Here is a 69,899-nt window from a genome sequence, read left to right as displayed (position 1 = left end):
TTAATTGGAGGACTGGAATTCGTACTGATTGTTTAGAAATACACAGAAAAGAAGAAAACCAACCCACAGGGCTGCCCAAATTCATTTGGTTTCGAGCACAGCCCAGCAGTGCCACAGGATGGATGTGACCCCAGGACAGCCTTTAGGGGCTGTGCAGACCCTCCCAAAGCCATCCCCAAATCCAGAGGGATGGAACAGCCTTGGGGACCTCTGCTGAGTGTCCCTGAGCTGTCACAGGCTCAGGGCTCACCCCCAGCCCTTCCCCACATTCCGGGTTTCTCCCAAACCATGGAAATGACAGAAACAATTTTCCCTTAAAACAACAACAGCCCCCAAGGCACAGAGCTGTGCAACCAAACCAGAGATCCAGAGTCTGCAGATTCCTGCCTTTTGGACACCAAAGCACCCCTGCAGCTGCACTGGGGTTTTCATGGACACACGAGTGGTGACAATGATGTTCTTCCCTTCCAAAAACCCAGCTCAAGCCAAATCCAGCAGTGGGAAGGAGGCTGTGAGCATCCAGCTGTGCCCTGGGTCACTTTGGGTGGCCACTGATGCAGCCACAACCTTCAGATGCCAAACCAGCACTGCCACGTTGGATTTGATGTTGGAGCTCAAGACAAAAGCTCTGAAATTATTTCAAAACAGCAAAAATTTGATTTCTAGGCACTCTCAGTGTTTCTCTTTGGGCTTTGATGCTCTGGTGCACATTTCAAGTGAGAACTGAGGTTAAAATACCTGGTACAGGGTTCAGGGACAACTCAACACACTCCTGTGTCCCTCCACCAGTTCTCTGATATCACTGGGATGGCTCAGGAGACACCACAACAAACAGAAATGCAAATTATCCCATCTCAGATAAGACCCTGGAACAGGAACCATCTTTTCTTCCCGTTTCCATGAACAACTCAAACATGGCACACCCAAAAGGGGCTTGGCATGCTCGGCAAGGGGCTCTGGCTCCTTTCCTGTGATCCAAGGGCATCAGGCTCACAGGGACTGGGATGTGATCAGGGATCTTTGGGCAGATGCTGCTCCTTGGACACAGCCAGGATCAGGCTGGGGGGGTCATTCCAACACTTCCTGGGATCCTGGGAAGGAACATCAGGAATCTGTTTGTGCCCTGGGGGCACAGGGATGTCACCCACTCCAGGCAGCTCCTGCTCACGGAGCCCTGGGGCACTTTTAAAGGTATGAGCAGCTCTGGTTCTGCCTTTCCAACATCCTGGAAATTCATCTGGATATTTCCTGGCACCTGCTGCTCCCTGCAGATCTCCTCAACCTACCCTGAGCATGGTTTTACCAGTTAAATGTGATACCCTGTGGGAAAATCAGAGGGTGGGATCAGCTAAGATGGGCTGAAGGCTTTACCTAATTAAAAAATTGAGGAGACAGCTCAAAGTCCCTCTGTGATCCCAAGGGAATGGAGGATGCAAGGAATAAAGGATAGAGATGAAAAGAGGATGTGCAGACAACTGGGGGAAAGACATGAAGGGGTAAAAATAAAGATATAAAACAAAAGGAAGCCTCTAAGTACTAGAGGGAAGGACAGAGCTGGCTGGAGAACAAATATAACAGGGCAGAAGAGGAAGGTGATGTAGGACAGATAGGGAAGAAAAAACCCTAAACAAAGCATAAAATGCAAAATAAGTTAAACCAGCATGAGTCACTTTGCCCTAGTCAGCCCATCTCTCAGGGGCTGAAACGGCCTCTCCCAGGCACCAAGCAAAGGGCAGAGGCTCTGAGGTCCAGAATCACTGATGATATCACCTCCTACACAGACGTTTCTCAGCCCAAAAAGCACCCACACCCCAGCAGCCCATCCTGTTCCCTGCTGCAGAAAAGACTGTGCTGGAGTAACGAGGCAAGAATTAAAAACACAGCAGTGCCTGTGCCAAAAACTCCAAGTGCAGCTGCTGTTGGGGGGATTTTGGGCTAAGGGGGCTGGCAAAAACCTCCCCCCAGTGCTTGGCACAGCCACAATTCCTAAATAATACCAGGCACAAGGCAGTGAGAGCCTGGCTGAGCAGAACTCTGCTGAGCTGCTGCTACTACAAGGTTACAACACCTTTCCTCATGAGACTGACTGAGACCCCAGACTGCACAGAGCAGTGGCTGGGGGAGGCAGCTGCTGATTTACTCTGAAATCCCTCAGGGTCCAGGCAGCTCCTTGGCTCAGCAGCATCCCCAGATCCCATTTTCTGCAGAATCCTTTTCCTGGAGACTTTCTGTGCAGCCCCACAGCCCCGGTCCCAGCTCCAAACTCCTCAGGATCCATCAGCATCCAAATCCCCTGGATCCATCAGCATCCAAATCCCCTGGATCCATCAGCATCCAAATCTCCTGGATCCATCAGCATCCAAATCTCCTGGATCCATCAGCATCCAAATCTCCCTGATTTATCAGAATCCAGATCTCCTGGATCCATCAGGAGAGCTCTGACAGCCCAGGATGGGTGGGTGGGTGACTGACACCCCACTCCCACCCAAACCTCATCCCTGCAGCTCTCAGGGACTCAGCAGCATCCAGGGAGGTGATTCCAGGGAGAAGGGGCTGCTCCCTCACCCCAGCTCCTGCCAGTCCCCCTCTCCAAGGATTTTCTCCTTCTTTCTGCTCAGCAAAACTTTAGGAGGTGACAAATCATAATTCCACTATTTAAAGATTCTGATTTCCCTCCTCCCTCCTGTGCATCAGCTCTAGACTTGGAAAAAATAAGGATTTTCCAGGGACATGTTCTGTGCTTTGCTGCAAATCAAACTCCTGTTCTCTAAAGTGCAGCATATTTAATTCACAGATTACAGAGTGAAACAAGAAATTAGCATTAAACCTTAGAAACCAGCACTGTTTGAGACCCCTTTTAGCAATGCCAGAAAGGAGGTTTTGGCGAGTTTCAATCGATATTTTTTTCCCACCCAGGGGTCTGGAAGGTGGCCAGGGCTCTGTGGGAGCTCTGGGGCTTTGTTTGCCTCCATTCCCAGCAGGCACGAGTGCCTTGTCCCCTGTGCTGCTCCTCCTGCTGCAGGAATTCTGTGTCAATAAACTCCACAGGCTGGGAGGGACTGGTAGCTCTGCCCTCAGTGTCATTAGGACTTGGCCCTCATTAATTAACCTTTTCAGGGTGCTGAGACCTGGATTCCAACATCTTGGCGTTTTCAGGCACAAATCCCTGCTCCCTTTCCCAAAGGACAGCTCTCGAAACCTCGCTGACCTTTCCTTTTTTAAGGCATTTTTTTTGTAGAAGTCTGACCCCTGAAGGTGCTCAAGGGATGTTTCTCAATTTTACATTTTTTTCTCAATTGTCGTGATTTGGGTTCTGAGCACAAGGAGAGCTTTCTGCAGTGATAAATAATTCCATCCACACCATCAGTTCTTCTCTGGAGTTGGAAAAGCAGGAATATGCTCCTTTCTTTTCCCACTCTTCTCCTAGAAAACATTATTTATTCACAATTAGGTAAATGTATGCACTCAGGAACAAAAATCTCATTTTTAAGCCTTGGATTTCACAGGCTTTTTGCCTCTCATTTCAGTCACCTTGAAAGGGCAAATCCAAGGTGCTCCCAAATTCCTTAATTTACTCACTTGGCTTTCTGGACCAAAAGCATCATCCCACTCAAGGGAACAGAGTTTTAATTGCTGCCCAATTAAGAAAAGCAATTTCCCCACTTCTTGTGGGTTTTTTTTTCCTGTGTGAAGTTCAGTGCATCACAAAAGTGTTATATACATATAAAATATAACAAGAAATGTTAAATCAGAAGGAAAGGGGTGCAGAAACTGTAAAGCATTTAGTGAAGAACACAAATGTAATTGTAAGAAACCACATTTGAGGGGGAAAAAAAGATCTGTTATAACAAAATGGTGTCTTTATTAGGGGCTGTTCATTGAAGTCCTAAATTATACTTTCAAATGCAGAAATGGCACAAGAGAAGCCAACATGAAACAAGCCTTTGGTAGCTGCAGGCTATGAAATCTCTATGAAAATCTGCTGAGTGACACCCAGGGAGCTGCTCAGGGTTTAGAGAGCACCAGAGGGCAGCCGTGGAACACAAAAAAACCTCCTTAGAGCTCACAGGAACCAGGAAAACACAGCAGAGCGAGCTGCCTTCCGTAAATACATCCCCCATAGAAAAAAACAAAACAAAACAAAACAAAACAAAACAAAAAAAAAAAAAAAAAAAAAAAAAAAAAAACCGAAAAAAACCAACTGAGGGTATTTTGTAGGAAAAGCATCCACATGAGCCCTGTAAATAGAGGGAAGATAAGGGAAAAAAAATTCATGAGAGCTCTTCAAAACCAGCTCATCCAAAAGCTGCTTACCCAAGGCAGCCTGAGATGCTGCAAATCCTTTGCCATTTATTCACATTTCTCTGCCTCCAGCTGCTTTGAGGGTCCTGTTCCCCTGGGACATTTCTTTATTCCAGCACTGACAGATTCCTTTGATGAGAGGTTTGTTATTCCCGTGCCAGGAGTGTTTTTTGGCACTGCAGCGCCCTGGGCTGCAGGCTGAGTGTCAGTCAGAGCCCAGGTCTGTGTTATCTGCTCAGGGGAAACCTCATCCTGCACAAATCCCGCTGGGATTCAAACAGGCACTGCCCCAGGGGGAAATCCAGCCGTGTCAGGGATAAGGGCAGAAATTAATTAGAGGGGAAAAATAAAGAGTGGATTGCATTTTTGTAAGGGAAAGGGAGAGGTTTAGGCACAGGGGAATAAATCCTTCCTTTATCTTTTCCAAGCTACTGCAAAGGAAAGAAATAGAATTAGAGAATCCTGGAATGGTTTGGGTTGAAGGGAGCCCAAAGCCCATCCAGTGCCACCCCCTGCCATGGGCAGGGACACCTTTCCTTGTCCCAGCCGTGGACAATTCCAGGGACAGCCACAGCTTCTCTGGACACCCCGTGCCACGGCATTGTCCCCATCACAGGCAGAAATTCCCTCCCAATATCCCAGCTAAGCCTTCCCTTCTTCAGCTTAGAGCCATTCCCTGTGTCCTGTCCCTCCATCCTTTATCCCAAATCCCTCTCCAGCTCTCCTGGAGCTCTTTTAGCCACTGGAAGGGGCTCTGAGCTCTCCCTGGAACTTCTTTTCTCCAGGCTGGACACACCCAACACTTTCAGCCTGCCAAAGTTCATTTTCAGGGGTTTGTTTTCCATTATTCCCTGGTGCAAGCAGTGCTGAGGCACCTGCTACCATCCCACATCCAGAGGAAACACTCCAGGCAAGAAAAAAGGAACTTTTAAGCAGCTCAAAGTGGGGGTGAGAGCAGTTCTGCTGTGCTGGAGCATCACCAGCTCCCTGGCACCAGTGTTTGGTGTGGATTTATTGCTCCAAGCAGCTCAGACTGCTTGTCCAAATGAGCTCTAAAATATCTCTACAGAAAGAAAATTTCCCTTCCAACAACACTGCTGTATTTGTACAGGGTGTGAAGCAAAGCCTCGCCTCAAATGGCACTGAGAGAATCCACAGAAAGATGGTCAGAGGACAAAAACCACCCAGAGCTACCCTAAATCCAATTATTAAACCACTCATCACACAAACTCCTCTTCTCCTGCTGTCCCCATCCTGGTTCTGACCCGAGGACGAGGCTCAGGTGTGGAACAAACCCCAGCTGGGCCCATTTTCCATCTTCCCTCCTTGCCATGAGAAATTGCTCACAGATATCAAATTGCTTCAAAACTGCAATTCAGAGTCACCCCTTGGCACTGAGACAGCAGAGCCACAATCCCAGAGGCAGAAATTCTGGGAATTAGTGTGAGACCCTAAAAATACAGGTGCTGCTTTTAGTGATTCTCCTCATTAATCCCTTTATCCTGACTGTCCTTGCCCTCAAAGAGAACCCAAGTCCTATTGGCAGTTATAAAAGATTTTTTTCAAACAATTCTAAGCAGTTAATGGACATGAAAAGGCTGAACTTTTGCTATCTTCATAATTCTGCAATAAATCAGGAGCATCCCTGGCAGACACAGCCTGAAAAGAATCTCATTTCCCACGAGAACTCTGACCTTCAAAGCAGACATGGCTGAAGTGGTTAAAAGCACGAAAAGGAAAATAAAAAAAAAAGAAACAAACCAAAACCACCTGTTAAAGTGTCAGCCCAAACAAAGTTATTTCTCCCTTGAGCTTTACAGAACAAAACTCTGTCTCCTCACCACTTGCACACCATGTGGGAAGTTATTTAATTTTAAATTGAAAGCATTGATAATGACATTGGATGTCCCAGATAAATTCTGGGAGATGAATTGTGTCATGGACTCTCCTGGGTTAGAAAGGATCCCATTATCAGCACCCCTCTAAATCTATTTTTAATTAAAGATAAACCAGCAGATGCAAAGAAGGAGAAAGGGGAAAATGAAGCACTTGCTCAGGGAAATCTTTCCTTAAACCCCCCCAGGTTTGTATTTGCTGCTAAAATAAATTCAGGTTGGATGGAAAAGTGTCAGACCAAAACTGGTGAAAGTGTTTTGTATCAAAATTTCATCATTTCAATAAAACATCTTTTCCTCCTCTCAAATCTCAATAACAACTTCTCTTTCCTTACACCTTTTCATCTTGTTACAGTTTCAAATAGAAAATATTAAAAGTTCATTTAAAACTACTTCAAGTAGGGGGGTGTTTTGTGATTATTTTGTTGGTTTTGGTATTTTTAACAATTGTTTAACAATTTTCTTCTATTTCTTCTCCACCTCCATTTTATTCCCAACTCCACATCCCTAGACTCCTGCATTAAAAACTCAAGACAGGATCCAGCTTTTAACAGCACATTTGCAATGTTTTATGTGGATAAATTCCTTCATTTCATTGCTTTTCAGTAGCTGATACCTTCCAGCCTGGGGCAAACAAGGGCTTACAGAAATTTTACTATCTCAAGTGGAACTGAAGCTGATTGTTACAAATAGTCCCATAATGAGGTTAAAAGGGCCATAAATCTTCACAAAGTCAAGTTCCTTCCTGCTCTGAAGGCACATTTTCAGCAAGGGAAAGTCAGAGGAGCTGACTTGGAAAGGCAGAGCTTGGAGCTGAAAAATAAACTTTAAACAGCAAGTCAGCCCAAGAAGCTAAAAACTCATTGTCAGAGAAATTATTTACCCAAAAATCATTGTCAGAGAAATTGTTTACCCTGGAAATACAATTGTCTGAATTTGGGATGAACTCCAGGGAAGCAAGAAATGGATGGCAGGGAAGCAGGGAAAGCCACAGCATCCCATTATTGAGGGTTTCATGCTTGAAAGGAAAAAAAAAAATTAAAAAAAAACCAACAACCAAAAAACCCACCCAAAAAACCAATCAGGATAGGCCCTGAATTGAAGGAGAAGGGGCCCTTCTTTGACTTTCATGCCAAATGTGTCAGATCAGAGCCCAAAAGGATTTTTGCAGCTCATGGAAAGGGAAATTGAGGAGCTGAAATCTTAAGATATTTTCCTTTTCCCTGGGAACACGTGGGAAGCACCAACACCTTGTCAAGCCCTGCATCCACTCCAAATCCTAAAATTTCCCCCTCTAACCCCAGCCTTGGCGCCTCCAAATCCATTATTTACTCCAGCAGCTTTCTCTGGGAGCTCTCCAGGCACCCGCAGGAATTTGGGTACAGCAGGAGGGTGATCCCTAAAGACCAGGAGCCCGGGATCCAAGGATAACCCAGCCCAGGGAATGCCCTCACCCCTCCCCAAAACCCTCCTGGAAGGGAAGCTCATCCCCTCTATAATCCCAGTCAGGAACTCCAGAATGAAAGGAAACAGAGCCAGGATTGGACACAAGCCTCCAACAAGACTCAAAAACTTCCCTCAAGAGCCAGGGTCAAAACCCAGCCTGGAAATAAATTAAAATGTACATGCAAGGGCTCAGCCCAGAGGGAAATTACTGCATGGGGAAGGTGTGTGCTGGGGGCAGGCTCAGAGCTGAGCATGCCCAAGGCAAGGAAGAGGAGCAGGGCTCCAGGCTGAGCTTAAATGGAGCCATGGGCAGGTGTGGGAGCCCAAGGTGAGGCTGCTCAGGGCCATGAAGGGGTAGTGATAATAATATATTTATATATATTTAATATATTTATATATATATAATATATTTATTATCATATAATAAATATAGTGAGATGGGAAATATTTAGGTGGAGAGCAGCTGAACATCCCTGCTGGGAGACTGGGGAGCTCTGCAGCTTCCAGACTTTTCCACAAGAAGACACTGAGTCCCTCCCACACAAATTTCATTCCTTCCAGCAGCTCCCTAAAAATCCTCCATCCTTGTCCAGCAAACCAGTGTCCTGCCTGCACACTCGAGGTTTCTTTCCTCTCCTCACCACCCTGACTGCTGATTCCAGGCTGGGAATGTGCTCCTGTGGATCCAGGACTGGTCCTTTCCCTCCAGCCCATCCCAGCTGGGCTCCCCCAAGCCCAGGGACTGAAGTTTGGGGTTGGAAGCACAGAAACAGGGAGAGCTCTCGGGATCCATCCCTGCTTCCCTCTCTGGATGGAGCAGAGAACAGACTGAGAACCTGCTGCTGTTCCAGAGGGAGGGATTTGGGACTGCTGTGACCTTTGGGAAGGTTAAAAGACCCTAAAATCCTTGAGAACGTTGTGGGGGCTGGCCCACGGTGCATCCTCTCCTGGGATGCAGGATTGGGACTGAGCTCGGGGAGGGCTCTCAGGACAGGCATCTCCAAAGCAGCAGCGACAGAAAAGGGACAAAGGGACCCAGCCCCACGCGAGGAATTAAAAGAAGAATTAAGAAATGTCTTAGCCCTTTCTGTTTGTTGGTTCTATCTGTGAGACAGAGCTCACCCCACAGCCTCTCTGTGCAGGCTGAGCTCATGACAGGCCACGAGGAGCTCAGATAATTAATCAGAATGTTTATCTAATACCCAAACACTTGTGTCACAGCTCGGTGACCTGCAGACCTGGGGAGGTATTGACAGTTTAGCCACAGCTGCACGAAACCAGAAGAGGCTGTGAGCTGCAGAAATGCCCACAAAGCTGCAGAAATTTCCTGCTCTGTGTGCTCCTGCAGCCCCTGCCTGCTGCTGAGCACACAGAGGGAGGAGGTTCTGCAGCACGGTGGGATTTGTATCCCATGGGATTATCTTTGGGTTCTGGTCAAGGCAGTCGTGCTCCAGTCAAACACATCAGGATGAGCAGTGGGGAGGAACAGCCAAATTTATATAAAGGGACAGAATTCCCAACTTGCCACTCCAAAGTGAGTATTTCCTGAAGGAATGGGAAGCCCCAGGGGATGTAGGCAGGCCCCTGTGCCAGTCTCTCTTTTTTTACCCAGGTTTACTCTTTTGTTTAGAAAAAGCTTTTCCCCCTCCAAGCTGTGTTTGGTGACCTCTGTGGGGAAATCCTTTGCTGTGTCTCCTGGTGACCTTTCCCTCAGCAAGGACACTCAGGCTGAAGCTGGACAAAGGATTGGGATTCTTAGGAGTGGTTTTGGTAAGAAAAGCCAACCTGCCAGCAAATTCTGGGCATTTCCTGCCTGCAGGTTCCACCTGACTTCACCTTCACCTGCCCTTGTGTGTGTCACTGCTCAGGGGCTGGGGTGACACCGTGTCCCTGCTGCCACCTGCCAGCCCAGGACTCGGTTTTCCCTTTCCTGCACCTCTCCCAGGCAGCATCTTGCAGCTCTTTTCTCTTTCTGTGCTGTCTGAGCATCCCCAGCTGCTCCCTCTGGAATGTCCCTCCTGCCCTCCCTGGGGAAGGCACAGCTCCCTTTCCTCCGGAGCATCTGTGAGGCTGCTGACAAAAGGCAGGATATTGTTTTCCTGAAGCCTGATGTCTCTGGCTCGGCTGAAATCTAATTAATGCATGTTAATGAGGCTAATTCAAAATCCCTGATCCAGCGACTGCCCCAGTGTTCCTTCCAGACTTCAGTCAGAAAGAAAGGAAGAAAAAGGAATCAGCAGAGCTGGTCTTTGCATCTTGACGCTGTTACACAATTTCACTGATGTCTTAACCACAAACCAGCAGTTTCCTTTTTTTTTTTTTTCTCCTCCACCTGTACAAGAATTCTCAGAATAAAGTAACTGCACCATGAATTTATGAGCTGCAGCTCTTCCAGACGAGGTGTTTGGTTATGTGGTGGCTACAAAATTTTCTATGCAGACATGAGAATGATGATGCATCTTGTGAAAAAGCAGAGATGGGGCTGATATCAAGGTAGAAGAGGAACCTGAGAGTTACTGACAGATCTGGGAAACACCTGGGTCTGCTTATGAAGAGAAGACAGGAAAAAAACCCAACCCCAGACTTTTATGTAAACTCAGCAAGCAAAAAAAACCTAACCAGACTCAAACGAAAATACCCAAACCCAACAACTGAGCCTGAAATGAGAAAGTGAAAAGTCCCGTTCTAATTAGCAGATGATTATAATTTCCCAGTCAGAGCCCACTGTAAACTGGGATTACTTATGGCCTGATTTATGAGGGAATCATAGGACTGGTGTGGATTCTTCCACTGATTTCAGGGAGGAAGGGAAAGAAGGAACTTTGCTTTTAGTCTAAAATTAGATGATTTAAGAAGCCAATTCTGAATGTTTTTTCTCTCTCACTTCTCAGTGAGATATTCTACGTGTGGAGCCTCCCCAGCTCTCCATTTTCTCAACAGATCTTAAAGGTGGAGGAGTAATCCCAATCCCAAAAGTCTCTTCTCAGTCTCCCAATTGGATTCTCAGGGGTTCTCATTAAAAGCAGCAAGTTTTGAGAATTCCAATCCAATGAAAACCCATTGGAAGTTGGTGGGATATTTGCTTTTTCCAGGGAGGGAGGACTCCTGGGATCTGTTGTCTTGCAGAGGTATCTCAGCTAAAATGCAAATTGATTGTGGGAAGTGCCTGCAGGAAATGTCCCTAAAAAAATGTGATTTTGCCAGCTAAGGTTTGGATTTCACCCCAGTTGTGGTACTGGTTCTAGGGGAGTGGAACTGGAAGCTGTCCTTTCTCTCTCTGAGTACAGCTGGAATATGGAGGAAAATCAATTTAGACTGACTCAAAGGCAGCAAATATTCCTTCTCCCAACTCTTGAATCTGGGAATACATAGTTAGAAACATCCATTTAGAATCAGTCCCTTATAGCAACTGATATCCCCTCTTCAGAAATACTATTCAAGTAATTGGTAGTTTGATGCAATTCACATTATGGACAGAAAATGAAATTTAAAAGTGAAACATTAAGGAAAAACATTGGAAAAATAAGGTGTAGCTTAACTGTTGTTTGATCCCAGAATCTGAATTTTTCTGTAAGACTGGGATGCTGCAAACACAACTTAGATGTGATTGTGCTGCATGTGCTCCCCAGGTGTCAGAGAAAACTGAGGAGTGAAACACAAAATTGAAAGAGAAAATAGAAACAAGAAGTGAACCTAAACACAGAGCTACTGGAGAAACCATCAGAACAAGAAGCAAAATCCAAGAGGGCCAATGAATTTTGGCTGCCAAGGAAACCTTGACTCCTCTATCCAAAGGAACTCTTTTGTAGGAGTAAAGACTTACTCATGGTTTCCAACACTCAGCTGGATTTACAACCCTGTGGGATGTGATCTCTCCAAGATGGGAAAAAGGCTCCAGGAGCTGCTGGCTCCTGCTCTGCTCCTGCACCAGCTCCAGGAGACAAATCCTCCTTGTGGGATGGCACAGCTCCCTCCCAGCTCTCCTCTGCTGCTGCTGAGAGCTTGCTGCACTGAAAGTTTTCACTTGTAGCTCTGGAGGGGAAAAAGTTGGAGTTTGTGATTGGTGGGGTGCAGGAGTGAGCTGTGCTTTGCACCACTAATTAGTGATTTGTCATCAATCTCGTCTGTTGCTGTTCAGAGCCAGGATTATCAGAAAGGTGACCAAGATAATTTCTCGTGTTCAGACTTGGATGTTTATTATAGCTCATCCAAAATTACAGAAAGTACAGCAGTGCTTCCAGCTGCTTGCTAGAAGTTGGAAAAATGGCTACAGCTGAGATTGCTTCAAGGCCTTTTAATGCTAAACACACCAATAAAAGTTTTACACCTATATTATTTATACTTTTTGACCCAATAATAGATTCCCATGACCCTTAGAGTGACTTACAACTGACCAATCCAAAGGTAACTACCTAAGTTCCGTGAAGAAGATGGAAGAGAAGAAGATGATCAAGAAGAAAAGACACCACCCAAAATTCTCCATCTTGTCCCCTAACTACCACTATACTGTAAAAACCTCAAATTTAAAACCCATCACCCAGTGAAAACACACACATCTCACCCACTACACATTTGTGATTTTTAACTCATTATTCATATTTAAAAGTCTTCTCCAAGGTTTCAGCTCCAGAACAGTGTTTTTAAGGGGGTCTGTGCCAGGAAGCACAGAAAGTTCAAAAACTTCAGATTCTTGAGATCCAACAGTGGGGTTCAGCTTCAGCAGAATCCAGACATATCCAGGCACTTGGAGCAGGACTAAGAGCTGACAAAAGATCTTTATAACCCAAAAACCCCAAACAGATGATGCTGAGCTGATGTTTCTCAGGAAGAGTTAAAATCAAGCTGTTCCATCAACATTTGCCCAACACTGCTGGCCAGGGAAATCAAATCAGCTCCCAGGATTTTGTCCTGCTCATTTAGAATCCTGGGAAGTAGTGATAGAGCAAAACCATCTCCTGGCTTTTCATTATTGCAATCAGCCAGTGAAATCTGGGCTGTAGCTGCTGTGATTTGTACATGCTGCCAGTGTTTCTAATCTTATTGGAATGATGAAATGTCTCATGAGGCTGTTTTCTCCCAGGAATCATTTTCCTTGGCATCCCTCCCCAGCCAGGAGCGTGCAGAGCAGACCTGAGACACAACTGCTGCTCCTGATTTCTTGCTGTCAGTTGTTGATGGTGTAGAATTATTTTTTTTTTTGTCTGACCAGATTTATATCTTAGGCCCAGGCCTAAGCCTGTGTTCATGTTTGTAACACACCCCACATGTCCTACATGGCACCTGACTGCTTCCAAATCCAGGCTGGACAGGGATTTGAGTGACCCAGTCTAGGTGGTCACCTGGAAGGTGTCCCTGCCCCTGGCAGGGGGTTGGAATGAGATGAGATTTAAGGTCTCCTCCAGCCCAAACAGTCCTGTGATTCCCTGAATAACCTGACCCAAGAATGAGCCCAACCTGCTCTTGGACACCTCCAGGGATCCAGGAGCAGCCACAGCTTCTCAAGGCCTCCCCACCTTCACAGAGAAGGATTTCTGCCCAATATCTCATCTAAAAGTCTAATTTTAAAATGCAATCAAGTTCTGGTTTTGCTGGAGTCTTTTGTGCTATTCCCAGATGAAGTGAAAGGGGAAGCAGAGCCTCATGAAGAAAATGTGATGAAGAACATGACTGGGGTTCAACATATTGGTTGGGGGAGGTTTTCCGGTCTCGGGAATTCCCCATGGAGATCCCTGGGTTTGTCTTGAGTTCTCATGAAAATTCTCAACCTTCTCTTTGCAGCTTTCATTGGGAGGCTGTGCCAGTGTCACAGATGACATTTGGGACATTGGCTTTTGCACTGTGGGATCCCAGGGTGGTTTGGGATGTGTCTGACAGCTCTCAGACTTGTCCTGCCTCTACAGAGAGGTGAGGCACCTGTGGGTGAGAGGTGACAGAATTCCAGGAGGTAGCTCCAGGCTGAGTTGGTTCCCTGAGGTTGGTATTCCAAAACCAGTAGCTCTTTTTTGCTGGAAGCTCTCAATTAACAAATTATAACCTTTACATTTAGCTGGATCTCACCAGATTGTGCTGGTGATTCTCTCCTGGGAAAACTGGAGCAATGGCTTTAGCATAAATCTCCAAAAGCAACACAAACAATGCACTCAATTCCCTGTGCACGTAAGGAAAAGGAATTTCAAATGCCAGCTTGTGGCAGCTGCTCCAGAGTAACTCACCACTACAAAGACCCCCTTGGGAACAGAACTTCTGCAAAGAAATTAAACTGGGCAAACAAATTAAAACCACCACAGGCAAAACTAAGAGTTCATTTTCCTCCCCAGGTCTCTTTCCCTCAAAATTTTCATTTAACCCCTCCAAAAAGGCTGCTGGAAACTGTCTGTCAAAGGACTCTGAGCTGCAAGGGATGAAGGAGAAGTTTCAGCAAAGAAAACCAATGATTATTTTTAGCATCAGCTGCATGGAAAATACTTCTCAGAGGCTCTGGTTGATTAGAGGGGAAGGCACATTTTCTCCTTTTTAGTTCCTGCTAAAAAACAGAATTTAGGAAGTAAATGACTCTGACAAAGAGCAATGGTTCTGACAGGCAAATCCCTGTGGCCAGCACTGGCAAACCCTGCATCTCCCATTGGAAAATCTCCTCAGACTCTCCTCCAGCTCCAGGGATTCAAGGTGCTCAGCTGCTCTGAAGGGTTTGGGCAGCAGCATTCCAAGATTTCCTTTCTCTTTCTGCTGTCAGGGAGGAATATTTCAGTTCCCAAGGTGGAAACCCTTGGTGTGAAGGTTTTCAGCTCGTTATTTATCCCCAATTCCAAGCGCCCACGGAAGGGAACGGCTGCCCTGGGACACAGGGATGGGCTGAGACAGAGCTACTGGGCAGCTCCGCTAGGAAAAGCTGCTGGTTTGAATTAAAAATCGATTTCTTTGGAACAGAATCAGCCTCTCTTTTGGACAGGAGTGTGTGTGTGTGTGCTGGGGGCAGAGGAAATCGTTAACGCCGTGAGTTAACGACGTGGTGCAATTGTAGCTCTGTAACAGCAGAGAGAGAGGCACTAATGAGCAATGATATTTCAGAAAATGCAGGTAATTAGAAGTTATTTCTCACAGAACACCCCCTTCTGACTTTTTCCATGTGCCTGCTGCTCCTTTTTGTAACAAGAGAAAAAATTATTGTCAGCATGAGGCCCCAAACCAGAAATAAAAGAGAAGAATTTGGAAATGTTTATCATTCTCTGTTCCTTTTTCTGTTATCTGATATATTAGAGTAAACAACACTGTTACGTAATTTAACCTCCATATATACATTTCACTCTCCTTTAAATAATCCTTTAAATTCTCTGTAGGAAGAATCACTGATTCAGGATAAAATTATTTATTTTCTCCTTGTCAGAGTATAACTTTTGGCCAAACAGATAAATTTCTTGGTGTGATCTTTTGTTGAATGTCTGCTCTTCCACACTCCAAAGACTTGACAGCAAAAAAAAAAAAAGGACATGAAATCTAAATCTTTATATTATTTATTGGCTGCTCCATCCAATATAATTATTATTTATTGGATGCCCCATCCTTGGAAGTGTCCAAGGCCAGGTTGGACAGAGCTTGGAGCAACCTGGGATAGTGGGAGGTGTCCCTGCCCATGGCAGGGGTGGAGCTGAATGGACTTTGAGGTCACTTCCCATCCAAACATCCTGCAATTCTGTGATTTTAGAAAAATTTTAATAATTATGCACTATTATGAATATTGATATATTAATAATACTATACAATGTATTATATTACTTTTTCTATATACCAAATACCACATTTTCATAAATTACACACCTATCTCAATAATAATTTAGAAATGCAGCTGCTTTTCCTCTAGTTCCCACTGAAGGGCTGTAATCTGTTTTATGGGAGGTATTTTTCCTTATTTGATTTCTCCCCTTGTAGATGTGAAAAACCTCTAAAAAGCCAGTTACAGTTCTTTTGACTAAACCATAAAAAAAAGCCACAGAGCAGCCACTTAATTTTGGATTTGGGGAAAGAACTTGGAAAGGAAACAGGAGCATGGAAAAACCATGGAAATTTCTTTCTGTTTGGGATTGTTGCATATCAAACCCAGCTCTTGAACAGCAAGCAGACAAAACTGGGGCTATTTTTTTTTTTTTTTTAGTTAAAACCATGGTATTGCTCAATTATCTGTCACATAATGATGGCACTGAAGTCCAGGTGGCCTTGCGGGATCCAAATTCTCCTTTAATCCAGGTAATTGTGGTAATGGATATTTCTGGGAAGCCATAACCAGGAGGAGGAAGAGCCTTATGCTGCACAAAAAGAAGTTTTACCCCCATAACGAGGCAAGGAGCTCTGTAGGAAAATTCCATCAGACCCAGCATAACTGTATGCAAAATCTCTGGGCAGTTCTGGTTTATCAGCAGAAAAAGCCACTTCCTGAGCCTTTGTCTGCAGGATAACTGATAAACCACCCCAGCAAACAGGGCTCTGCAACTGCACTTATTCAGGGAAGAAGAAATTCTGCAGGATATTCAGCAGGTGCAATGAATTGTGCTTTTAAAATTTCCCCTGCAGTCCTAAAACTCTCATGTAACCACCTGCCCCAAAGCAGAGCAATTTATGGCCATGGGGAAAGGCAGGAACAGCAGCTGCATCTTTTCCTTCTCCTTTTTTTTTTTTTTTTTTTTTTTTACAAGGATTGTGGCTTTTGTTCAGATCAGTCAAACCTGTCCTAGATGGAGCAAGAAGAGCATCAGCACAAGAGCTGATAGTGAGGGTGGTGGTGACCTGGCACAGGTACCCAAAGAGGTTTTGGCTGTCCCTGGATCCCTGGAAGTGTCCAAGGCTGGGCTGGACAGAGCTTGGAGCAGCCTGGGATGGGGGAAGGTGTCCCTGCCCATGGCAGGGAGTGGAACAAGATAAACTTTAAACTCCTTCCCATTCCAAACCATGGCATGATTCTGTGATTCTATGATTCTGTGATTCTGTGATTCTGTGATTCTATTCTGTGATTCTATGAATGTTTGTTTACCACAGATGCTGTCGGGGTCACTCAGGGAACTTCTGTTCCCAAATTCTCAGCTTTCCAGGCTGCAGAGTGCAGTGATTTTATGTGAAAGACAATTTTATGATTGGATAAATTCCAGCAGATATGTTTCCATTGCTGAGGGAAAAAAAAAAATCAGCTAAACAGGATGTGCTGATAAACACTGCAGCACCAGCCAAAACCTCACTATTACTTTTCATGAGGTCCATATAAATAATTTCAAAATAAACACCTGGCAAGCTCCCAACTTCTACCAACCTCCTTTGACAACAGATGGAAACGAGACGGTCTGGAAAGCACAGCACTGCATTTCAGGGGGTGCTCATGCCATGAGAGCCATCAGTTGTGAGTTTCTGAGGTTTCTGTGCTGTCAGACACTGACACTGTCCTCACGTCAGGTAGCAGCTGCTCTGAGGTTTGACCTCACACTCTCAAACCTCAACAGAGCAGAGAGAATGGGAGGCACTGAGTGCTGGGAGCCAGTTCCCAGAGAGGCAAAGCAGATTCCTGGTGGCTTTCTGAAAATCCAAACAGTGACGTCCTCCAAGGGCGTAAAGTTGCAGCCCCAGCCGTGAATTTATCCCCCGGGATAAGGTGAGGCTGGATCTGTGCCCATTCCTTGCAGCAATGTCAGAAGTGCCACGCTTGGACATTGCTGGCACAGGGATCCAGCGAGTGTAAATCGAGCTGGGGACTTATTTAGTTCAGGACAAATGTCAGGCAAGGCTCACACTGTGCTAAAAAAAGCAATTGGGAAGTCAGACCTCTTCTGCAGGAGGATTGAGCTGGAGCAGAGCAGCAGGTCCTGAGCCCCAGGGGCAGGAGGGGACAGCAGGGCTGAGCTGCCAGGCAGGAGCAGACAGAAACCTCGGGAGCATTGCCATGGTGTGCTCAGAGCTGTGCTTGGAGAGGAGGAAGAGTTGGGGAGGAGGAAGAGTTGGAAGGGAGGAAGGCTTGGAGAGGTGGAAGGCTTGGAGAGGAGGAAGAGTTGGAAGGGAGGAAGGCTTGGGGAGGTGGAAGGCTTGGAAAGGAGGAAGAGTTGGAGGGGAGGAAGAGTTGGAGGGGAGGAAGGCTTGGGGAGGTGGAAGGCTTGGGGAGGTGGAAGAGTTGGAAGGAAGGAAGAGTTGGAGGGGAGGAAGAGTTGGAGGGGAGGAAGAGTTGGAGGGGAGGAAGGCTTGGGGAGGTGGAAGGGGTGCCCTGCACCCAATTCCACTTGGAATCTTCCCAGTGGATGCCGAGCCAACCCAGCAGAGCCACAGGACAGAAAACACCTGGGACCAAGGCACCTGATCCCATTTTGGGGACATTGTGGGGACACCTGGCCGGGACGGAGCTGGCAGGGCTGGGAGCAGGGCTGAAGCCACACCCAAAGCAGCACCTTTTGTGCGACCTCTTGATGTCACCCAGGTCCCCTGTGTAAACAGTGGTGCAGGGGACATCCCACTTCCTCCCGAGCGCCCGGCTGCGCTGAGCACGGCTCTGCCTGCCAAGGTAAGGCTGCTTTTCCCTCTCCTTGGAACCAGAACCCCACCCGTGCTGCTGCCTGCACAAACATCCCTTTCCTCGGGCTTTTCCTCAGCGGGTGGCTCTTGCCAGGAGGAGATTTGTGGCACTTGGAGCCCTGCAGCAGCAGCGGCTGCTGCGCCTGCAAAAACAAATGTCAGGCGTGGGCAATTAGCGGTGCTCCAGCCGCTCTCCAGTGTCGTTAATAGCGATAATTTCCGTCTCTTACCTGATTCCTCCGGGAATTTATTTTATTTTAAAGTCATACTTGACTGTAAGTGTAACGTGCAAATCTGGTTTTGTTGTTTTTTTTTTCCAACGGGGGTTTATATTGCTATAAAATAAAATTCATGTGCTGCCCATCTTTGTGCCATCTAAGGCTCTGTGAGTGAGCAGCAACAGGAGGAAATTGATGATAGTGAGGGGACACGAGATGACAAAAAATAGCGGGATTGCTTGCTTTAACTAATGAGAATCTTGAAGTGGTTTTAATTCTTAACTCAGACTGCAGTCGCTGCTCTGGATTAAAACTTGACTTGATGGGCTGGAGATTTTAAACTTCATGGGCTGCAGGTTTTAAACGTAGCTTCACCAGCTGCAGGTTCTAAACTTCACGGGCTGCAGGTTTTAAACTTCACGGGCTGCAGGTTTTAAACTTCATGGGCTGCAGGTTTTAAACCTGACTTCACAGGCTGCAGGTTTCCAGCTGTACTTTGTAAGAAGTGCTTTTCTGCTGGCTTTGCTTTCGCTTGCACCAGCAGCTCAGCTCTGCTGTGAGCCCAGCAAAGCAAACAGCCCCTGGGGTGCTCCCAGACAGGATTTAGGGTGGGTGGCCCCTGAATCCGAGATTTCTGCAAGTGGACCAAGAGGGACTCTGGCAGAAGGTGAGTCAGGGTGTCAGGATCTGCAGGAGGGGATTCCTCAGCTGGCTGGAGCAGGAGCTGTGCAGGGATAGTGGTTTGGTTTGGTTTTTTTTTTTTTTTTGTGCATATTTTTGGTGTCAAGTAAAAGTGCTGGGACTGGCACCATTGCCAACAACATCAGCCATGGGAATTCCATCCATGGGGGAAATGCAGGTGTGGGACAGCCCTTGCCCAGCCTGGAGCCAGCGCCCTGAGGGGGCTCTTGGTGTCTGTGCTGGAGCTGCAGGAAGGAGTTCAACCAGTGCTGCAAAACGAAAATACAGCAGACAGCCCAGAGCTGCTCTTTTTCTGTGAAAGAGAACCAAAAAAAGCACCTTTAACTGTAGAATGTTCCACTCCGAGTGCAGAGGTTTCACTCTGGTGTCATGGCCATGCATTGAGGGCAGAGTGTGGAGATGTTTGTGCTGCAATCAAATCAATTAACCTGGCTCTGATGGGCACCTCAGACAGATCCAGGATCTGGAATGACATCCCTGTGCTTCTCAGCCTATCCAGATGAACATCTTTTGCCTAGGAATGTTATGCTTAGTTTCCAAAGCTCCAGTAGTAACCTGCTCACTTCTTATATCCTTATTGCAGCAGCATCAGGGATACCGAGTCTCACAAAAACACAAAAAACAGTGGTTGGATCTTGGTGTGTTTATTTGATACCATTTAAAAAAAATCATATTCTGAAAGCAATGTTGCAGTGGGAGCCACCTCTCTGCAGGATGTAAATGAGAGTTAAAATCTACTGGATAAAATCTACTGGAGATTTCAGGCTTCTGCAGCCTCTGCTGCACACCCACCACACAGTGAAGGATTTGGAAATGGAATTTTAGGACCATCAGTGGTATCTCAAGTGTCTGCTTTTGTGTGCAAGTGGGAAGAGAAGGGGTTGGTGTGGAATTAAGCCTCAGTCTGAGCCAAAGTGAGAGGAAAGGCAGAAATGCAGTAATTTTGTAGTGCCTTGTGCCTGGGTGCTTTTTGATTAAGGAGATGGTTTAATCTTGCTATGTTTTTATGGTTTTGTAATGAAATCCTTCATCCTCAGAAAGGGCCCTGCTGATGAGCCAGCAGACACCACTCTGTGCACATTAATTGTATTAATGTATTCATTAATGTATTAATGTATTAACTGTGGTAATATATTAATTGTGGGCACTGCCAGCCAGGTCACCCTGCTCAGACCCTGGGTTCCCTGAATGCAGAGAGGAATTTCCTGACTCCAGGGCATCCAGTCCTGATCCCAATCTCTGTGTTTAGATCTGCTGGGGTGGTGGGGCTGGGACATCACCTGCAGGATGGGTTTTAGAACCTCCTGGCTCCAAGCTGCACCACAGCTCCATGATCTCCATCGATGTGCAGCTTTTCAGGATTCTTCTACCTGCAAATTGAATAACAGAATCATTTAGGTTGGAAAAGACTTTTAAAGATCATCAGAAAAGATACCAGCAACCAGGCCCACTCCTGGGCGCAATTTTTTCCTCTAATATCAGTTATTCAGCAACACTGGATGTTTTCAGTTTGGGATCTTCTTAAATGATGGCAAGGTGGACTCATAACTCGCACTGCTGCCACTCAGACAACACTTGGGGGTGAGAAAAAACCCTTAAACAGAGCCAAGAAATGAAATTTGGATGAACTCTGACACCTTGTGGACAATTAGCAGATGAAGGTGATGGGTGAGGGGGAAGCTCTCCATGCTCTGGGCTCCCCCCAGGGCCCTGGGCAGGGTTTGTCCCACCAGAGAGCCAAGCTGAGCTCTGGGATGGAGTGTGAGCCCTCAGCATCACCCTCGTGTTCCAGGGACACACCCTGGACACAGCAGTTTGCCCTAAAACCTCTGGTCAGAGCCCAGTTTGAGTCAGCAGACCTTTACCCTCTCACCCCAATTGTCCTTCATGTCACATGAGACCTAAATCACAGAATATTCTGGGCTGGAAGGGACTAAATAAAGCCTGGCTGTATTTAAGGGCCTTGATAAGCAAATCGGCTGTTGTCACTCATTGGACTGAAACCACACACTGGCCAGCATTTAATTAGATAATAATTAATTATAAAAGGGTCTTTAAAACATAACATGCAGGTGTACCTAATCCTATGTGATTTTAATGGCCATCCACCAACCTTGTCTGGAGGAGCAGCAGGCAGACCCAGCTGTGATATCCAAGGAAAATCAGGCACATGAGGACCTGGAAAATGGTTTCTTGGCAAAGGGAGAGGTGACTTGAAGGGACAGAAGGTGCAGTGGGCACTGCTTTTACCAGAGACAAGGCCAGGGCCAGCTGGATAGCAGCTGGAATGGGATGAAACCTCCTGAGCAGCAGAAATTCCCAGCTGTCCTAGGAAATGGGATGTAACCACATCCACACTCTGAGGAGAGGAACACCCCCATGCTCAGCTCCAGTCCCTGTTCACTCCCTGTCCTGACAACCCCAATGGAGAGCCTCCATTGCTGCTTCTCAGGGGAGAGAAATCCTTGAGCCAGATGAATTTTTCTTCTGTGTTTCTGTCACAGTTTGAGCCTCTTCCCTCCTCTTGGGGCTGTCGTGGCCTCGTGGCAGGAGCAAGGCTGGGGTGTTTGGGATGGGGCTGCTGGGGAACACGGAGCAGAGCATCCTGTGCCAGAGATGAGGGGGATTGGGAGGGAGCTGGAGGGACAAAAGCAGCTCTGAGGGGCTGGTGAAGCATCTTGGTGCAGGAGGGGGATGAGGAGAGAGCTTCCCAAAGGCAGCACTTCCCTGATGCTTGGAGCAGCTGCTGAAGTTGAGGATCCTGCAGGGGATAAACACACAGACCTTGCTTTTTGAAGGATGTGGGACAGTGAAAAAGAAGCTGAGAAAGAAAAGCAAGAATCTGTCTGGGGAGCCTGCAGGAGCAGAGTTACCCTGCTCACTGCCCATGTCCCATATGAGACTTGGACACGTTTTGGGGGCTGAATCCCAACCCTCCCATGGCAGCCTGGAGCAGTGTCTGGAGGAGCTGCCAAATGCAGCACCACAAGGATTAAGAGGCAGAAAACCCAGTTATTTGTGCTCTGTGTCACTGAGAGCTCTAAATTCAACTCTTCTGGTAACGCCAAGGAAAAAGCTTTAGTAACAGAGTAGGAGTTACTAATTTCTACCTACAGAGACAGTTTTTCTGGCAAATGCCCTTTGCAGGAAATGAGTCAGAGGAGTGAATCAGTGTCTGCAGTGCCACATGAAGCTGATTTTTAGCTTTAACCGTTATATTCAATATGAGAGGGAATCACTATAATGAGAATTATAATCCTGGGAGGAAACCCTCGATAAACCCCAACTCCTCCTGCCTGTGTTGCCTTGCTGAGAACAAGTTACCAAACTTACTGGTCCCAGTTACAAAAAGCTGGCAAGAGAAAGCTGACCCAACAGTTCAACACGTGGCATTCTGCTGATGGCCGAGAGGCAGAAATTGGCAGTACCTAAACAGTAAAATTATCTGACGGAAAAAAGAGTCAGACTGAGGCTGCCATGGTGATGGGAAATAGAAGCTGGTGGCGTGACCAGGTCTCTGTGTGTTCCATCAGCTTAAATACATTAACAGAACTCTTCAGGAGCACTGGCTGTGTTCACAGCAGTCACATTTTCCAAGCCCACTCCCTGCTACCCTTTTGCATGTGGTCTGTGCCCATAGTGCCAGAGAACATGGGTCCATGAGGTCTTCTGAGAGGCTCAGGAGGCCTGTCACCCACACAATGCCCAACACAGCCCAGCATATCCCTGGAAGTGCTCAAGGCCAGGTTCGACAGTGGAAGGTGTCCCTGTCCATGGCAGGGGTGGCACTGGATGGGCTTTAAGGTCCTTTCCAACCCAGATCATGATTCAGTGCTTGGCACCCACACCCTGAGTGTTGGGCCATGATGGAGGCTGGGATATGCTCACCTTCCATCCATGTATTCCTGCCTTGCTCCCAGAGACCAAATCACAGGAGACCTGGAGGAGCTGGCCAAAGGATGGGCAGCTTCTCGTGCTGCTGCTCAGTGTGGCACAGCTTCACTTGTGCTCCTGGGACCGACACACCAGGAGTGGTGTGGGAACAGTGGGATCTCTGACAGGGCAGCTCTGAACACGATTCCAGGATGTTTCACGCAGACAACATTCCCAAACCTCTGCTTTGTGCTGAACAGCCAGATGGGAAATGCAGATGTGAGCATTGACAACTCTGCAGTGCCTTTGCCTTCACATCCCTCTTTTTTTCTCCCCAGGAATGATCCACCCACCCTACACCAGCACAGCCTCATCCAGCAGCCCAGCCATGACCCAGAGCAACCAGAGCTGCTCCCGCCAGGACATCACCTTCAAGAGCAGCCTCTATGCCACCACCTACACCCTCATCTTCATCCCGGGGCTCCTGGCCAACGGTGCTGCCCTGTGGGTCCTGTGCAGGTTCCTCAGCAGGAAGAGCAAAGCCGTCATCTTCATGATCAACCTGGCCGTGGCTGACCTGGCCCACGTCCTCTCGCTGCCCCTGCGCATCTACTACTACATCAACCACACCTGGCCCTTTGGGGATGTCCTGTGCTTGCTGTGCTTCTACCTGAAGTACCTCAACATGTACGCCAGCATCTGCTTCCTCACCTGCATCAGCATCCAGCGCTACTTCTTCCTGTACCACCCCTTCCGAGCCAAGGGCTGGAAGCGCCGCTATGATGTGGCCATCAGCACCCTGGTGTGGCTCGTGGTGGGGGCTGCCTGCGTGCCCTTCCCCATCATGAGGAGCCACGGGCTGGGTGCCAACACCACCAGCTGCTTTGCAGACCTGGGTGTGAAGCCGATCGACAGCAAGGTGGGCACGGTGCTGATGACGGGCACCGCCGAGCTCCTGGGGTTCGTGGGGCCGCTGGTCATCATCTTGTTCTGCACCTGGAAGACAAGAGACTCCATCCGGGGCTTCCACATCCCACAGGAGAGCAGTGGGGAGAGGAGGAAGGCCATCAGGATGGTTTCCATGTGTGCCATTGTGTTCTGTGTGTGTTTTGCTCCCTACCACATCAACTTTTTCTTCTACATGTTGGTGAAGGAGAATGTCATCACCGACTGCTTCCTGAGCACCATCACGCTCTACACCCAGCCCTTCTGCCTGAGCCTCGCCAGCTTCGACTGCTGCTTGGATCCCATCATCTATTTCTTCATGACTTCTGAGTTCCAGGAAGAGATTTCCAGGCACAGCAGCATGGCCATCCGGAGCCGGCTCATGAGCAAGGAGAGCGCCTCGTCGATGAAGGAATGACAAGAAAAAAACAAGGGAAAACCAAGGTACCTCATATGAAATCTGAGACTGGTCTAAGATACTCCATTACTGTTGTGGAAGATCCTGCAGGTTTATCCAGAGGAGTTTTGGGACAGAGGAATTTTTTCAGTATATAGAAGATAAATCCTAAGACTGGTGTGCTGGAATCTGGTGAGTGGCCCACTTGGTGTGACTGTCCCCACCCTGTGCCATCCCCACCTGACCTCTCTGGACTAGACAATACACAGGAGGGAGTGAAAAACTTTTACTGGGAAATGGTGGAAAAGTCCCAGGTTTTTCTTCTGCTTCCCAGTTACAGGCTCTATGACCAAGGCAGAGACAATCCCACATTCACACACTGACATCTGCTGAAGGATCTGCTCTGGGAACACCACACAAGAACCTAAAACTGGCCAGTAGCAACCGAAGGACACTGTGGTTTGTGCAGTGGGGCTGTGGACAGGTGGAGGTGTGCAGGTGGTTTCCATGTGCTCCTGGGTTTGGTGCATCCCACTGGTCACCAGTGACCTCTGCTCCCCCTTTCTGCCCTCACCCTCCTGCTCTGCTCCTCCTTTCCCTCCTCACCCAGCTCTGTTTGCTCCCTAATTGCTGACGCATCCCAGAATTTGCACCTGCAGCTGGTGCAAGACCCTCTGCAAGACAAATTCTCCTCAAACATCCAGAGAGTGGCACCTTCCCTTGCTCCAGGTGACTTTCTTCCCCTCTAAGCTGTCAAGGGGGACGTGGGCAGGTGACTTTTGCCTTTGGACCCCTTGGGGCACCCCATGGTGGCCCTGGGGTCAGTGCAGGTGGGTTTGATGGCGCTGGTGGTACCACTCAGGTTCTCACTCCCTTCTGTGTGTGGCCCAGAGATGAATCTGCCCCAAAAAAGCTCAGCTCAACCTGTTCAGTTGATGCTTCTTTTAAAAAAGAGAGGAGTCCTTGCCAGGGTGATTTCACTTATAGACCAGAAGTTCACAGATTACTGTGATTTTTTTCCACCAGGTCCTGCCACGATCCTAATGTTTACAATTTTTGGTAGCTATGCAAAGCAGCGACAAGGAAGAATTAATTTACCCCCTTATTTTTAATTAGTTACAGCTCTTCAGCTGAGTCCACCCACTCTGTAACTTCAAGGATATCTCATGATACCTGGGGATGGATTTGGCTGAACAGCCACCAATTTACTGCTCTTGGAAATCAGTATATTTTCAAAAGAATGTGAACAATTTGTACAGTCTTGCAACAGTTGCTACAAAACCAAAAGAAATATCAGAAACACTTGCCATGTGTGTTTTAACTCCAACCACTCAATTCCACTGAGTTAAAATGTAACTCAGCCAAACATTCCCTGCATATTGTGTTTTCAAAAAAAAAAAAAAAAAAAAAAAAAAAAAAAAAAAAAAAGCGCGAAGAATCAGGCTTTAAACAACGATTTTCCTCTAAAAGGCAGCGACACTGATTAAACACAATAAGCTCTCTTGGTTCTCCTCCCAGGCATGAGAAGATGATTTTGGGGTGAGTTGGATGCTCTGGAGTAGATGGAAATGTTCTCTCTGATGTCACTGACACAATAAATGTTTACACACTGCAAGGGGTTCCCTTCCAAAGGCATGGATGCTCGCGGACTGAGTTGAGCTCACACAATTCAATTTTTTCAATTCTTTTTTTTCAGCAGTCTCTCATAAGCTACACTCTGTATAAAGTTGTCAGGGAAGGAGACTTCAGTTTCAGTGCTTGTTTTGAGGGTTTTTATAGAACTGGCTCAGCCTCCATGTGAGCTGTTTCCTGTCCCTTCACTTTCTCACCCTTCTCTCTTGACCAGGTGAAAACAAGCTGAGGGCACTTACGGGAACTCTGTAGCTCATTCTGTGGGTTTTACTTCCCAAGAACTGATGCTCAAAAAGAAAAAAAAAAACCAAAAAAAAAAAAACCAAAAAACCAAAAAAACAATAAAGGCTGTTTTACAAACTTCAGCTGAGTTTTGTACTGGTACCGGGAAAAGCTGTGTGGGATCAGCTCCTCCTGGGGTCAGGGTTCAAGCAAAGGGGCACAACTTTTATTATTCTTAAACAGATTTGTTGCTTGTTTTCTTCACTCTGAATAGTGGTTATTTATTTATTTATTTTTAATCTACCATGCTTCTGTTAGATTTAGAAGTATTTTGAGGGTGGGAAGGTGTCCTAGGTAGTGGAGGATGGAGAAGGCGTGGGAATACCTGCTCCAGCTGCAGAGTGTCCAGGAGGGACAGTGGCTCTCCTGCCCATTACCTTAGCATGGATTCGGTGTCTCCATCAGGAATAACATTCTCCATCTCCATGATAGCACCTACAATCACCTCAGCTCCCCACATTTTCCTGCCTCACTCGCCCTCTGAACTCCCTTAGCTTCCCCAAAATGTTCCTCTTCCATACTGCAGCCCCAGCCCGTGAGGAAGGGTCACACACTCAACACTTTCAATCCCGTGCTGGATGTAGGGGATCAGATAACTCTGTCTGAAAAAAAAAGAATGTCTCTTCTGGTGTAGGAGAAAGTGCCCTGGTTTTGGTTGAGGTGAACCTTGTGGGGTTCAGCTGCCAGATGAGGTTAAACCACCAGGGAAAGTCAGTCAGGATGGGCCAGCCTAGAGAGCAACAGCTCAGAGCAGAGAGAGATCAGGGAGAACTTGCAGTTCTCTGAAAGTCCAAGACGATCCATTTGGCCTCCACAAACCCACACATGAAATCCAAACCTTTTAGTTCAAGCCTTCCAAAACCTCAGTGTGCATCTCAAGAGGACAAAACAGGCATTGCAGGGAGGAGCAGAGTATCCCAGCTGCCTTCCCAGCTGGCTGGTGCTGGATCTGACCCAGGACCTGGGCTGCAGGGGCTGCTTTGCCTCACACAGTCAGAGGCACAACAAGCCTGGCTCAGGTTCCTGTAATTCACCCCATTTCCTGTGACCAAAAAACATGTTTATTATTTTGACAAGAGGAAATATAATTTCGTGATGTTGCTCCTGGATTATCTCTTGTGCTGGTCCTGCTGCTCAGACTCATGAGTAGAAAAAGACTTTTCCTCCTTCTTGGGCAGACACAAAAAAAGCCATTTTAACATAAATGCCATAGAAAGGCAGAATTGAACCAAATCAAGCGGTTTGGTACAGCTCCACAGGGGTGTGAAAGATGGATCTGAAGGGCTCCTGGGGTTAGAGGGGTTGGAGCATCTCATCCTGAAGGGAATTGCTCGGGATGGAGACGTGGTGAGGTCTCCAAGCCACCTGCACTGGCACAGTGCCCGTCCCCAAGGCACAGCCTTGGGCAAACACATTTCTTTTTCTTTAGAACATGAGCCACTCACCTTTTAGCAAAAGCAAATGTGCTTCTCTGCAGTGCTACCCCATCCTAACCAGGAGCAGATGTCTGGTACCTCCTCTCCTGCTTGAAAGGTCCCTCCCGTGCATGAGAACAAACATATTTGGAAAAAACTCCGGGGAGATTTAAAGCTTTTCTGCAGCTTCAGGTTCTGAGCTGCAGAATCTTGCAGTTCCTCTTGATTCCTTTAAATGAAATTACCAGCTCTCTGCCCAGAGAAAGAACAAAATATGCTGGAAATGCAGGATAACAACTCCACAGTTCAAAAACACGAAACCACTTCATCGCACTTAAAAGGTTTTGAGGATGGCTGGTGTGATTTAACCAAAAATGTTGGGTTTGTGGATTAGACAAAGGCTTAGCCCAAAAAGTAAGGGAGGCATTGACAATTATTTGCTGTGAAATAAATCAGAGCTTCCCAAAATGCTGTCCCTGCAGAGAGCTCTGTGTGACAGCCAGAGGGACAATGAGCTGGGGGCTCCCCCAGCCCCACTCAGCTCCCTGCACAAGGGTGAAGCTGCTTTGTGTGAACAAACCTCCTCCTTCCCCTGCTTTTCATACATCCTTCAGGTGCATCCTGTCAGATATTCTCAACGCTGAGCACTTGAGAGATGCTGATCATCTGCATTTGGCCCCCTGCCCACAGGATGCCAGGCTGCAGGAGAAGAGACCTTTATCTGGAGTCCTTAGATAAAGTCTCACAGTTATTAAAAAAGTTATTTAAGAAGTTCCTTTGTGTCTTCTGCCTTTGAAAGCAGAGCGTTGCCAAGTGTGAAAGGCACGTTAGCTTTGGGGATGAGCCAGAGAAACAGAAATGCTAAACAAAAACATGCCCAAGTTGAAAGAAGAATGGAGAGGTTGATCCGTGTGTGTTGAAGGATGAGGTTTGTCAATCCCTCAGCTTTTCATGGCCAGGAATGTTGTGATCTTCTGCAAAAGTTGTTCTCCAAAAAGCCAATGAGCAGAGGAAGGGCTCAGCCTCTCTTGGGTCTGACATCCACTGATCTCTCCTTCCCCAGCAGCACAGCTGGAAACAAACACCTAAAAATAGGGCTCAGGGATGGCTGGATACGCTGCTGCAGACACAGAAATAGGATGTCCCAGGCAGGATGTCCTGATAAAACAGCCCCTTCACTTTGGGATTAACCTCTGCCCTCTGCAGAGGGACAGGGCACAGTGCCAGCCTCCCTTCTGTGGTCTCTGAATGCTCCACAAACACACGAGCCCTGCTCCTTCTTCCCAGGATCAGCACCAGCTGCTGGAAGAGATGCACAGGAGGAAAACTGGGAATGACAAATAGCTCTTGCATCTCCCCAAAAAAACCCCAAAAACCAATATTCTCCTTTGAGATGAAAACCATGGGGATTTAGGGTGCCCAGAGAAGCTGGGGATGCCCCATCCCCATAAATGTCCAGGGCTGGACAGGGCTTGGAACAACCTGGGATAATGGGAGGTGTCCCTGGCCATGGCAGGGGTGTTGGAATCAGAGGGTCTTTAAGGTCCACAGTCCAAATCACTCTCAGATTCCCTGATTTCTTGGAACAAGGAGACCTGGCAGCTGAGTGGGTGGCAGAGCTCTGGTGCACTCCTGATCCCAGCCCTGAGCTGGCAACTAAAGTTTGTAAGATCTTCCTCCTTTCATTTCTCTTCCACAGTTCTGTTCCCATCAATTTCGTGAGGTCGCAGAACCGTTAACAAAAAAAAAAAGCATAAGAATATTTCTATTTTTACATCACCTCCAGGAAGGGAAAGTTGCCAAGAGCCAAATTATCTGTACAAGCCTTGAGCCATGAGCTGTGACCCTGGATATCAGGTAAAACTGCTCAGCTGAAAAAGAGGCAGCTCAGAAGTCACACCATGAAGTTCCACCACTTCTTCAGCCATGCAGAAAGGAGGTCATGCTAAGCAGGCAGGAAAACAGCTAAAAACTCTCTGTATGTGCATATATGTAGGAAGAGAAGTAAAGGAGGAAGGGAGTTAAAGGAATTAAAGAAGAAGATTGGGAATTATGCACATTATGGGTTTTTTAAACAACAGTATTTTGGGAAAATCTCCACCTTAAACCATCACGTCATTTCAGGAATAAAGTCCAAACCCTCCAGCTTTAGCCTTGATAGTCTGAGGCTAACCAAGCTTCCAAGAAAATGAGGGAAAATTACTCCCTTCCAGTAACTTACACTGGCAGAGCACTCGCTTTTCCTTCAGCGAGCACTTATTGGGAGGTTGCTCCTGTATTTTACAGCTCTTCCCAGGCAAAGTGAGCGTGGAGAGGAGCAGGAGCAGCCGGAGGGAAGGGCAGCATCCCCTCCCACAACCCCTGTGCCCAGAGGGGACAGAAATCCGTGGTGTCCATCCCAAGGCACCAAAGGACGTCATCGCCTTCCCAGCGGCTTTAAACGTCATTAACTGCTCACGTTTGGTGTGGAGAAGAGAAACAAAATACAGGATTTCCTGTTCTGCAGCCACCGGACCGGGCTGCAGATGCCGGCAGGATTTCAGCGCTCCGAAAACATGTGGAAGTCAAAGCAGGAGGCGCTGGGATGGCTGAGAAAATCAGTGGGAAATAAAAGCAGGACGCTGGCTGCTCCTGCTGCCTAGCTCGGCTATGACCCCCCCCCGAGCATGGGAAGCACAGGAAGGTGAGTGGCATTTCTGCTCTTTTCTTCAGGAGACCGAAACTGGCGCAGTTTTAGCAACTTTATCGCTTCTCTGCAGTTCTTCAAGAGATGGTATCGGGCAGGAGCTGGTGCAACATCCTCAGCCGCTTCTGTTGTGGTCACAAATTTGTCTCCGAGGGTGGGTGAGGCGAATCGGTGTCTGTGGTGTGAAGGAGGACGTGGGGAGAGGCTGTTTTAGCCAAAAACCTCAATTTTGTCCTTACTGACAGAGGCTGCAGTAAGCGACCAGCTTTATTTACGCATTTCCTATTAGTGCCTAGATTAAACAAACAAAATTATTGCTTACAACCCCGGTGCCAGAAAACTCCACTACTTAAACCAAGAGCTCATTTCAAGCCATAAGTGGATCTATTATTTTTTATTTTCTTTTTTTTTTTTTCCAAAGCCTGCTCTTCCCTCCAGCATCCCAGCGCCGGAGGGAAGGAGCTCTGTCCCCATCCCCCGGCTCGGAGGATTTCCCCAGCCATGTCTGGAGTTCAGCTTTAGCCTGGGTTGTCCAAGCAGCCCATGGAAAAGATGAGGGCGAGTTTGCCAATGGATCGGGAGCAGCAAATGCAGGAACACCCCAGTGGTGTGGGGCTGGGTGGGGCACGGGCTGATTCACACGAGCCGGGCGGTTTCCAGCAATGACAGCAACATTCGCCTCCAGGAACACTCCAAAAACATCAACCCTGGGAGCTCCAAGAGCTGCCTTGGCCTCCTAATTAATTGCAGAGTTATTTGATGTTTAATGAATGGCGGGGCTGCATCCACAGTAGGTGCTCTGACTCCTCGGGCACTGATATTGGGCTCCCTTCTGGAATTTCAGCTGATTAAAACTCAGCTTTGCAAAAAAAGAACAAAAAAACTCCCTGCTCCTGCCTATGTTTAAATCCACGCGTGGATGAAATGGGAAAATAATCAAAGAATGGCAGGAATATTTTATAGAAGATTTATAAAGGCACTGAACAAAACTTCAGACAGAGCCCACAGGAGCATCTCTGTCCTCACACAGCAGCAAAGCAGGGGGAAGCTGGAGGGACATGGGGCAAAGGGGAAACTGGAAAACAATAAAAAATTCACAATTTCCCAGGAATTGTTGTCGTGAACAAGCCTGGCCTGACCCCAGCCCAGGGTGGGGATCTCTGCTGCTTTCCTGCCACTGCCCTCCAAAGTGCTGCCACCCAAAGCTGTGTCAGGACCAGGAGTGGCACGCAGGAACAGGCACTGCTGTGCTCCCAGGGAAAGTCAAAATCATGGAAAAAACAAGCAGCGAGGCTCCCCACGGAAGAGGTGTAGGATTTGGGGACCTTCTGTGACCCTTTCCATGAGCCCACACCAGGTGCCACCTCTGTCACTGGACAGCTGGGACAGGAGGGGGGCACAGCTGCATTCCCCACGCTCCCTGGCAGTTTCCCCTCTCTATTTTCTGCAGGGATGTGAAGACAAGTCCTGTCATCCCTTTCCCTGGGTTAAACAGGCTGAGTGCAAAGGGCACAAGTCCCGCATGGATTTTTTGGGCAGGTGAGGAGCACAGGGATCCTGCAGGGACCGAGGAGCTGTTTCCCAGTGTTCCCTCAGCACAGATGTTCCCTCTCCCCTGCCTTTCCCAACTCAGTGGAGCAATCCCAAACCTCTGGCACAGTCGGCAACCGAGAGGTGCCCTCACTCAGCAACCCCAGTTCCACTGGAAAAACAAGGAAAAGCAAGAAGGCGGATTGGAAAAGGCTCTGCTTGGAAAGCAGGGTGTGAGCACAGACCCCGCTCACATCAGAGGTGAGGGTGGGGGCAGCCAGCCGAGGGGCTGGGGCTGTATTTTAGATATTTATCTGCACATAAAAATAGAAAAGATCTAAAATGATTATTTCCTCCTGAATCTGAAAATGTGGTAATGCCACCAAAGGAGCTGCCCACGTGAGGAGGAGCAGGATGGAGGAGACTTCACTCCTGGAAATCCATCCCTGTTACAAACACCCGGCTCTGGGAAACAGCAATGTGGCTGATTCTTAATTAATGACTGCTGATGAGGGGCTGGGTGACAACGACAGGAGGTGCTGAGGGCTCTGCCAGCCCCAGCTCCAGGCAGGGAAGAGCAGGGCAGGCTGCCCACCTCTCCATTTCCAAGGGAAAAGTCCCATTGTTTGTTACAGACAATGCTGCAGCCCCCAGGTTTGTATCCTGCTGCTGCCAAATCCCCTCTTCCCAAAAGAACAGATTCCTTCCCGTGGGATCTGCTCATGAATGGCAAAATCCATCACCTCTCCAGAGAGCAGCAGGAGCACCTGAACTCCCCATGACCCGCTAATAAACCCCCTCAGCACTGGGCGAGCTGGGATGGGTAAATGGAGGAGAAGAATTTCTACTCTAACTAGAAGGGAGTTGCATTTATCTCCCTGCATGTCCTGAGCAGTTGCTGGAGGATAATTCTGCTGCTGAGGGATAATTCCTGCTGCTCCAGCACAATGTGCCGGGAGTGCCGGAATTGAGTTAGCAGGACCAGCAGAGCAACTGGCGTGTGTTTGGCCAGTTATTAACTTATAAATCCAGCCTTAACTCTGGAGCCAGAGCTGATGGATCTGTCTGCAGCTCTCCCCTGGCCTCTGCTGCCTGGGGATGTTAATTATTGCCTTTGCTGCCGATTCACATCAGATCCCTGCATGGATCTGCAAAGACAGCGCCTAAATCCATTTCAAATCCCTATTTATTTACAGTCCAGCTGAAAGTACTTGTAGATGTGGAGCACCAATTTGACAGAGTGTGATGGAAAACTTGATGAATTAAAAGTGATCCTGGAAAACCCAGGAAGCTGCAGAAGTTGTCTGGCAACCGAGAGATGGATGTCACAGAGCTCAGGGCATTCACTGTAACTGGGGCATCTCACGACATTCTGCAGAGCATCTCTGCGAGGGGAGGGTGGAGGATGCCTGGAATCACTCCCTGGGCTGGGGTCACCCTTCCCACCACACGCATTGACTTACACACGACTGATTCTTCTGCCCTAAGGCACACGTATTGAGAGATTTTGGCTTTAAAGCATCTTTTTACCCATTCCAGAACCCCTCCCCCTGCCGTGACCACCCCATGAGTGAGGAGACCCGGCCAGGATGGAGAGCAACGTGTCCTCCGGGAACTGTTCTGATCCCCAGATGTCTTTCCAGTCCACCCTCTATGCCACCACCTACACCCTCATCTTCATCCCGGGGCTCCTGGCCAACAGCGCTGCCCTGTGGGTCCTGTGCAGGTTCCTCAGCAGGAAGAGCAAAGCCGTCATCTTCATGATCAACCTGGCCGTGGCTGACCTGGCCCACGTCCTCTCGCTGCCCCTGAGGACCTACTACTACATCAACCACACCTGGCCCTTCGGGAGCTTCCTGTGCCAGGTGTGCTTCTACCTGAAGTACCTCAACATGTACGCCAGCATCTGCTTCCTGAGCTGCATCAGCATCCAGCGGTACCTGTTCCTGCTGCACCCCTTCCGAGCCAAGGGCTGGAAGCGCCGCTATGATGTGGCCATCAGCGCCCTGGTGTGGCTCTTGGTGGGGGCCGCCTGCCTGCCCCTCATCATCGTCAGGAGCCCAGCCCTGTCCAACTCCATCAACAGCTGCTTCTCGGACCTGGGCGTGAAGCAGCTCAGCCCGGGGTCTGCCATCGCGCTGGTGACGGTGGCCGAGCTGTTTGGCTTCGTCATCCCCTTCGGCACCATCGCCTGGTGCACGTGGAGGATGTGGCATTCCCTGCGGGACGGCCCCACGGCGCTGCAGGACGCCGGCGAGAAGAGGAAGGCGCTGAGGATGGTCCTCATGTGCGCCGCCGTCTTCTTCATCTGCTTCACGCCCTACCACATCAACTTCCCCTTCTTCATGATGGTGATCGAGAACGTCATCCGGGACTGCGCCGTGCACCGGAGCACGCTGCGCTTCCACCCCATCTCGCTGTGCCTGGCCAGCCTCAACTGCTGCCTGGACCCCGTCCTCTATTACTTCATGACCTCCGAGTTCCAGGCGCAGCTGCTCCGCCACGGCTGCGTGGCGCTGAGAGCGCGGCTCCCGCCCCGCCGGGGCAGCGCCTCGGCCACCGACACTGCCCACGACATCCGTGTCAGGAAGAGGAATCTCCCTCGCCTCAAGTTCTGGTCTCTTCCCAAGTTCTTCGGCCAAATAAACAGCATGGACATCCCCGCCGTGCCGCCCGATGAGCTGCTGCTGGAGTCCATCTCCTGAGCGTCGGCCAGCCCTGTCCGTGCAGGGGCTGCTCGGAGCTGCAGTGAGGGCTGCTCTGCTCTGCAAATCCCTCTGGAATTGTCCTTGTGTGCTGCAGATGCCAGCACCCGGTCCATAGGGACGTTGTGATGCCAAAAGATTTGCTGGTTGTGTTGTTGCTGCTGAGGACTGTTGTCTTCCATCCCCTCAAAAGTCATTGTTGATGCCAAAGTTTCCCCTGTGCTGAACTGCAGTGGGTTCAGGTGCCTCATTTCAGGTGTTTCAGTGCTTCTACATATTTGTCATTTTTGGGAATCCTTCTGAACCCCGAGCTGTGAGTGAGTTGCTCAGCCTTGGCACAGCTCTGGGGATTTCAGCCCTGATGCTCACACGGGGCTCTGCATCAGGACACTTCATTATCTCCATGTAAACTGAACCTTTCCCACTGCAAAAATGCATCACCTGGGTCCAATCCAGCCTAATTTGGACTGCAAGACTATAACCAAGCAAAGAGCATTAACCTGTATCACATCAGTGTTATAAGGGAGGGTTCTAACAAACTGGGCTCAGCTCACCTGCTGGAAAATGCACCCAGGGCTGAGCCAAAGGATCCACCTGGCCCCTGGGAGCTGCAGCTGCTAGACTGATCATGGGGAATCGATATTTGAATGACAAATTATGATAGCTATGCCACAAAGAGGGAGCTGTGCCACCTGCCAGGGCACAGGAAATCACAGCTCTGTTGTGAGCTGCAAAACCAGGGACTTGTTGGTGTCTCTTGTGTTGTTATTTGGAGTCTTGTGTTAATTGTCGTGTTGCTGACGCGTGTGGTTGCACATGAAGATGTTATCCAAACCTTCAGTTTTGCTTTGAGCACCAAAAACCATCCCAACCCCCACTGGGTACTGAGAAAATTTACAGAACTGACTCCAGTACACCCTGAAAGCTTCAGACTCTGAGGAAATAAAATGATCCCAATGTGTATTTGAGCTTCAGGAGCATTATTTTAGGTGCTTGGAAATATTCTCATTGTGCCCCACATCTGCTTTCAGAGCAGTGACACAATTTGGAAGATACTCCCCAGTCTGAAGTTCAGAGAAGCCTCAAAGACTGGCCAGTGCAGGGGTTCTGAGGTCTCCTCCTTCCCAAAATCTCTCAGGGAATTTTTAAAGTAAATGTAGGCAGAGAGGGACTGATAGAAAACAGCTTTTCCTATGATTGGATGCACATTTCCACTCAGTACAGCGTTTCTGGAAAACACAGAATGGGCTCTGAGGCTGGATAGGGGAGACCAGATGGGAGATCCAGACAAACTGAAGGAATTTACTTTGGTACTTGAAGATTGCCAGAGACAGGTAGAAAACCCCGGGGAGCAGGCAGAAAAGTCGCTGCCCTGGGGCTCATTCTGTCCCAAATCTCCTCCTCCTCTCACAAAAAATATAAATAACAAAAGGCCATGTTTTCCTTGTTTGCTTGGGGGGGAAAAAAAAGAGCTTTCAGGGCTGGAAAAATGCTGTTTCAGATGGCCCAAGCCCAGCAGAGTGTGGAGGCAAAACAGGAAACCCTAAAAACCTCACCGATGCTGGGACTGGCTCTGGGCAGCTCCTTCAGACAGGACAAGCCACACCAGCAGGATCTTCACCAGGACTGTGCCTTTTCCAGGGTGTTTTGGGAATGGCACAACCCCAAGGAGCTGGGCTGGACATGCAGGTGAATGACCACAGACAGGTCATTCATAAATCCACCCTGAGCAACAGCAAATCCTGGATTGTGGCTCCAATTTTGCAGCCAGCACCAGGTCCAGGTTTCCCAGGAGCTCCAGTTCCCACTGGGACTTTGCCAGTTTGTTTTCAGATTGCTTTTCTGACATTTCTGCAACACAGCTTGCCCCTTCCAAACAGGGAACAGGAAAGAGCAAACCCAAAACTCTCTCTGAGGTCACGTGGAGACTCAAACCCTCCCTGCAGCAGAAAAGTCTCTCGCTGGGTTGGACACCCTGGATAGCAAGGAGGATTCTGCTGGGTTTTCTGTAAATCAATCCCTGAAGAAACATCCTTTGCCAGTACAAACTGGTGCTTCCTGCTCTTCCAATGCCCTCCAGCCTCCTGTTTTACCAGTAGGATCATCATGGAATAGTTTGGGTTGGGAGGGACCTTAAAGCTCATCCCACCCCTGCATGGACAGGGACACTTTCCACTGTTCCAAGCCCTGTCCAGCCTGGCCTTGGACATCTCCAGGGATCCAGGGGCAGCCACAGCTGCTCTGGGCACCCTGTGCCAGGGCCTCCCCTGGAACAATTTTTTCCCAAGATCCCATCTAAACCTACATTTACATATCCCTAAAATTATGTGGTACTTGGGAGTATCCAAGCTGTCCCTTGCACGACACTTTTTAGGGCCCCACAGGGAGGGAGGGGAGCTGCTTTTCTCCTTGCTAAAAATACCTTTATCCTCCCTTCATGACCACATGCTCCCAGTCCAGCCCCAAAGTGACTTTGCCTCTGGAAAACCACTCAGCCTCTGTGGAGCCCTCACAATCGAGCCTTTCCTGATTTTTGGCACCACTGCTGGCAAGGGGCAGCTTCTCCACCCACCCACCTCGTGCTGGAGAGGGGAAGTGCTGTCCCTGGCAAAGGAACAAACACCAACAACTCCAATCCTGAGCACGACTCCAACACACTGGAAACAAATTTTGCTGCTTCAAACCCAGCCGAGCCAGGGAGTGGCTCTCCAAGCCAGGGAGCCTTTTTCCAGACAGCCATGATTTCATCAGACCTCAATCCAATTTTTTGATTCATGTGCTCAGCCAGCAACACCCTGCAAAGCCCAAGTTTGGGGTGTGGTGGGACAGCACCGTGTGACAGCCCCAGGTGTGTCCATCACCTCTCTCATGCTCCAGGGTCCTGTTCAGGGCACAGGGGAGAGGATTTGGGAATTCTGTGTGGATGCCACGGCAGTGTTCAGCACTGGGAGGGTGCTCAGCATTCCAAGGATCAGCCAAAGCCTCATCCCTGCACAGCCAGCACATCCTTCCCTGCAGACACTGCCACGGCATCGCCCAGCCCTGCTCCTTTCGCAGGGATTTTTTGGTTTTTAAAGAGAATTCCCTGCTGCAGGCACACAGAGCAGGGAAATCCAGCAGTTCTTAGCCCTCAGCCTGGTGTCAGCAGCACGGCTGCATCCCTGGCTCCACGTGAGCCCTGCTGATGCTGGGAGCTGCATCCATGGACCTGTGTCTGCTCCCCCTTTCCAGACATGCTTCTCTCCCCTGGGACAGCCCCAGCCGTGTGCAGAGCAGACAGACAACCTCTTCCCAGGAATTATTTCTATTAAAGACAGGCAGTGCAGATCAGAAAGACCTCAGCTGGTTCTCTCTGAGGAGCTCCTACAAGGTCATAAAGCACAAGCTTAGATAAACTGAGAACTCCCAACTCTAATAAGATACAAATGGAAGTAAAGAAAAAAAATTATAATCAATACAAGAGAAAAATACAATTTTAAAATTTAACTTTATGCTGTAAAATAATTGCTTTGTGACTTGGTGCCCAACTCCAAGACATCCCGATTTTTGGTGGCCTCAACTACAGCAGGATTGGAAGGTCCAGCCAGGGTTTTCCCCGGGGAGAGCAGAACTCAGAGCCTGGCACTTGTCTGCTGGTAAAGGCACCCTCAATTCCCACCCCACACCCCAGGAATGCTCCTGGAGTGATGGGAAATGGGATGGATGCCAGTGGCAATGCACACAGAGCACGGTGCCAACAAAACAGGATTTGGGGGTGCTCTGCAAGGTGGTGTTGAAACAAAAGCTCCCTCAGAACCCTGCATCCACTCCCTGCCCCGAGCTCAGGCTCTGCCTTCCCATGACCAGGCTGCCTGCTGTGGAAATGTGCAAAACTGAGAATTCACCACGTGCTGCAGTGGGAAAAGCAAAGGAGCCCAAACCCAGCTGCTGCTCAGCCACAAGGGATTGGTGATTCCTGGCACTGGCCTCAATTTTATTGTCCATTAAAGTCACCTCCAAACCATCCCTCAGTCCTCGTGGGAGGCAGGGAGGCACCAGAGCCACACAGGGAAACGCTGGTGGAGCAGGGGCAGAGAGTGGAGACTCCTGTGTGGGGTCACATCACACGGTTTTGGGGAGAGGAAATAAATGAGAGCATGGCAGAGGTAGCTGGTAGGAGGTGCTGGGGAAGTTTCACATCCCAGATCCTGCTGAAATTAAGGAAACATCCCAGGACTGATGTGAGCAGAGACAGCATCCTCTGCTGAGGGCACAGCACCGAGGAGCCCCTGTCAGCACCAAACCCCATCCCCACTGCTGCCAGCCCGAAAACATCAGTCCAAAACCCAGCCCTGCACCACAGGAACAGCTGCAGAGAGGATCCCACAGGGCTGAAAGCTCTGGCTCCCACATTAATTAAAGAACATCAAGCCATCAGCAGCTTCAGAATAAAGCTGGAAGCTTTAACCAGCAGGAGCATCAGCTGCTGGAGCAGGCACAGAGCTGCATTTTTGGGAGATGTGGTCCACAGAGCCTTAGAGAGGGGCTGGGCCACCATTGGGTGACAAACCCTGTGCCCTGCAAGGCTGTAAGAGCCATTAATCTCCTGTAAATCATCATAAAAAGGAGTGTGGAGAGCTACAAACCCTAAGCTGGAGTTGTGATATGAGGAAATCGATGCTTTAAAGGAGCAGGTGTAATAAAATATTTATATATATGCTGTTCTCCTGGGAAGATGTGTAAGAAAAATGAATAAAGGCAAATTACAAAGTTGCAAATCTCTGCAGAGCTTCTCTGGAAATGGTTAGCAAAGTCACTTTTGTTCAAATTAACCAACTGAATCGTTGCTCCCTTAACAAGAATTCTTATTGATGTTCCTTGAGCTGGAATCCTCCTCTGGATAAGCAGGGAAATGTTGCTTTTCAAGCTCAAAGCGCAGCCAGCTCTGCCCTCTGCCGATGGCCGGGGGCCACGATGGGCCAGGAGTGTGGCCGTAGGTGACACCGCTTGATGGCACATCTGGAAAAGAAGAGCCCTCGGCTCTCACCCGGGTTTGCTCCATGAGATCTGTGGGAATCCCCTGAACGAGATAAAAATGACTGCGGAGAACTCGCTGCTTTTGGGGAGCCCAAATCTGCTCACGATCAGCTTCGGGGGGGGGACCCTAAAGCCCCCAAATCACTTGGGAACAGGGATTGCAAAAATCCAGGGGTTTTTGCAGGGGGGCACAAAAATCCAGGTGAGAGGGAAGGAAAAGAATTGATGAATCCTCTCATTGCCTCCGCACCTGTCACAGAGGGGCTGTGCCAGAGGGTCCCTGTCCCCAGGGGCTGAGGGGTCCCAACCCCACCCCCGGCAGCAGGAACAGCTCCTGGGGTGACACCAACGCGACAGCGACAGCTCCCAAAAACACCCCGAGACCGCGACAGCATCAAAACACCCCGAGACCCCCAGCACCCCCACAAACATCTTGAAAACCACGAGAAGAGAAGGAGAGCGGGCGATTCCCGGCGGGAGGAGGGCAGGGACACCCCGGAGCGGTGCTGGGGCCCCGCCGTGCCCGTCCCGCTCCGCAGGGCGCAGCCGCTCCCCGGCACTTGCGCTTTTGCTTTGCTCAGCGAGGGAGGGACAAGCCCTGGGGACCTCTGCAGACACACCGGGACAGCCTCGGGGCCAGCAAAGGTAGGGCTGGCATTGCTCCCTCCCGCTTTCCTTCGGGTCGGGCTGGGCGGGTTCCGCTGGGTTCTTTTGGATTTTTGGGCGGTAGATTTGGTGCGGCTGAGCCCGGAGTGGAGAGAGGGGATGGGACAGCCCAGGGACAGCCAGGGGGGTCCTGCCTTCACCACGGATCTGGAAACTCCCAGAAGAATTAGTTAGAAGGGAGGAGATGCAGAGTAAGCCCAGCTATAGGTAAGGAGGTAATAATTCATTTATTGAAGAGCTGCAGTGTGTGCCCATGGGATGCTCTGAGCATCCGAGTGAGAGAAGGGGGATGGCTGAAGCTAAAACACCCAGCCTTGAAGTTTCAAACCGTGTTTTCTGCTATCATTGAGTGAGCAGCTGAATTTAAAGATTAATCTCAGCTCCAGGGATTCTCAGCCTGTGTGAACCCAGCCCTACCTGGGATGGGACTCATCAGTAAGGGGCCTTTGAGGCCACACAGCCTCACCCCCCACAAAGGGATAACTGACCCAATTCCCACTGATCCACGTTTTCCTTGGGTTTGTCTCCCTCTATTTGTCTCATGAATTCTCCCAAGTGTTCCTCACAAGTGGCACCACACTGATTTTCCATGGGCTGATTTCCATTTGACTGCAAGAACCAGGGAGGAGAAGGAGGAGGACAGGGTTACCACAGCACAGGGACACGGCTGTGCATCCCTGGGGGTCGTGGCTGATAATCTGGGGGATATCTCACAACTTTGGTGCCAGAAACATCTCCCAGGGACATCAGAGTGTGCCAGGAAGGGAGAAGGAGGGCAGGGGATTAGGAGGACACACAGCACTGCTGCTCCGGGTTATTTTCCCTTCTTAACCGGGATAAATATTAACAAAGGAGGACAAGAGCTTTTGCAAAGGATTAAATGGCAAAATCAGAGTATTTCACATGGCATTAAACCAGAGCATTTATTTTTTTTCCTTCATATTCTTGAAATTTAGTTAGCACAGCAAGGGGCAACACTGCTCTGATGGATAAAGAAATAAATCCCAAATATCTACCAGGAAACTATTTCAAGGCAGAGAAGCCTCTTCTGTCATTTGTTAAAAGAACAAAAAACTAACCCCATGCTACATTCAGTTCTGGTTTTAACAGTTCTATTTTCAGCTAATACCTCATAAATTCTACTTCCTGCCAAAGCAGGACAGCACCATTTCAGGTGAGCCAGAGAACAAAGTGGGCACTGGGAAAAGCCCAGGCCACCCCTGGGCCAGCTCTGCCCTCCCCAGGGCCCCTTTGGAGGGACAGAGCCACCCTCACCCTGCCTTCACTCGCACAGGAAACTGAATTTCCATTTGATGTTTCCCCTGTGCATGTTCTGCTTTTATTTTAGGTTGTGAAGGAGAAGAAGGAAAAACACAAGAGAGGTGTCAGGCACAGCCCAGCCCAGCTCCCCCAGGAGGGTAAGTGAGCAGGGGACACCGGGGGGGGGCTGCTGTGCCCCTGTCACCCCTGGCACAGGTTTTATGTGTTCTTAAAACACGTCCCCACACTGAACACGAGGGGACTGAGCACCCCCAGCTCACCTGGGCCAGCAGCAAGAGCAGGAGGTGCAGGATCCATCCATCACCTGGCTCCAGGGAGGAGCAGGAGCCACTGGCAGACCCCAGCTCTGAGAGGGCTCAGGCACGAGGCAGGGTCAGCACCCAAAAATCGAGCCCAGCCAGGAGCTGCTCTCAAATTCTCTTTCCCCCACCCAGCTGGGTTTAGGAGCTGCTGTGGGTTAAACCCCCAGGATCTGGACACCTCTAAGGCAGCCTCAGGTGAGGAGCCCGAGCTCTGCCGAGCTGTGCTGAGGCTGGGGGAGCAGCTCCTCACCCTGCTCACAGGTGGGCTCTGCCCCCCAGCCCCTGCAGGTGTTCTCATGGAGCACTGGATACCTGGCTGTCCTCCAGCACAGGGAAAATGCCTTACCCAGGATGTAGCCAGCTCTAACTCGCTGATTTTAGGCTGCCTGCTACTCTTAGCTGCTGCTCTGACTCATTAGGCACAAATCTTCATCCAGTGCCCCAGTGTAGCTGATTTGGGGGGTACCCATGAAAAAATCAGGGAGGAAAGCTGTTCAGGGGGAGAGGGAGGCTGTGCCTGTGGAGAGTCTCTCACCCACCCCTCACAGTGAGGGGGAAGCAAGCACAGGGCATGCAAACCCAAATTTCCTCTTTCTGGAGATTTTTTTAGCATCCTGCTGGTTTTTTACACAGCACATGGGGCTGAACTCTGTGATGTTGCTGCTTGGGATTTCCAAAGCGCTATTTCTCACATTGCTGAGTTTTTACAGCCCCTCCCCAGCTCTGAGGGTATCTCTGGGTGTCCTGGCCGAGCCCTCTCACTGCTCCCCACCTTCAGCTGGACCTCGGGGACCCCTCGTGCCACAGGGAGAGGCAGAAAATGCTCCAAGCATCCCCCCTGTCCCAGGGCCAGGCTGGAGGGAGCAGGGAATGGAGCAGGGAAAGTTTCTGTGTGATGGGGATGGGGAAGGGCAGGAGCTGGGTGCAGCAGGAAAAATAAGATGTGCACGTGTGGATGGACTGGAGGTGCACTTTGTCCTTCCCTCTGTGTGTCCCACGGCAGAGATGGAGTTAAGGTGGGTTTTCCCACCTGGGAATGCAGCCAGAGGAAAAGGAGCATGATTGAGTCTCCCTGAGTGGGTGACAGGAGCCCCTACCAACAGGAGAGGAGAGACAAGCGAGTTTAAATGGATAAGAAAAATTGTTAAAATAAAAATATTATTAATTGTCACTTCTGAAGCATAACAGGATCATTTCACAAGCCATTTTACCCCACTGCTTGAGTTATCTGCTCTCTCTTTAGAAGAAAGGAAGACATGTCAGTCTCCTTAGTGAGAGAAAATACTAAAATAGACATGTTTCCTTTTGTGGCAGATTTTCTGTTTCCACACAGAACTTCTTCAAAGTTTCGGTTCCATCACACCAGCAAGTGTTGAATATCTTTAGTAAGTGTCCACATTTTGTACCTAAGCACTGGAAACAAATCAGGAGGGACTGCAGCAGATGTCATTTTGCCTTTAAAATTTAATTTAAAAAACAATTAAAAATGAAAACATTTTAAATTAAGTAAATATGCCTTTGGCACCTGCGTTGGTACCTACAAACTTCTCCCACTTAGACCTGCAGGATAATTCTTCATGTGGAAGCCAAAGGCAAACCTGAGAGGGTTTAGGCAGAAATCCAAATTTCCTCTAGATTTATCAGATCTGGCTGAGGTTTTTGTGTCTGACACAGTCAGATAACATCACCTGTTTGGCCTGAAATTTAAAATAAAATCCACCTCCAGCCTCCTTAGTACCAGTTCTGGTATTACCAACAGCCCAAGATGTGCACGATGGGTAAGGACAGGCTTAGAAAAAGCAGCTGTGAGGAAGCCAAGTTGGGACCAAAGGCAGGTTGTTCTGTAAAGGATGGTTTATGTCCTATTTTTAAAAGTGAAATTAAAAAGTTGACCCTGCTTTGGTGGAAGCCACTGGCCTGGGACTCCTACCCCACGACACAGCAGCAGTGGCTGCACTAGGGGAAAGGTTTGTGTGCACATGGGCTACAGGAGGAGCAGATTTCCTTCTGTCACCTGCAGCTGGGGAGGGTGGCAATGTTCTGAGAGCCCTCCTGGGAAGCCAGGGGAGTGTTCCCCTCTGGAGTTTTTGGGAGGTGAGAGTATTCCCAGGGAGGGAGGCAGGTTTGGAGTATCTCAGCATTGATCACGTGCTGGGACACAGGAGGAGCGACACCCCCAGGTTTGCAGCAGAAAATGAACATAATTCCTATTTATCACTTGGTGGTTCTGCACCTGCACTGGGCAGGGCGTGCTTGCTGGGCACCAGAAGAGCTGATCACCAGCAAAGCCACTCAGGGTTCTGCTGGAGAGATGCTCCAGCTCTTTCCAGCTCTCCTGTAAGTCCGCCTCTGTTCTTCCCCTGTCTCCCAACAATTCTCCAACTTTGTGTCTTCCAGCTGCGGGGCCACGTCAGCTGTTGAATCCGTGTGCTGAGAGAAGAGGCTGAAATGCCACCCAAAAGGTGACAGGGACACAGCTCTGGTGAGGAATTGTCCCCTTGGGCACACAGCGATGTTTTTCCAGGTGTGGATCCCTCCTGCCCATCCTGCAGGTGACCCCAGCGAGCTCTGACCAAGACCATGAGCAGGGCAGGAAGGCAGGACTGGAATTAACTCCCTGCATGCCAAAACCCGCCACGATGAGCTGGTGACTGGAGCCTCCCACACGGATTCCGGGGCTGGACGGTTCCCTTTGGATGCTGAGGCCACCCTGGCTGCAGGACAGGCAGGATGGATGAGTTATGATGCCAGGGCTGAGCACAGAACTGGAACACAACCATGAGCAACAGCTCCTACTGCAATGAGACAGACCTCAAACCCTACTATGCTGTCACCTACACGGTGATCCTGATCCCCGGGCTCATTGGGAACACCCTGGCCTTGTGGGTCTTCTATGGCTACATGAGAGAGACTAAAAGGGCCGTGATATTTATGATCAATTTAGCCATTGCTGACTTGTCACAGGTGCTGTCCTTGCCCCTGAGGATTTTTTACTACCTGACAGGCACGTGGGAGTTTGGAGGAGGTCTCTGCATGCTCTGCTTCTACCTGAAGTACGTCAATATGTATGCCAGCATCTACTTCTTGGTGTGCATCAGCGTGAGGAGGTACCTGTTCCTCATGCACCCCTTCAAATTCAGTGACTGCAGGCGTGTCTGTGATGTCTACATCAGCATCGTGGGCTGGGTCGTGGTCTGTGTGGGCTGCCTGCCTTTCCCACTCCTCAGGATGCAGCACCAGCAGGAAAAAAACGCCTGTTTTGTGGATCTTCCCATCAAGAAACTCGACCTGCCCACTTCCATCACGCTGATGACCATCGGGGAGTTGGTGGGGTTCGTGACCCCCCTGCTCATCATCCTGTACTGCTCCTGGAAGACAATCTTATCACTAAAAGAGAGGCACTCTGCTTCCCGGGACCTGGGCGAGAAGAAAAAGGCTTTAAAGATGATCCTCACCTGCGCCCTGGTGTTCCTGATCTGCTTTGCACCTTATCACATCAGCTTCCCCCTGGATTTCTTTGTGAAGACCGGGCAGATCCGGGAGGGCTGCGTGCCCATCTCGGTGTTCCACGCCGTGGCTCTGTGCCTCGCCAGCCTCAACTCCTGCGTGGATCCCATCATCTACTACTTCACCACGGATGAGTTCAGGAGACGCCTCTCCAGGCAGGACCTGCAGGACAGCATCCAGCTGCAGCACCCCAGCTATTGGAGGAAGAACTCCAGGGACGTGCTCAGGGAGGACACCACGGAATACTAGAGCTGCCCTTGCCAAAAAGCTGCCAGCACTTCCAATAGTCATGAAATTTTGGTCTTTGCCACAGTTTTTTTTTTCCCTCAGGACGCTGAGAACAACGACTCAAATTTCTGCTTTTGGTGAGGGTTGGAATAAACACCACCCCACCCCCCCCCAAAAAAAACCAAACCAAAAACAAACAACCAAAAACCAAACCTGACCAAAAATCTGTTGGTTTAATACTTCAGGTGCAGATTTTCACTGAATATAAATAGGAGCATTTTCATTCCTCACTGGGCAGCAGGAGGTCACTGACCATGGGAGAGGTGACACCACACCCCACTGTGGCATCACCCAGCCATGTCCTGGCCGGTGAGAAACAACAAAGATTCTGGGGTCTTGCTGTGCAGGAATTTGTTCCTAAAAAGTACTGGATGCCACAATATTCTCCGTTTCTGAAGCACAAGACAATTCAGCAGAGACTGATTGTCCAGAGGGTGCCCAGAGGCTGCTCCAGCCACGCTGAGCATGGAGTGAGGAGCAGAAGGTGGCCCCAAAGGATTTCTCATTTAAACAATTAATGAAGCTTCATTGGGGGGTGTAGCAAACGCCATCACCCCAGATCACACACTCACTGAAGCTCCCACACACTATTTTTCTGCCATCAGTTCCCACTTCTGGATGCAAAGCCAAGGGTTAGAGCCAAGCCTGGGGTTTGGAACCAGGGGCTGTGCTTGGAGGTTGCTCATTCGAACCAGGTGTCCATCAAGCCTTTCAGATCCTCTTTTCACCAAAAATGGGGCAAATCATTTCCCTTTCACTGATAACTGACCCACAGCCATCACATCCACTCCCCATGAACAGCAGCAGGATTCAAAGAGAGGATCCAAACCTTAACAAAGTTTGCTCTAATGGGAACTCCCTGGCAGCAAAGTCAAAGGTGCCTTGAGAGATTTTTAAGAAAGGCTCAAAGGTGGATTTTTAAAAAATAATAATTGCTTTAAATTCAAACCACAGAGACTTCGGGCTTGACTTTGGTATTTCAATTGCACCTTCTTGTAAAATGTTATTTTTCTGGGAACATTGGAAACGTTACATTTGGAAATGTAAAATACTGTGACAGTATAATTTTTTAATTTATGCAAATGTTGTTTTATAATTTATATAAGGGACACACGCATTGCAGGAAAATGATGTGAAGCCCAGAACACAAGCAGTTTTTCTTTTCAAATGCTTTTTCATATAATAAAAGAAAACTCCACCACCTCTTCCCTACAGGAATCTGAGCCAGTGCCTGATGGCTGAGCAAGCACTGATAATTCATGGAAACCACAAAGCACAATTCACAGTGATGAAAAAAATATTTATTTTTTTATTTCCAGTTGTATATAATAAAATAGTCATTTCTAAAAATGTTTTTTAAATGTAATTCTTGGCTCCTTCTCCCCCCTGCATCACCAATACACACAAACATGTGGCAGCACTTGGATTTGATGCCTTTGGAGTACCTGCAGAACATTTTACATGCTTCTCTGAAATTATTTTATTCTTCTTCTTGGGGAGAAAAATCAAGGGACAGGTTTCCCAGGATAATGGGAATTCCTCCAGCTGCAGGCATCCAGCCCATCCCTGTCCTTTCTGGCCCCCATCAGAGGGGACCAGGCTGGTCCTGTCCAACCCCCCAGAGTCACTTTCAGCTCCTGAGGAGAACGAGCTGTTACATAAAGCCATGTCAGAAGTTCAGAAATTGTTCAGTCACAGAAACCTCAAGCAGCTGAAGTTTTCCACCCAGAAAACCCCGTGGGTGCAGCAGCACCTTCCCCCCCCTGCCACAGAAGCGGGGCTTATTCAAATGAGTGTTAATTATCTCTTTTTACAGGAAGTTGGTGCAATGGTCGGGGTTGGTGACACGAGATGAACTCAGGGGACACCTCCCTGCCCTCCCCCAGGGCACCTCTGCTCCAGGTGGCCTCTGCTGGGGCCACACTGAGGTCTCACAAGGCCCTGAGGATGCTGCAAATGATGCCTTGGGTTTTAGCTTTTCTATTTTTCACAATCTCTGCTGCTTAGTGTGGAACTTGTAACTTCATATTAGGTGTTAGTGAGTTCTCTTCACAGGGCAGTGACAAAACAATTCCTTTCCAGCCAGAGAATCGAGGACACCTGGTACCCAAAAAGCAGAAACAACGGCGAGGGAAAGGGAAAAGCCAGGGGGGCTGAGACTTCATAGCCTGGGGCTGTGGGTGGATAACTGACCCCAATGTGCAGATGAACCAAAACTTATAAAAGTGTCAAAACTCGTGACCAGGATCCATCTCAGATTTGATTTGGGTGTAGCCCTGGCCGGGCTCTTGCACTGCCCAAGGTGAATCCTTTCAATAAATCCCTATTTAATCCCTTTTGCTCTGTCTAATCTCTGTTCCAGGTCAGCCTTTCCAGGCATCAGTTCTGGCACCCCAGATGTGACATCAAGGCATCTGGAAAACCCCTGGACTGGAGGAGCACCAGGCATCACCACCAACAACTGCAGAACCAAGATGTTCCTTAGATTAGTTACCAGGAGGTGGATTTTCATGCTGTGGATATTTTTGCCATACCCCTGTATTTTTATTTTCTCAGGATCCACTGCTGGATGAGCTGGATGATCTTTAGGAGTCCTTTCCAGCTCCAAATATTCTGTGAATCTCTAAAATAATCTGAATAGTCTGATCTGCAGCACTGAGATGGGAATCTGAATGAGAATGTAACTGAGAAAAAAAACCCTCAAACCCCAAAATATTCTGCAGGAAGGGTTTCCTCTGGTTGCAGCCCTCCCCAGGGCCTTGTGAGGTCTCTGCCAATGCCCTCCCCAGGCTGGCTCTGTGCTGAGGTGACAGGTGGCTTTTGGGCACAGAATCAGGTTTAATTCCTGCTGGGCCAAAGGAAAGCCACTGTGGCGAGAGCACAGCCTCAGGGGTGGTTTTGAGGGGGAGCTTGAGCTGTTCAGAAGGAGCAGTGAGTTTTGGGAGCCTTGCTCACACATGGCACAAGGTGGGTTGGGGTGGCAGGGTCAGGGGGAGGCAGAGTTCTGGGTCTGCTCCAACCCTGCTCCACTTCCATCACCTCCCCAGGGCTCCCAGCCCAGCAGCAGCTGCCCAAGCTCTCATCACCCCCTCCTCCCTGCCACTGGCACCGTGAGGAGAGACACAGCAGCTTCCCTGGGGCTTTTTCTGAGCATGCTGAGACCCAGAGCTGCCCTTGCTGGCAGGAGCACAGCTCCCTTCCCTTCCCTTCCCTTCCCTTCCCTTCCCTTCCCTTCCCTTCCCTTCCCTTCCCTTCCCTTCCCTTCCCTTCCCTTCCCTTCCCTTCCCTTCCCTTCCCTTCCCTTCCCTTCCCTTCCCTTCCCTTCCCTTCCCTTCCCTTCCCTTCCCTTCCCTTCCCTTCCCTTCCCCCCTGATTCCCCAGGAACCCCTGAGCTCTGGTGCTGATGAATTCCCAGTTTCAGTTCCATGTCGTTGCTGCTTTGAGCCGTCCCATGGGGGCACCTTTGGGTGTCCCTCCCTCCTACCCTCTGGAATGGAACACCCATGGAATCCCAAAAATCTCTTTTTGCCATGGGAAGGGCTGATTTACAGCTTCTCTTACCAAAGCAGAATTTTTGTCTTCTCACACATCTTTTCTTTTACCAGTACTGTTTTATTTGCTGTTTTGTCACATGGTTGCTCAACATCCTGAGCAGAGTCCCCATTTCTCTGTAACTTCTTAGATTTTCTTGCTGGGGTTAAGGCACATTTTACTGCACTTTTTACTTCCTTTTTCACTTTGCTGTTAAAAACGAGCCTCAGCCCCAGCTCGTGGGGTGTAAATGAACACACAGAGCACCCCTGGCACTGCTGGACTCTTCCTCACTCCTCAATAACTAAAAAAAACCTCCAGAGAGTGACCCAAACATGAACCCACACCATCTAAAACAAAAATAAAAAGCTAAAATCTTGTCAGAGATGTTTTGATAAACATCATGACCAAAAATAAGCTGGAACCATCAGGGCAGTGCCTGGTTTATGCTGCCAGTCAAGTCAGGGCAGAGGAGCTACAGCCTTTGGGGTAATAAACTCTGGGAATTTGATCTACACGATCTACAGCTGTGGCCAAAAAATCGGATTTAGAAAAAAGATTTAGTTATGTAAAGCCATGAGAACAAAATAGTAGAGATAAAATACAGTAAAGTCATTGTCTCAGAGGGGAAAGCCTGGTTCTGGTTCCTGCTCCCAGCTCTGTTCCTGTCTCTGAGGTCACACCAACCCTGTCAGGGCCAGGGTTTTGTCTGGGTCACCCAGAGGTGTCACCATGAGGTTAAAGAGAGGGGGAGAATGAAGCTCCTCGAGGCCAGGTATCTCCATGGTCACCACGAGGTTGAGCTCCAATCATCAAGATAATAATTTTCACCTCCATCTTGCTCAAGTTTCCTTCTACTCCCCTCTTCCCCCCCAACCCCGAATTTAGGGAAGAAAATGAAAAGTCAGGATGAGCACAGTGATGTGACTGAGTGCCATAAGGAATTGGGAGAATGAGCCACTCTCTTAACTCATGCTCCATTTTCTCAGGGGCACAACAGAGCTGTGAAAAGGGAATATCTTGGTGAGGCTCCAGCTCATGGAAGGACATGGCTTTTACCACCCACAACGTCCAACTTCACCTCCCCACTTGTACTCCCACGAGTCCAAAGGGAAAAAACCCCGTATTTTAAAGGATTTAATCCACCCAAGCTCTCGTTTTGGCTGAGTCGTTTCCCTCATGTGCTGTCAGATCACCAGTCCTGTGACCAGTGCCGTTATCTGGGACAAATCCACAGTCACAGGACACTGGGTATTTAAGGGCAGGGTAACTCCATGTGGTCACACAAATGTCTGCACAGCTGTAGAGAAAGTTCCCAGGAGACCCGAGTGAAACAGAAGCTGAAGCAGAGAGTTGTGAGGTTCTGTTTGAATGAGAAGTTTCTTATTTAAGTGAATCAACACAAACCATCAAAGCCCACAGCCCAGCCTGTTCCTGCTGCTTAACAGCCTAAAACTCCTAAAGCATCACCATCCCAAACCCAAAAGGAACAGCAGCACTGCCCATTTTGGTGTTGTGCTGCTCCTTGAGTTCTTTCACTCAAAATTTTTCCCTCTGGGCTCGTCTGCCCCAGCCCAAGAGTCTCAAATGGGATTTTAAACCCCTGGTGAGATCTGATTCAAACCATCACCATAGATCCCAGCTCTGCAGAGAGGACACATCTTGACTTCAAGCACTAGAGGGTTTTGGTTGTTTTTTTCAAAGAAAATATAAATGAAAACACAAAAAACAAGAAAATCAAATTACATGGAGAAAGCATAATGAAGGTTTTGAGAAACAACAAATATTGGGATGTATGGGTCTGCAAAAGGTTAAATGCACGTGATATCCAATATAGCTGCAAATGGGATATTTATTGGAGAAATTCAAAGTGTTTCTGGTCTAAGAGCCTGGTCTAGTGGGACATGAACTGGCAGGGGGCTGGAACTCGATGGGCTTGAAGGTTCCTTCCAGCCCAAACCATTCTGGGATTCTAAAGGCTGTGAAGATCTGGAGCTCACTTTTCCCTCAGACAGCCACAAATTTGGTTTTCACTCAATCAAGGGAAAACCTGGGGCTTGAGAAAGGGGGATCCAGGGGGAAACCAGGGCCTGAGAAATGCCCCAGCAGCAGCAATCCTGGGCAAACTGTGCTCAGCACCTCCACCAGAGCAGCCTCAGCATGGCAAACCCTTGGAGATGGGTGGGAAGAGGAGGAGGAGGAGGAGGAAGGCTTTGGAGCATCCTGCAGGGATGCAGCAGTGCCCCTGGGGCAGTGAGGGGAGCAGGAGGGTTCCTCCCCAGGGGAGGCAGGTGATGGTGAGGCAGAGCTGGATCTGATAAGCACGGAGCTGTTCCTGTCCCCCCGGGGCTGTTCACGGGCGGGGAGCAGCGGCAGCGCCGCTCACCACGGAAGTGTCGGCCCTGGGGTGTGTGAAAGTCTCATCCTCCCGCCAGTTTGGGGTTTTTTTTGGTCATGAGATGAGGAGGCAAAGCTGTAACTGCTTCCAGCTTCAGGCTGGGTGACAACACACACTGCTGCATCTGAAGTGGGGCTTCTACATCACTCTTATTTAAAAAAAAAAAAAAAAAAAAGAGTGTTAATTAGTGCAAAGGGCTGAGAACATGAGATGACAAAAGCTACGACCAGCAAGGGCAGAGAATCTGAAGGAATGAATTATTCATCATCAAATGATCACTGAGATCATCACCCCACAGGACCAAACACCCTCCACAGCCCTTCCATCCCAAGGGAATCGGGGGCATCAGGTGGAAGATGCAGCATTATCCATAGAACCATGCAATGCCTTGGGTGGGAAGGGATTTTTAAGGTGATCTCATTCCACTCCCCGCCACGGACAGGGACACCTTCCACCAGCCCAGGATGCTCCAAGCTCCATCCAACCTGGCCCTGGACATTTCCAGGGATCCAGGGGCAGCCACAGCTTCTCTGGGCACCCTGTGCCATGGCCTGCCCACCCCCACAGGGAAGGATTTGTTCCCAATATCCCATCTAAACCTCCTCCATCCTGATGAATCCATTCCTGATGAATCCCACATGCTGACACTCTCATTCCAGGATAAAAGCACTGGGTTCAACACCAACAAGGGATTAGGTCTGTGGGAAGGAAGTTCCTTGTTCCAGAATCAAGTGTCCACCCATGGATTTAAACCCACAACAGCTCCAAACATCAACAAGCCCTAAAATGGAGCAGCTCAGGAGAACCCAGAAAATTTTGTAAAGCACAAAATACCATCCACACTGAGAGTAAGTCTGCAGACAAGAAATTCACTCTCACATCTGTTAAGGTGGAATTCGGGGCTGTCCCAGCACAAAAAGAGAAAAAATACATTCAAGTAAACAGAATAGTTGAACGGTAAGAATTAATTTCCTTGGGAGGTGGAGTGGTAGGTGGAGAGCCTCTAATTACTCTCAAGACAGGAAATACACCCATCCTATTGCCTAGGTAATATCACAAATATATACTCATAATGAAGAAATAATGTTAATGCAATAATGTTACTGCAATTATCCGTATTGTAATTATTTTGGTGGCAGCCTGGAAGCTTCAATCAGTGCTGGCATTTGGGCTCAGTGCCACAGCTGGCAGCAGAGCCATCCCCCACCCGGCCTGGAATTAGGACAGGCAAAGCAGCTTTAATCCTTCCAAGCCTGACCTAGAGCTCAGCCCTCCCAGGGGGATAATTCAGCCACAGAGTGGAGGTTTTGGGGGCTGCACCCCATTTCTCTGGTCCTACACAGCCCTGCTGTGACCCCACCTGCAGTGCTGGGGTCCCCAACATCAGAAGGACGTGGAGCTGTTGGAATGAACCCAGAGGAGGCCAAGTTGTTAAAAGGCTGCAGCACCTCCCATGTGGAGACAGGCTGGGACAGCTGGGGCTGTTCTGCCTGGAGAAGGTTCTGGAAGAAGAGACCTTCCAGTGTCTGAAGGGGCTACAAGGAGGCTGGAGAGGGAATGTCCATCAGGAAGTACAGTGACAGGACAAGGGGGATTGGGTTCACACCGAAAGATGGGAAATTTGGATATACAGAAGAAATGTTCTACTGGCACAGGGTGCCCAGAGAAGCTGTGGCTGCCTCATCCCTGGAAGTGTCCAAGGCCAGGTTGGACAGGACCTGGGGTAGTGGAAGGTGTCCCTGCCCATGGGAGGAGATGGAATGGGATGAGTTTCAAGGTCCTTTCCAACCCAAACATCTTGGGATTCTGGGACATGAGTTCTCTTCAGGTCCAGGGTGCTCAGTGCTGAGATTTCAACCATCACTCACCCCAGACTCTGCTGAGCACAGCTGGATTTGGGGGAGTTTTCCAAGAACTAACAAAGCCCAGACCCAGCAGGTTCATTGTCCCCCAGCACAGAGGCTGGGAGTGCTGCTGAGCGTGGGAGGTGACAATTTCTCACTGCCACATCGAGCTGTTCTGCAACGGGCCCTGCACAGAGCTGAGCTTACTGCCAGAAAAGCCTGGTTTAGACAAGCAGTTTATCAAGTCTGAGGTGCACTGAGGCCTCAGGGTGGCTTTCAGAGGTCTCCACACTATCCCTATTTTTCCTCCTCCAGATCTTCATCTCAAGATATTTATATATGCAAAGAAGTTCAATTTTTATAGATTTTTATGAACAGTAAACCTGGAGGAGATTAAAGTTCTAATTTAGACCATTACATACTCTAATGGAAGAGTCTGTCACCACAGCCACCCACACCTCAGCAGTGACACAGAGCAGCAAGTTCTGCAGAGGGCAACAGCATCTCCTCTGAGAACCAAAATCAACTGTGTTCTTCATAACTACTTCTCACATGTTTTTCTGATTAAAAAAAACCCCAAACGAACTCACATGTAATGCTGGAAGAGGAAATATCCAAAGAGATTCATTGCCAGCTTCACATTAATAAAGGCATTTAAAATTTACATCTAATTTTGAATTTATAGGGTCAGAAAATGAAACTGCCAGGTCCCCCAAGGAAGCAGCTCAAAGTCTCTGCAGAGATCTTGCTGATTGTCCCGTGCCCACAGGATGCTTTTGCAGTAAACACAGATGTAAATGAAGCTCTTACAGTAATTGAGTTTGCATTCATCCCAGCAGTGTCACCCCCTCAGTCACCACACCCATGGCTGTAGTACAGTTCTCAGGTTTAAACAAGGTTTTACAAGCTTAGTTCTGTTATAAAAACATTCCTGACTATAGAGAAAAACTAAGCGAAGACACTGAGCACCAGCTGGATGAAGCTTTGATCAAACCATTTCTCAGTTTCGTTTTGGTAAAATAGCTGAAACGCTGTCTGTAGGGTGAATACACCAAGTTTTTACCAGTTACACACACTTTACACCCAAATGTTTGCTGCCTGTGCCATCTGCTGGTGCAAAGGACTCCTCCACCTCGTGCTCCTTCCTGCTTCTACAGCCCAGCTGAACAGAGGAGCTGCTCAAAGACAAACACAGCATTAGAAGATCCCTGGAACACCTTAAAATTCCAGTATTTTGGCTTGGACACCCAGCCCCAGCCTAAAACATTTAGGGATAGATCACAAGGCCAGCAGAGCACACCTGGGACCAAACCCAGCTCCCTGCTCACCTCAGAGCAGGTGAGAACAATCTGTTCCTCCTGTCCCTGGCTCCCTGCCTGGAATATCCAATAACATCTTTAAGAACTGACTTCACTGCGTTCCAAAGGTACAGAAAGTGTTCCAGCCTCGGTGGAAGCAGGTCCAGCATTCCTGGCTGGAGGTGCATCCACTGCATGGACACTGAGCTGGAAAGAACAATTCCTGCGTTTTATTTTCTGTAAAATCAGACCTCAATGCTACAAATTTCTTGCTCTCCACAACCAACACATCTCCAAGTCCTTCCACTCAAGGCTTCCAAAAGAATCCATCCTGGTTATCCCCACAGCCAGTCCAGAGGAGCAAGAAATCACCTCTTGTCCAAGGACACAAAAAAAAAGGAGGAAAAGCTTCCCAGCACAGCTGCTTCTCCCAGTAACAGCTGTGAGTGAAGGGGACCTGGCTCACAGTGACAGGAAGTGGAGCTTTCTACAGCATTTTATTTCACTATATACTTCAAAACTACACACTCTATTTTAGAACCAAAGCTCTGGTTTTGGGACACATCCTTGGGGAAAGAGCTGGGTTAGTTTCTGTACTAAAATTCTTGTGTTCTCCTTTCTCGTGCAGTTTCCTGAGCAATGACAGAGCAGCAACTCCTACAGGCTCCTCTCCCTCCCCTTCTCTGCAGAAATCCTGTTTTCCTTCCAGCTGCACAAACCCAGGCACTCTCCAGGACAGCCACAAGGGTTCAGCACCACTTCAGCTCTGAGCCCCGGCACTTTCAGGGCCGGACACTCTTGTCTGAGCTTCCAGCAAAGCTCAGGGCCAGAGCTGAGGGTTCATTAACCTCTGTACAGCCCCTCATTAACACCCAGGGACAGGCAAACCTTCAATCACAGCCTCATCACCAGCAATATTCAAATGAATTGTAAACACACCCTGCCCTGGCAGTGAGCACCCCCAGAGCTGCCCCTGGGGGATCCTGTTTGGAGAGAGCTGCCTGCTCTTCCCTCTGTTCCTCGAGCTTCTCTGGCACCACAAAGCATTTCCACAGCAGCAGGAAGAGGAAATTCAGCTTCACAAGCTCAAAAATAAGTAAGAGGAGTAAGAGAAGAGCAATGCACACTGGCCCAGGCCCACAGCATCACCTCCCTCACCTCTGAGCACCAAACACAACACAAACACCAAAGTTTTAGAGAAACATTTATTATAGGGTTGCAGAATTTATGCCAATATAAAGTCCCTTAATAAAACTCTTGAGTTTATCAACTGCAGGACACTAACTCTTCATTCTCTTTAGACTGCAGCTTTCCAATAAAAGGGAACAATGCTCTGACTGCAGCAGTAACTCTACTTGCTCATAAAAAGTTGATCTAAAAAGTTTTATATAAGCCCAAGTAGTTTAAGTTTACAACTACAGTCACGTTCACAAGTGAGCTATACCAGAACAGACCCTGGAAATAGGAAGTTACAGGATAAATCAAATCATAACCAAAAATATTGACAAGCTTCAAGAGCAACTCTATCAGAATCTAACAACTAAATGCCACAAAACCAAACTAAGGGAGAAAAACTCAACATAAGCTTAGGGAAGGTTCCAAATATACATACGAATTCAATACAGTAATTGCACAAAAGGAAACAGAGTAGTGTTAAAGGTTTCTGATCACTGAGCTTCGATTTTACATGCTGCACACATGGTCGTTAAAATAAACCTTTAATGAGCCAGATCAGGAAGGTTTTTGAGCCAGGATACGGAGTGCAGAGCTATTCTACAGAACTACACAAGATGTGCAAACCACAGATTATTAATATTAATCATTCTGTGAAAGTTAAGGTGAACATAACTGGTTCCAGCCAAGGAACTGGTTAACATTTTTTTATATATATATATTTTTCTGCCATTCCCAGATTACACTAAATCAAACACATTCAACAGATAAACTGATATTAGCCTTCTAAAAAAAAAAACCTTACTCAAATTTAAGTTTTACATGAGACAACTAAAAAGTTATACCAAGGATCAACAAAAGCTGAAATGGTGACTTTGTCTTCTGAAATACAAGCAATACACAGAAAATGCATAAGGCTTTTGATTATCACTGCACGGTTTAATTGCAGAAGTCGATGTCTAATGCTGACTTCTCCAAGAAGGTGTGGCCTGGTCACCTCCCATCTGTCACCTTTCACTGCTGACAGATCTTTGTCTCAACCACGAAGGAGTTTTCGAAGTGTCTGATTGAGTGACAGTTCTCTGCTGCCCGTTTCTGCACACCTGGGGATGAGAGAGGACAAGAGGCTGAGTGAAGGGATCCAGAGCCCAGAGCAAGCATTGCCAGCCTTCCATCACTGCAACACACAATCCTTCAGTGCATGGTGTTTCTCCAGCCAGGAATTGTCACCAGAGCCTGCTCTGGGGGTCTTTTCCATCCCAAACCCCTCACCCAGTGTGCACTTGCACAGGGTATGCTTTGCAGAGCTCTTTACCTTGGGAGGATTTACCTCACTCTGGTTTTTCCTAACACTATTAAAGTGATTTTCTCTATTTTGGGACATGTCAGCACTGGGTCTGACCCAGGCAGTTTGCCTGTATCAGCTGTGGCTCAGTAAGAGACAGGATCATAGCAGTCCTACCATCAAAGGGCTGCTCTCCTCAATCACTTCCATTTGCAATAATCCAGAAGGATTTAGTTTGTTTAATAAGCAGAGAATTGTTCAGATCAAGCAAGAGAAGCATGAGCTCTTAACCCAACCCCAGCAGGGCAGTGCTTTGGTTTATGAACACCTAAAATCCAGCCTGTCTTTCACTTCCAAGGAATCAGGATGGAGGTGAAGTTTCCAGAGCCCACATAACAGCATGACCTGGGTTTCTCCCACACCTCCAGGGAATTGACACAGCACCTGAGGTCAGTTTGATCTAACACATGAACACACAAACTCCACAAAAGCTGAGAGCCAAGGCAGCACTGGCTAAATGAGAATAAATGAAAAGACTCTTCCAGAAAAGTTCTAGGAGTTTATCCATTGCAGTCTTGTTTCTGTGACATGGCTCATACACTGTGTGCTAGAAATGAGATGGGCAAGGCAAGACTTGCCCCTGAACAATTTTCTCCTCAGTTTGATCAGATTTCCCACCCTCTCCCCTCCACAGGGAAACAAGGAGAGTTACAGCACAGCAGCTGTACCAGGAAACATTTTCCATTTACCAGAATCCTTTTGTGTAAGCTCTCTGCAGGAATCTTTTACTCTGCAGCAAAGATGTCAACACCATGTTAGAGCAGGATGATTTCAGGGAACATTATATAGACAGCCCTGTGAAGAGTGTTTATGGACACAGAAACTGTCAATTTAGCCTTGTTCCCAAAAATCATTCTCATAACAGCTCAGTCACAAGCCTCAGCCTCCCATGAGGGCAGCATTTAGTGCTCCTTCATGTGCCCTACACAGAACCCCTGTGCTGCTCCCCCAGAGGGAGCCTTGCTTCCATCCACAACAGGATGTTGTGTGCAGCAAGCAGCAGATGTGGCTCCTGATGCTGCAACTGGGCTGAGGAAACTCTTGCCTAAGAGCTTGGCAGCCAAACCAGAGCACACAGTCCTGACAAACCAAACATTTGCATTCTGAAAGGCTCTAACTGACAAAAGGTTAGCTCACTGTGTTTGGTGGGAGCAGCAAATGTGAAATGCTTTGAGTTGCCCCCCAGGCCTCATCCCAGTAGGTCAGAGCACAGACACCTCAGCTTAGTCCCTGTCAGAGGGTGGCAGGAGCACACAGGCAATAAGGAACCAGAGCTCAGCAGTTCCTCTGAAGTGTTCTTCCTCTTTCAGAGAGGAAGTCTGGGATGTCCGGAGCTCACTGTTCAATTACTTGTTTGTCAGAGCAAGTAAAGCAGAAGAAAATGTTTTTATTTGGTGCTCCTGTAACGCTGCATTAGACAGGAAAGGGACAGAATAAGCTGTGCCTACAGAGATTATATGGATGGATTATATGAATATTGGGGTCAAACTAACTTTTAACTCCAACCAAAAACTGGAACAGAAACATATTTAAATGTGGTTTGGGAATGTAACCTGTAATTGTGTAACTGAAACTTTCTCAGCATGTTCAAATGACACTTCACACTCAGATATGAAAGTAGGAGAAATACCCAGCAGGGCCAGGAACAGCCTCAACTTCTCCTGAACACTCCAATGCCCCAGATTAAAAACTCCTCAGATTTAAATATTTACCCCTTCCCTAGTTAAACAACACATTTGCTTTTTCTTTTTCCTGAGGAGAACTCACCCATGATTTGGTCTCTGCGCTGAAGCCTGAAGGTCTCTTTTCCCACACAGAGCTGGTAGATGAAGATGCCCAGATCAGACACGTTGTCAATCTCCTCTGTGACCACCATCTCCTCACGCACCAGGTACGTCTGGGGCAGGTAAGAGCCAGTCTAGAAGACACAAAGCCTGAAGGTACAGACTGCTGCTAGCAGCAGAATTCAGCTTTGCTGATTTTTAATACCAAGATACACTGAGCTCAAGCAGTCTCATAGCAGGGAAGTTCAAAACTGACAGAAGCCGTTTCAAACAGCTGTAGTTACATCCAAACAAAGCACAATTAACCTCACGTGAAGCAAATGTAAATAGAACCTGGTCAGGTTTATCTGTACACAAAGTCTGCAGCTAAAAGAGAAACAAAATATTGTGAAAGACCCTAGGTTTGAGACAGTGTATTTCTAATTTTAAAAAGGCAAGGCAATCTACAAAAGGCTTCACCAGATGCTGCAGGCACTACTGAAACAGCTTTCTATTCCCCAACTCCCAAAACCAGGGGCAGAGACATACACATAGAGCTTGTCTTCATGGAGCTAAAAAAAGAATGAAACAAGCTAAACTAGACCAGTGGCTTCTAGAACCAGGTGTAAGAGAGCCAATGATTTTAAAAAAAAAATCCGTTTGACACATGATAGCCAAGTATTGCATTTAACTGGGAAGCAGCAGCAAGCTCTAGTGACTTGACCCATAAATCATCTTGGAAAAACACCAGTTTTAGTCACTGAAGAGTCAAATGCTTGTGGTGATCTCATAACTGCAGTGCCAATAACTGGGGAACAAGTTCACATTGTTCTTTTCGGCAAAACCCTCACGGGGCGAGCGAGCTTGCCCAGAGTAACTCTCAGGTTTAGGCTTTCAATGATATTTGGAGCTTTATCAAATTCCTTTCTAACAGCTAAATTTAACCTTATCTGCTGGTTGCTTTCAGCTCTCATAAAGCCAGGTATTAATAAGAGCATTAGGCATGAATCTACTCAACATAATATACACTGACAGCTGGCCTTAACTTCAGTGCAGTGACTGAGCCAGGGGATTATGGACTTTGATGGAGGGAGGACTGTTCTAGCAAGGGCCTGGAGTTCAGGAGCAGCACCCAGCACTCTTAGCAAAAGGCAGGCTGTCAGCAGAACCCAGCAGCAGAGCTCCCACATACCGCCAGCTTGGCAAAGAGATCCATCAGATTCCTTGGAGGCATGACTATGGAAGTGTTCAGCGGGATCACGTAGCAGTTCCCCAGCTGCAGGTCGAGATACGCCGTCAAAAGCTGTTTTAGAAACAAGTTTTCAATTAGTCAGGAGCCCTTTGATTAGGAGAACACAATTCCACCAGGAGCAAGGCAAGCTAAAAAAGCTGGTCATCACCCACAGCTACTATAAAAGTGATGCATTCAGGAACTGCCCAGTGTAAGAACTGAACTGTTACCACTTTGGCAAACCGAGTGGTCACAGCCATAAAAAACTTTCCTAGATAAGTGAAAGCTGAATACAAAAGCAGCTTCTGCCATAATTGTAAAGGAGTACAGTTTGTACTCACACAGAGGAAGTATTTGGGAGTATGATCTCATTACTGAAAAGGTCTAATTAAGCACAGTGCAAACAAAAGGTATCCAGCTGCTGACAAACAATGATTCCCTTTAAATAGTTCTTCAGGAAAAGTGTTAGTCCCTACAAAAATCTCATCAAGCATTGCCACTGAGCACAAGGACTGCAGCAACTTGAATTATCTGTTTATTCTATCTGTATTGCCAAGGCTGGATTTACAACCAACCTCCAAGAGCTTTCACAGCTGACTGAGGATAAATGTTAACACTATCAACACAACTTTGATAAAAAAGTCAAATGAAAGCCACCCTCTCCTCTCTGCCTTACAGAAACTCCATGCAACTACCACAGCACTGTTATGTTCTAGGTTTCAGCTGCCTGAAGTGATTTTTCAATGTCCTTTTCCTTGTTTGCAATCCTACATTTTGCTGAGTCCTCAGTCCCTTAACTGACATTTATGATGTTCTCTATTTACAAGGGATTCTTGATCCAACAGCAAGTGGCACTCGCAGATATCCCATGAGAAACAACAAAGTTGCACAGCACTGAGGGGCATTTTTCTGGGAAACAGCTCAGAGCTGCTGCCCACAGTGACCGTACCACCAGCACAGAGTTAATCCCACTGCTGCAGAGCTCACGGGGTCAGCTGTGCCACGCTTAAACCCAAGGAGCAGGCAGCGAGCTTTAAAGGCCTGGAGGCAATCCCAGAGCTGTGCAGCGCCCCCGGCAGCGACAGTGACACTGACCCTGTCGAAGTCGTGCACGATGGCGGCGGGGTCGCTGTCGGAGAACTTGGGCACGGGCACGTCGATGATGGCGATGTTGTCGTCCTCGCGGATGTCGGCCTCCTCGGCGATGGGCAGGAAGTACGGCTCCACGGCGCGCTCCCGGGCCTCGTTCTCAAAGTAGCACATCTCCCCACGGTACACCTTGTGCTGGGACACCAGCAAGGACAGGTAACGCACGGATCAGCTTCAGCACTGCACTTGTGTCTGCTGACACTGAGCACAGCTCTGTCACATCCTAACGACACACAGTTGTCATGCCCTCATCAGCTTTCTTTCCCCTCCACCTTTCCAGTCTAGTGATAATCCATTTCTACTTTTTTTAACCAATGCTGTTTAAATAAAAAGAGAACTCTCAGATTACCTTTGGCATGAAGTACTTGTAGATGCAGGCTCCACCCACAACAACTCCTGCCAAGATGAACGCCAGGCCCAGCAGAGTCAAGAGACATCTTCCAGATGAGTTTTCACCCCTGTGTGTGGCAACTTCTGGGTCCTTTAAATAAAGAAGGGGAGAACTGAGAAAGGGTAGCTGCTCTGCATTTAAAGTGAGTTGTTATCAACTGTTTCACTTTGATGCAGCATCTCCTACTTCTTCTACGTGTGGGAATTACAAGTCAGCATCATAAAATAAAATACTCACATGAAAGGTTGCTGCATCAGATTAAGATCAGTTTTCAAACAGTACCAAGAATACTTTCTGAGTTAGAGGATGTTTTCTAGACAAACCTTTGACCAGAAACTATTTGAGATGTACAAAACTTAAATAACTGTAACAAAAGGTCCTGTACTACAAAAAGCAGGATTTGTAGATCAAGGTCATTAAAGGCACACAGTGTCTTCAGGCCTCCTCCCCTCCTCCTCTCGCTGTCACGTGCATCAACATCACTTTTCCTCCCAAAGCTGGATTAACAGAAGCCAAGATGCAACTTTGTCTCTTGGCTGGGGAACAGACAACTGACACGAGTCACCAGGTTTTGGAACTTTTAATATGCACAAGCAAAGTCCATTATGAAAGAAAATGACTCGTCAGCTTAAACACAGCTTCCAATTAAACCAAATAAAGCCAAGTCCCTGTGGCATATCCTACCCTGCAGCCTCAAAATAACGTTTCTCCTACCCAAATCCCAGGAAGTTTTGTTTCTAACAGCCTGAAACTTTTCTCTTTAGCTCAGCAGCTTGTTTTCCCCCACCCAATGTTCTCTCAAAGATGACAGCACCCAGAGGAAAGCATTCTCAGGTGGTGGTGAATTGTGCAATCCTCACTGCAAAGGCAGAGGTGGTGTCTGAAAGGAAAGTTTAACCTCCCAGAGTTCCTGCAGCACCTTCCCAGCTGCAAGCCAAGTGAAGAGAACAGCCAAAGTGCTGTCAAATGCCAAACAATCAGAAGAGACATTCCCTCCTGGAATCACACACTGGGCTTGAGTCTTTAAAAGGAAAAAACAAAACACAAAAACAACCACCAAACTCAAAATGTTTAGATAACCCCCTATATTTGGTCAAGAATGTCCCTTTAATGATTCCTGACTCCAGGACTTAATAGCTTGCTTTCAAGATGTGCTCTTTGTCCCAGTCAGGAAGGAAGAAAATTGGATTTCACAGTAAAAGATCTTTTCCTTTGAGGTGTTCCCAGAATCAGTGGCTGGGCTGGGCACAGCAGCTTCCATGGCCTTTCTTTATTTGGGTCCTGCAGAACACAACACATTTAGTGACCTGTGCTCCCAACAAACGCCAGCATTATCACCAGGGCTGCAATATTTCCATGCTCAGCAAGATGCAGCAGCATAAAAGTCAAAGGCATCAGTTATGCAAGTGCTGAAACAAACCCCAAGCTGTTTTGTGAAAGTCAATACTCCCACATTCCACTCGCGCATCCTCCAAACACAGAAATGTTGGTTCAGCAGGACACAAGCTGCTACAATTGGCATGTGAAGCATTTGTTAAAAAAGAAACAAACTCCAAAAACAAAGCCAAACCCCGAGTTCAAGTCAGAGTGATGCCACATTTCTATGGCACTGTGTGAGAATCACCTTTCAGGGTTAAGCAGCTGTAAGATGGAGATTAATTCTGTTCTCTCCACGTTCTCCCCCCTTCACCTCCACCTCGGAGCACCTTACTCATCCAGCCTGTCCCTACTTGAACACACCAGTCTGCACCAGTTTTGGCACTGCAGCCATCCCAGTGCAGGGGTGATGTCGACATCTAATTAGCTACACTTGCACTACACCTATTTCAAACAAAGCAAAGGTACTTGAGCATATTAAGCAGCAATGTGGGCAGCTGAACCTGCGAGGGAAGAGTTGACAGAGCTGCTAAGAGAACACAATAGCAAGATTTTGTTCGAACAGGTTACAAAACCTCTGCGCAAAAGTAACAGGTAAAAGGCATCAAAAACTTACAAAGGAAATGCAATTGTAAGCTTGTAACAAGCAAAGCAAACGAGGAATAAGAGACAAGAAGAAAAATCACTTGTTTTAACATTGCTGACAACCCCAAAGAACCTGCAGGGAGAATATTCTGCAAACTCAAGGATTCTGTGCGGATACTCCAGGGGACTTTTATTGTGCTGTTTCAGCCAACATTAACCTTTAAGCTTGTTTGCTCTGCACAAATATTCCAACTAAAAAAGACATTAACAACCACTCCAACAAGTTTGTCTTGGAGTAAAATTATGAACTTGATGTTTACACGCAACTCCAAGCCCTGAAGTCAAGAGTGAAGAGTTGTTAAAATCCCACGTATGTGCGTGCAAACACAGAATATTCCAAACTGAGAGGAGCAGCTCTCATGAGAACAGAAAAAGGGGTGTGTTTCTTAGAACTATTCGAGTCAGAGCTTTCACAGTACGGGGCTAGTAAATATATGTATAAACAGCTGTCTCAGATGTAGCTGAGGAGTTTGTCCTACAAGAAACTGGCCAGGCTAATGACATCTTCAAATTTTAAACCCTTTATCTACCTTGTTTTCCTACTTTTCTCCTTTTGATCCTGTAATTGAGTGCTACTGTATTAAATGTGCACACATCAAACTGACAGCTCAGAAGAGTGCACTGAGCAGGAAAATCACTCTGCATCCCTTCTCCTTGCAAAGGAAGGCTATTTCAGGTGAGGCTGTGTAGGCTGGTAGGGAAGCTGCTTTCCTGATTACAGCTTAGAAGGGGGGGAAAAAAAAAAAGACAAAACAGAACTAGATCCAACTCCACAAGTTTAATTGTTTTTAAAATTTTCTTACTTTCCGATTGCAAATAAACTCAGCCCATGCCATCTTCCCCATCTAGAGCCACTTATGTATTTACCTACAGGCTGAGCTCCTTCATCTGCCTAAAACGCGAGACACCTTCAAAACAAATTTCCCACAAACTGGGAAAGTTCCACTCAAGCCAGCGACGCGCAGCTCGCTAGGAAGGAAGAGCCAACCACAGGGTGCTCGCCAGGGTTTCTATTTAAAACCCTTTATGGCAGGTTTCTTAATTTAAGCGCGACACCGACGCCTCACCGCAGCTGCCGGGAGGCTCCGAGCGCCGCCGGGAGCGGAAGACGAGCCTGAGCCCGCTTTGTTTGCCTGGGAGGCGCCGGGAGCGCTGCCCGCGCCGGGGGGGGCTCTCGCTGCGCTTCCCAGGGCCGAGCTGGGAGCTTTAAAGGGCCGTCAGGAAACGCGGCGCTGGCACGGGCCCAGCTCCACATAAACACCCGGTGCCGGCGCTGGCCCGGGGGTGTCAAGGGATATCGCACCGCGATAGGGCTGCGACAGGGACAGAACCGCAGCACCAGGGCCCCGCGGCCCCTCACGGCTGAGGGGAGCCGGTCCCTGAGCCCCCGGCAGGTCGCGGCGGAGCGGCCGCCACACGAGCGAGAGCCCCGCGGCCGCCGCCGCCTCCCCCGGCCGCGAGAAAATGGCGGCGGCTCCGTCTCCTGGCGCCCCCCCTCACACCGCCCCGCTCCTCCCGCCGCCGCCGCCGGCCGGGACACCCCTGTGCCCGCACCTTGTCGGCCACCAGCGCCTCGGCCGCCTCCTTTTTGGGCTCATCCTTGAGGGCGAAGGGCGAGTTGAAGGCGATCTTCACCATGGTGCCAGCGCTGCTGCCGCGTCCCGGAGCGGCAGCGGGGACAGCGCGGAAGGCGGGGCGGGGTCTGCGCTGGCCACGCCCCCAGCCCCGCCCCCGCCCCCGGCCCGGAGCGCCCCCTGGCGGCCGCGGCCTCACGCGGCTCAATCCCCCTCAGCCCCGGGAGCGGGGCCCGACATGGAGAGACGGCGTTAGAGCGGCTGGAAAAGCCTCCCAGACCGTCGGGTCCAAACCGGGACCGATCCCCATCTTGTCACCAGCCCGGAGCACTGAGAGCCACCTCCAGTCCTTCCTTGGGCACCCTCAGAGATGAGGAGTCCAAACCTCTCTGGGCAGTTCCAAGGCCTGACCACCCTTTCCATGGGGAAATTCCTGCTGCTGTCCGAGCTGACCTCCCCAGCCCCTCCAGTCCCTGTTCCCTGGGAGCAGAGCCTGACCCGGGGCTGTCCCCTCCTGTCAGGGAGTTGTGCAGAGCCACAAGTTCCCCCTGATCCCCCTTTTCTCCAGGCTGAGCCCCTTTCCCAGCTCCCTCAGCCCCTCCTGGTGCTCCAGCCCCTTCCCAGGCCTGACCACCCTTTCCATGGAGAAATTCCTGCTGGTGTCCAACCTGAGCCCATCCTGGCCCAGCCTGAGGCCGTTCCCTCTCCTCCTGTCCCTGTTCCCTGGGAGCAGAGCCCGACCTGGGGCTGTCCCCTCCTGTCAGGGAGTTGTGCAGAGCCACAAGTTCCCCCTGATCCCCCTTTTCTCCAGGCTGAGCCCCTTTCCCAGCTCCCTCAGCCCCTCCTGGTGCTCCCTGGGCTCCCAGTGCTCTGCCCCTGCCATGGAAATAAATCCTTCCTCATGTTGAGGTGGAACTTCTTGTGGTTTAGTTAATGGCCATTGCTCCTTGTCCTGTCGCTGGCACCACTGAACAGAGCCTGTTCCTCTGGCACCCATGGGAGATATTGGTATGGAGTGATGAGATCCCCTTGCAGTTTTCCCTTCTCCAGACTAACCAAGCCCAGCTCCCGCAGTCTCTCCTCATCAGAGATGCTCCAGACTCCTCATCATCCTCATGGCCTCTGCTGGGCTCTCTCCAGCAGCTCTTTGGCTTTTTTGTCCTCAAGAAACCCAGACCTGGGCGCAGCCCTCCAGAAGGGAGAATGAAACACTTCATGCATGAGGTTGTCTGAAACAATCTGCTCCTTCATATGGATGGAAATCTGTGTCCGTCTCTCTAGAATTTGACTTTACAGCTCTACAAAGAAATCTGGTTTGAATCTGGTGCCCACACCATGGAACCCTCCCTCACAGACAGCTGTAATTAAACAGAGCTGAACACTTATGCAAATATTGCAATAAGTAATTCTCCTAAGTGTAAACAACGTGCAGTGTGTATTCCAGCATTCAAAGCATGTTCCTGTTATTCCACAGATGGAATACACTGTGTTTCCTTTCAAGATCATAGGTTTGATATTGCTGCCTTTCATGTCTGTAAGAATTTTCACTTTGACTTCAGTCAGAGAAGCACAAACTGTTTTATGTCTATTTAGCCTCACTTGGTCTAGTAACAGAAAACACTTTAAGCTCATTTTGCCAAGAAACCTGTGAAAAATCAATTTTCGTATTTCCTAGCTTTACCATGTTGGGAATAAGTCAAGCTCTACTCTCAAAGTCCCTGGAACACAGATTTAGGACAGATTAAGAACTTTCTGTATGGCCAATGCAGTATCTGTATTCTCCAAACTGGCAGTTGATAAATGCTATTAATAATTTTTGGTGTCTTAATCTAATGTAATTACTTCATGCTTAAACAAATTGACTTTGTCTTCCAATTACCAAACACCTTTATTTGAAAAAGAAGACAGAAATAAAACTAGAGTAGAACAGAAATAGACCCCTGTTTTATATCAAGGCCAGCACCTGTACATCCCAGAATAGAAGGGGTTTTTTACATTTGTCTGCACTCAAATTTACAAAACTGGAACTTTCATCAGATTTGTTGCAGATTTTTTTTAAAAAATGTGCCTTTCTGTAGTGTATGTGACAATAATTTATCTTAACATGTTCAAAACTTATTTAAAATGTGCAGTCTGGGGAAAAGTAATTCCAGCATCATCAAACCATTTTACACAGCTGATATTGTCAGTTCAGTCAGCCCCAACTCCTTCCAAACACATCTCTTCCTAAAATAATCTGAGTGTGTTTTGTAAAATACCAGTTTGGGAAGACATAGGAAAACTCAGGTTTTCTTTTTTTCCCCTTCTAGAAATCATCAGGCTGTTAGACTGAATAAATATTAGAAAACCCCATGGATGACTCCCCTACTTCACCCCTAAAATGCTTTTTCACCTTTGTCCTGGCCCAGTTTTCTTTCAGACTTTTGCCATATTGGTTGCAGTTAGGTCTGGAAATCCCAAGCCATCTAAAGAAATCATATCACTTCTTCTTTTGAATTCTGCAATATTTCTGCTTTTCTTTACTATTAAAATACCCTGGGGTTAATTTCCTGGTATTTATTCTGAGTTCTCTTTATCACCTTGGCAGGGAAGAGATTATCTCCTGATGCTTAATTATCTTTTCAATCCTTCTGGTGTCTGTAAAGTTAAAGCAACACTACCTTAAAAAAAACCAACAAAATACATGACACAAATTGTTTTAGAGACTGGAGAAATTTGGCCAAAGAAAGGGAGAACTGGGATGCTGTGGTGTGTGATGCTGTTACCTTCACTCACAGAGAACTTAGAAGTTCCACTAAACCCCAACACCTCCTTTTTAGCAGCAGTGATGACATAAGGAGCCCAGACAGTCTAAGAATATTAAAGACCAGGCTTTGGAAGGTGAAGTTGTGCCTTGTATTGCACCAGGCAGTGACTCAGCAGATAATCCCACTGGAAGCTCCTTTTTGAGCAATCCTGAATTAATTTTTAACGTGTAGGATTTTTTTTTAACTCTTCTAATACACTTTTAAAAAAACTCCAGCCGTAAGATATGTTCACATTTATTCTATCTCCCCCTTTTTTTTTTTATGCCAGGAGAACCCTTCCTTACTTTCTGGGAACAATGGGATGTTCTATTTATCCTGGTTTTTGAAGTGTTCTCACACTTTGAAGCACAAGGTGCTGTGTATGTGCATAATCCTGACTCGTGTATCTTGTCCTGGCTCCGAGCTGGGAGGAGGAGGAGGAGGCTGCAGGCTGGCAGGACATGTGAGCACATGTTCTGCATTTCAGTGGTCACTCACAGCTCCTTAAACTTGAGTAATATTTTGTTAGACCTAAATCCATGCACAGAGTTCAGCACTGAAGTGTAAATTCCCTCAGCTGAGCTTCACACCCTCACTGGTACTGCAGAGCTCACAGGGATAACGAGTCTCAGAGCCCCAACCTGGACTCAAGGTGTAAAGAAACAGTAATTAATACAAGTAATAATTAACAGTTTTAAATATACACTATATCCAACAGTTGGGTTTTTTATGAGCAGTGCAATTACTGACAGAAGTGCCATTAAAGTAAACAAGTATGTCATGCAGGGCTGTTAAAAATTAAAGAGAAACTACAAACCCTTTCCTTTTCAAAAGACCTTCTCCCAGTTTGATATTTTGTATTTATCCAGATGTCTGAAGTTCTGCTTTTTCCTTTTCTCCAGTCCTTTCCCAGCTCTCTCCACCTCCTCCTATTTTTCCTCACTTTCCAGCTCTGAGATTCCATCTCCGTATCTTCCCTAATCGTTGACCTGGGACCTCTTTTACCTTTCTACCTGCTCCTAAGGCTGTTGATAATGAATCCATCTGGATTTCAGACCACAAAACTGCAAATCTGAGAGCTGCCAGTTGAAACTTTTGTGGAGGAAAATTTTTTCCCACTAAATTTGGGCCCTTGAGTGAGGATCTGTGTATCTGGAGAGGAAATGTTGTTTGCTCCGCTGCCTTCCCCTACTGCCTGGCAAGCTTCTCTCCACTGCAGCAGTGTTAGATTAGGATCTGTGGCAAGGAAAACACACATTACTCACTTCTACTGATGCCTTGTTACAAAACACTACAACAGGAATGTTGGTTACATGGAAAGCTGCCTATTTCCATGCAGGGAGAAGTCGGGAGTCCCTTTTCTCTGCAGTGGCCAGCGGTGGGAGGAATGAGCAGAGGGAGCCTGAAGGACACAGAGATCCTGTTGATGTGGTCAGGTCAGTGTTGAAGAGACCTCACTGCCCACACAGCCATTGCCTCACAGAGCAGAATTCCACAAGAAAATCCAGTCCTCTGGAACATCTGCCAAGCGAGCAGCACGCCCAGGGTGATCAGCAGCCCGAGAGGATGGAAGGGCCAAATGTGCCTGTGGTGTAACTGCAGTGAGGCAAGCAGAGATCTGTCAGGAACCCGGAGTCCTGGCTGGTCTGTAGCAGCATTGCCACACTCTGCTGCTGGAGGAAACCCAGCAATCGCTCAAAGCTCAGAGTGGCTTCTACTGAACCGGCCAAATAGACATTTTTGGACAGAGATTTGTGTTTGCCTTGG

General features: G+C 48.3%; 4 protein-coding genes across 5 annotated transcripts; 3 read left to right on the top strand and 1 right to left on the bottom strand.

Moving 5' to 3' along the window:
• Positions 1-17,812: 17,812 nt before the first annotated feature.
• LOC106860295 (P2Y receptor family member 10) lies at positions 17,813-26,312 on the top strand. 2 transcript variants are annotated; one of them, XM_014888075.2, is made up of 2 exons: positions 17,813-18,171; positions 23,314-26,312. In XM_014888075.2, the coding sequence occupies exon 2, from the start codon at positions 23,316-23,318 to the stop codon at positions 24,336-24,338; it is 1,023 nt and encodes a 340-aa protein (XP_014743561.2). In that variant the 5' UTR covers positions 17,813-18,171; positions 23,314-23,315; the 3' UTR covers positions 24,339-26,312. The 2 variants fall into 2 exon arrangements, with proteins under 2 accessions (XP_014743561.2, XP_088029241.1); XM_088173115.1 differs by lacking the exon at positions 17,813-18,171 and adding an exon at positions 18,620-19,067.
• Positions 26,313-29,991: 3,679 nt separating this feature from the next.
• Positions 29,992-35,984, top strand: LOC106859126 (putative P2Y purinoceptor 10). Its single transcript, XM_088173113.1, has 2 exons — positions 29,992-30,329; positions 33,402-35,984. The coding sequence occupies exon 2, from the start codon at positions 33,452-33,454 to the stop codon at positions 34,565-34,567; it is 1,116 nt and encodes a 371-aa protein (XP_088029239.1). The 5' UTR covers positions 29,992-30,329; positions 33,402-33,451; the 3' UTR covers positions 34,568-35,984.
• Positions 35,985-40,137: 4,153 nt separating this feature from the next.
• GPR174 (G protein-coupled receptor 174) lies at positions 40,138-46,977 on the top strand. Its single transcript, XM_014888086.2, has 3 exons — positions 40,138-40,228; positions 41,598-41,667; positions 44,230-46,977. The coding sequence occupies exon 3, from the start codon at positions 44,611-44,613 to the stop codon at positions 45,586-45,588; it is 978 nt and encodes a 325-aa protein (XP_014743572.1). The 5' UTR covers positions 40,138-40,228; positions 41,598-41,667; positions 44,230-44,610; the 3' UTR covers positions 45,589-46,977.
• An 8,912-nt stretch (positions 46,978-55,889) lies between these two features.
• On the bottom strand, positions 55,890-65,430 carry ITM2A (integral membrane protein 2A). Its single transcript, XM_014888098.2, has 6 exons — positions 65,327-65,430; positions 61,709-61,840; positions 61,306-61,494; positions 60,172-60,282; positions 58,984-59,134; positions 55,890-56,974 (listed from the first exon to the last, which is right to left on the bottom strand). The coding sequence occupies exons 1-6, from the start codon at positions 65,408-65,410 to the stop codon at positions 56,886-56,888; spliced, it is 756 nt and encodes a 251-aa protein (XP_014743584.1). The 5' UTR covers positions 65,411-65,430; the 3' UTR covers positions 55,890-56,885.
• Positions 65,431-69,899: the final 4,469 nt, after the last annotated feature.

This window comes from Sturnus vulgaris, chromosome 14 (assembly GCF_052056855.1).
Source record: "Sturnus vulgaris isolate bStuVul1 chromosome 14, bStuVul1.hap1, whole genome shotgun sequence".
In the NCBI taxonomy this organism is placed as follows: Eukaryota; Metazoa; Chordata; class Aves; order Passeriformes; family Sturnidae; genus Sturnus; species Sturnus vulgaris.
Note: the sequence above shows the minus strand (reverse complement) of the source record. Positions and strands in the feature narration are given on the sequence as shown.

Bases quoted from the DNA above. Each gene is read 5' to 3' on its own strand.
- LOC106860295 (XM_014888075.2), top strand. From the start codon at position 23,316: ATGATCCACCCACCCTACACCAGCACAGCCTCATCCAGCAGCCCAGCC.
- LOC106859126 (XM_088173113.1), top strand. From the start codon at position 33,452: ATGGAGAGCAACGTGTCCTCCGGGAACTGTTCTGATCCCCAGATGTCT.
- GPR174 (XM_014888086.2), top strand. From the start codon at position 44,611: ATGAGCAACAGCTCCTACTGCAATGAGACAGACCTCAAACCCTACTAT.
- ITM2A (XM_014888098.2), bottom strand. From the start codon at position 65,410: ATGGTGAAGATCGCCTTCAACTCGCCCTTCGCCCTCAAGGATGAGCCC. The intron at 61,841-65,326 runs GTGCGGGCACAG...CTTTATTTAAAG, and splicing joins AGGCGCTGGTGGCCGACAAG to GACCCAGAAGTTGCCACACA. The intron at 56,975-58,983 runs GTGAGTTCTCCT...TCTCATCCCCAG, and splicing joins GCGCAGAGACCAAATCATGG to GTGTGCAGAAACGGGCAGCA.